The sequence below is a fragment of the Halichoerus grypus genome, chromosome 4, assembly GCF_964656455.1.
Source record: "Halichoerus grypus chromosome 4, mHalGry1.hap1.1, whole genome shotgun sequence".
NCBI lineage: Eukaryota > Metazoa > Chordata > Mammalia > Carnivora > Phocidae > Halichoerus > Halichoerus grypus.
The window spans coordinates 148,343,571-148,415,659 of NC_135715.1; the positions used below are offsets into that span (position 1 = coordinate 148,343,571).

The 72,089-nt window shown below is 34.7% G+C and overlaps 1 long non-coding RNA gene across 1 annotated transcript; it reads left to right on the forward strand.

Annotated features, from left to right (window-relative positions):
* The first annotated feature begins 10,146 nt into the window (after positions 1-10,146).
* LOC144381512 (uncharacterized) lies at positions 10,147-31,275 on the forward strand. Its single transcript, XR_013446776.1, has 3 exons — positions 10,147-10,603; positions 17,380-17,484; positions 30,913-31,275. It is a non-coding gene; the product is annotated as an uncharacterized LOC144381512 (long non-coding RNA).
* Positions 31,276-72,089: the final 40,814 nt, after the last annotated feature.

The window sequence follows — 72,089 nt, forward strand, 5'->3', positions numbered from 1 at the left end:
ATCAATTTGCACATGATTTTAATTCTTCCTCTTATTAATGAGTCTGTTTTGATGAGAGCATTCTTATTTCCAAATTTACAGGAAAAGTTTTCAACATTTCACCATTATCGATGGTATGTGCTCTAGGATATGTGGACATAATATGATACCTTTGTAAAATTATAGAATTTTCATTCAATTTATAGCATGCTAAGCATGAAAGCATATTGGGTTTTTCAAATACTTATTTTGCATGTATTGCATTCATTGTATAATTTTTCTCCTTCATTCTGTTAACATGGTGAATAATATTGATGTTCTTCAAATTCTTAACTACATTTATATTATGAAGGGTATGATCCATTGTCCTCATTTATGTATTATTGGATTCAGGGCTAATATTTTGTTTAGAATTTTTCATTATCTATATTTGTGAAACAGACTGGCCCAATTTTCTTTTAATCTCCTTGTCAGGTTTTGATGTCAAGGTTATGCTCACTTTATATAATGAGTTTGGAAGTTTTCCCTCTTTTTCTATTCTGTGGGAGATTTTGTATATGATTAGTAGCTTCACTTATGAAACCATATGGCCTGGAGTTTGTTGTGAGAGGTTTTTAATTACAGATCCAAATTACTTGAAATTATATGGGACTGTCTTTCCCTGTGTTGGAAAAAAAACCCACAAAAAACAGCAGATCCTGAGACAGAGCCTTAGATGAAGGTAATTTAATTAGTATCCCATAAAACAGGAGTGAGGGAATTAAGAGGAAAAGGAAAGTCAATGCAGATTTGCATAATCAAGCTGTTAAATACTCTGAGTACCTGAAGTATGGTTCCCTGTAACCTGATAAGTAGGTATGAAGAATGCACCTCAGAATTGTCTGCCTTAGTCCTGGAAATGAGAAATGTTCCTTCTTAGCTCTTATGCAACATTGGTTAAGGGTTGTCAAATGGAATGTTAACTTCCTCAAACTTGTACTTCTGAGTTGTATATACTTGGGAGCTTATAAAAAGGTCAACCACGTGGAGGTGAGGCAGGACAGAAATAGTTAAACATTTTTCAAATTTTCTATTTTATCTTGTGTCAGTTTTTACTATAGTATAACCAAAAAACCCCCAAACTTTTGGTATTGTTAATTTTCTCTGTTGGACATTTCTTTGGCATTTCATAAATTTTGGCTTTTGTATTTATTATTGCCTCCCTTCTATTTCATAGTTTTTGTTTTTTTCTCAGTTTTTTACATAATTAGATCTGATTTTCAGTTCTCTTCATTCTTGTGTAGTCCGTAAAGTCTGTACAATTGCCTTTAATGCTATATCAGTGCTGACCTTTCTGTTTTAATGTGTTCCATTTAATGATCATTCTTTTCAAAATACTTTTTATTTTCCGTTATGATTTCCTTGTTGACCATGGCTTTTTATTTTGAAGTAAATAATTTAATTACAACCTTTTGGGTATTTTCTAGTTATATTTTATTTCTGCGTTCAAGCTTAATACCATTTTGGTAAGATAATATGCTATGTATAATTTAACATCTGTTGAGGGGTATAATCTAGCCCAGCATTTGGTCAATTATGGTAAATATTCCAGTGATCCCGAAAGGAGTATGCATTCTGAAATTGTTTGGTATAATGTTCTATATGTCAGTTAGGTTAACATGATTAATTTTGTTTCTCAAATCTTTCATATTCTTAATAATTTTTTTTTGTGTTTGCTCCCTCAATTCCAAAAATACAAAGTGCTAATTTTTCCAGTATGATTGTTGTTTTGTCTCTTTCTCCTTGTGAATTATGTTAATTTGTCTCCATTATACATTTAAGACTGTTATTAGCACATGAAATTTTAAGACCCTTTCACCATTACTGCATATCCCTCTTTATTACTATTTTTTTGTTGTTGTTTAAAGCCTGTATCTGATATTAATGTAACTATGATGTGGGAAACAAAGGCAAAAGAAAAATTAAATTTCCTTACTACCTATAGCCCACTGACAAGTCCTAGAAACAGGCAGAGTGACATTCCTCTACAAACTCAGCTGCCTTGATGTTAATACTTTGCTTAGAGCAAACGTCAATCTTAGCCCAACCCCCAGGATCCTGTAAGTCTACTTTAACATATAAAAACTCCTTTGGAATTTCCTCTATTTCTATGCCCCCAAGATACATGTTGGCAGTCATCCCCCAAGCATATGACCCACCAATATACATCTGAAGGGTCTCATGACTAAGGTTTTATTAGACAGTAATAAATGACCTTTTCTTAACAATAGCTAGCCCCCTCAAGGTCCTGGAAACCTTGCTTCCAAAACTCCTTAGAGACTTATGCTATCCCTAACCCCCTCCCAACCTGAGAGTATAAAATGGGCCACTCCTCATGACCCCAGTGCAGCTTTTTCTGCCCACAGGTCCTGTCCCCGTGCTTTAATAAAATCACCTTTTGCACCAAAGATGTCTCAAGAATTCTTTCTTGGTCATCAGCTTCGAACACAATGTCTTTCCTACATCAACTATATCATCTTCCTTTTGGTTGAATTTGCATGCATTAAAAGCTTACTTTCAATATTCATGTATTTTTGTATTTAAGATGTGTCTACTCTAAGCAGCATATGATTGATTTTTTAAATCTGATATTTCTTTCATTTGAAATACAGTTGACCTTTGAACAAAATGAGGATTAGAGGCACTGACCCCTGCACAGTTGAAAATCTGCATATAACAGTTGACTTCCCCAAAATTTAACTACAAATAGACTATTGACCAGAAGCCTTACCACAGTCAATTAATACATATTAACACATATTTTGTACGTTTTATGTGTTATATATTGTATTCATTCAATAAAGTAAGCTACAGAAAAAAAGTGTTATTGAGAAAATCATAAGGAAGAGAAAATATATTTACAGTACTGTAAAAAAATCCATATATAAATAGATCCATGCAGTTCAAACCTATGTTGTTCAAGGGTCAAGTATATTTTTTTATTAAAAGATTTTATTTATTTGACAGAGAGAGTGAAAGAGCACAAGCAGGGGGAGCAGCAGAGGGAGAGGAAGAAGCAGGCCCCCTTCCGATCAGAGAGCCTGATGTGGGACTCGATCCCAGAACCCTGGGATCATGACCTGAGCTGAAGGCAGATGCTTAACCATCTGAGCCACCCAGGCGCCCAAGGGTCAAGTGTATTTGGTTCAATTGCATTTATTGTAGTTATTGGTATATTTTGTTTAAATCTAATATCCTGCTATATTTTTTGCTGTTTGACCCATCTGATTTATATTCCATTTTACATCCTTTATTACTTTTTTGCTTTAAGTAACCATAGACTTTAGTTTTTTTTCTACTATCCTGATGTTTTAACAACCTTTAACAATTTTTAATGATTATACTAGAGATTCCATGTCATATCCCTGATTCATTGCTATTTAATATAGAAATTGGTACTTTTATCACTTCTCAGCAAAGACACTGGAACATTTTACTTCCACTTATCCTTTACCTTATTAAAAATTATTTTGTGTATTTTAACTTTCTAATATTCACGAAGGAGCAGAAATAAGCTACACCCAGTTTCCTTTACTTGAATTTCTGAATCTCAAAATTGTGATATAATATTTTTGGGTTTTGTTTTGTTTTATTAAATGCAGCAATAGCTGACTGGCAGAGATTTTGATACTAAAAGTAGTATGGTCCCATACAGAAATCTGAAACATAATACATCGAATCTGAGACTCAGCAATAAGGAGAAGTCGGCAGGGCTGCCAGGTGACTTAGTAAATTCTGGAACGTCCTCAATGTATTTCTTGGTGAATTTGAATGCACTGTAGAAATTGTTATCACTAATATGAAATATGGGATTATGACTAAAATCCTCATATGGTTTGTTCTCTTGGTTTCTATAAGGATTGTTTAATAAACTGATCCATATAAAACTGAATTCACTTTCAGTATTAAATGGAATGTATATTAGGCCTTGATCAGCATGAAGAAAACAGAACCCTAAATTGTCCATTAGCCCTATGGCATAGTTTCAAGTTCATCAATAATATGTTTGAACTCATAATTACTAACATTATATCTTAGTCACCTTTCTACCTTTTTAGTTTTCCTTTAAATACCTGAGACCAAATGATGCTATGCAATTAATAAAACAATGAAAGAGGTTATTCAAATAAATGACCCTTTAAAATCACTTGTATATATATTTCATATATTAGGCATGTGAATTCTTAGAATGTAGAAACTGAAGCTCCTCTAAAACTAGATAAACATTTTAAAATTATTCCTTTGTAAGCACAGTGTGAAAACTTTCTGATTTTTTTTAAATTTTATTTTATTACGTTATGTTGGTCACCATACAATACACCATTAGTTTTGATGTGGTGATCCACGATTCATTGTTTTCATATAACACCCAGTGCTCCATGTAGTACGTGCCTTCCTTAATACCCATCACCAGGCTAACCCATCCCCCCACCCACCTCCCCTCTAAAACACTCAGTTTGTTTCTCAGAGTCCATAGTCTCTCATGGTTCATCTCTCCCTCCGATTTCCCCCCCTTCATTTTCCCCTTCCTTCACCTAATGTCCTCCATGCTATTCCTTACGTTCCACAAATAAGTGAAACCATATGATAATTGATTTCTCTGCTTGACTTATTTCACTTAGCATAATCTCCTCCAGTCCCATCCATGTTGATGTAAAAGTTGGGTATGTACAGATAAAGGGCTGGTATCCAAGATCTATAAAGAACTTCTCAAACTCAACACCCAAAAAACAAATAATCAAGTGAAAAAATGGGCAGAAGACACGAACAGACAGTTCTCCAAAGAAGACATACAAATGGCTAACAGACACATGAAAAAATGTTCATCATAATTAGCCATCAGGGAAATTCAAATGAAAACTTTCCAATTTTTTACTGACATTAGTTTCTTTTAAAGAACTGAACAGATTCAGGTATACACATTAATAAGACAAAAACAGACAGTTGTTATACTGACTCCTCATTTATAGTGAAAAGGTAGTGTCTTGATAATCATAAAATAAAACTAAACAAAATTATAAAAGCAATAGCATTATTTTAAAAGAGTGAAGAAGAAAGTATTGCTTCAAAAGATAAAGAATATCACAAAATTTTAAATGGAGTCTATTAAAATTTTAGAGGAAAGATGTATTTTTTAGGAAAGAAATTATGTTTTAAAAAATCAGTTATCTTCCACTATCTGAACAAATTTTATATTGTTCTGTGTTGAATAACTGAGTGTTAAGGCAAATCTTTGACCTCTTTCCACTCTGTAAGTTTCTCTTGTTTAGTGACAGTGATGCAGAAATTCTAATTAAACCAATCAAAAGGCAGTTTAGGATGATGAATTTTGTCTACAGAAAAACTAGTGAAGCTGCACTGGTCAGAAAATGAGTCATTATCTAGTAAAAAAAAAAAAATTAGTCAATAGGACAAGTTTCTATGTCAATAATATGCACAACAGCTTTCAATAATTAAAGTTTCTTCCTTCCATTTCAGCAGATTTTACATTTCTGCCATCTGTTTGAAGTAGACAGTGTTGATGTTTAAACAGCTCATGCACAGCATTTTTCACGTATAGATTTCCCTGAGTCATAAAGTGTCTTCAGCGACGGCTAAATGGTTCACTGATGTTCAAGCCCTAGGCTTTAGGAGCAGTTCTCAGAAGACAATATGGTGACTTGTGGCAGTCAAAATTGCTGTTAGCCAACTATTCCCATTTTCCTCCATCTCACCACCTTTCAGACTCATAAAAGGATTGCACTCCTGTCTCATGTTTGGAAATAGCTAGGTACCTCGCTTTGGCCAATGAGTCACAAGTATTTAATTGCTGAAGCCAGGATTTGGTATTTACTTGCAACAGCAAGAACTCTTAGAGCCTTCCCCTTTTGTCTGACATTGAGGCCAAAATCCCGGTGCAACAGCAGCACCTCCATCATCCTGAGTCCCTGAGTGATTGCAATAAGCAAAGATCCATGATAGACAAGGAGCATAAACAAGAAGTAAATCTTTGTTGTTTTATGCCTCTCAAATATCAGAGTTGTTTGCTACTGCAGCAATCCTCAGCTCTAGCCCATATCACCCATGATTTTCAAACTGGGTTTCTATCCCTCAGAGTATAGTACTTTGTTTTGCACAGACACAGTAGCATATTGTTTTGAAGGAGTGATATTTTGTGTCAAGGGCTCCAATATCAGGTGAAGTTACTGTCCCAAAAGCACCTATACATCTTTTTTTTTCACATTAGTTCAGCTTCTTGTTTCTTTGTACCGAAAAAAAGTTAAATTTTTGAATGGTAGGCTTAGTAGGCTTAGTGCAGTCTTGCTTTAAGTGTGGTCTATCATCAACAGCACAAAGATTAATGAGTTTGCTTATTAAAATGTAAATTCTCCCAAACCTCATGCCAGAACTATTGAATTGGAATCACAAAAGAGTTGAGATTGTACAGAAAATCAGCATTTTAAACATGTTCTCCACCTGTTTCTAGTATATACCAATGTTTGAGAATCACAGCATTATGGAATATTTTTATACAAAAAAATGATCACACTTATTTAGAGACTAAAGTATCAGCCAACTTGTGTAACTTCTGGTATTAAGAGGACTGATGATTGACAAACTTATAAAACTGGGTCAATAGACAGTATTTTATATGCCAAATGGGCTATTTTTCTTTTCATAGTCCTGAAAGCTTGGAACAGTTTTGTCTGGTTTAATTTTTTGCCTACAGGCTAATTGTTAAATTGTTTCTGTGTCTTTCCGTATCCAAAGAATTCAAAATGGTGACCATGTTGAATTTACATAAAAATATAATCAGTGGGTTGTCAAATTCTTAAGACAATCATATCATTTTCATTGTATGAGATGTAATAAGTTGCTTCTCATCCTTTCATTCTCAGAATAGTTTTGGGACTACAGTATGATGTCATCATCCAAATTGATGTTGATCTACCATGGCAAAGTCGGAAAAATTATTTTGTTTATTATACAAATCAGATTATGATTTTATCATAATTATACTACACATTTGCAAGTAGAATCTACATTATTTACACCTTTGATGTCTACTAGTCTCAAAGACATCATTTTCAACTAGCATGAGATTGACTAGTGAAATTTTATTGGTGGGGAAAACAAATGTTCATGCAGATATATTTTTGCAGTTTGGTTAGGATGTTGTGATAAAAACAGATATAGTCTATTTACATATGTTATATATTGCCATTCTAAGATATTTTAAAGGGAAGTAGGGGTGCCTAGGTGGCTCAGTTGTTAAGCGTCTGCATTCGGCTCAGGTCAGGATCCCAGGGTCCTGGGATCGAGCCCCACATTGGGTTCCCTGCTCAGCAGGAAGCCTGCTTCTCCCTCTCCCATTCCCCCTGCTTGTGCTCCCTCTCTCGCTGTGTCTCTCTCTGTCAAATAAATAAAATCTTAAAAAAATAAATAAATAAAGGGAAGTAATCAATAGCTAAGTGAATCTGAGAAAAAAAAATCAAGGTGCCTCTATAAATATCTCTCAAATAAGCAACCAGATGAAGTTGTCATCCTTTCTTGTGTAACAGCATAATAGTTAACACTATTTTTAAAAATGCTTTATGTAAGTTATGTCACATATTTTTCATGATGACTCTATGAAATGTGTACTATTTCTATCTCTATTTTATACATGAGGAAACTGAGGCTCAGAGACATTAAGTAAATGTGTCAGTTGGTTTATTTTTTCACTGTTCAGCTTAGTGAATGACTTTTCCCTAATCAGATTGTAAACTGATAGAAGAATTATTCTATAGATGATCACTGATGATTTGTATTGGCAGTTTTAATGTTACATTAAATACATAGAAGTGCACACTTTTTCTACACAAGAAAATTGTACAAATACATCCCAGATAAAAGTTAGTAAAAAAATGTCTTTCTGGTCATGTTTTACAGGAACACTGATCATACAGTATGAATTTATTTTTTAATGATTTACTGATTGATTTTTCTGAACATGTAACAAATACATATAAAGAATTCCTGTAATGTACCAGACCATGTTTTATGAGTTTAGATATACATCAGTGAACAACAGTCTTTCCCTCAAGGATTTTGTATTCTAAAGAGGCAGTGATCAGTGAAGGCAGACATTAATGATACACGTAATTAATTATACCTGTTGCATATTACAAAATTATAAAAACTATAAAAAGGAAGAAAAGCACAGCAGGGCATACTGAATTAGGAATACTGTGGGTGGGAGGTGACACTGAAATTTTAAATTAGAGTGCTCCAGAAGGTGCCACTGATGGTGAATGCTGAGCAAAGACTTGAAACAGGTTCGGAGAAACAGGTTCTATGAAAATGTTAAATGTCTGGTCCTATCAAAACTAATAAGGCATATTAAATATATTTAAATACTACCGTCTCTCTATTTCATAAATTCTCATATGCATTGCCTCTCACAATTTAACCTCTCAAAAATAAGAATACATGTTACCAAAGTTTGTGGTTTATCTGATTACAATTCCTAATTTGATAAGGGGCTGACATAACATGGTTGTGTGAAAAATTCTGTTGATTGTGGTAAGAATAAGAGCGAGCCAGGGACGCCTGGGTGGCTCAGTAGGTTAAGCATCTGCCTTCCACTCAGGTCATGATCCCAGGGTCCTGGGACGGAGCCACATTGGGCTCCCCATTCCGCGGGAAGCCTAAGCCTGCTTCTCCCTCTCCCTCTGCCTGCCACTCCCCCTGCTGCATGCTCTCCCTCCCGCTCTCTCTCTTTCTCTCTGTCAAATAAATAAAATCTTTAAAAAAAAAAAAAAAGCCAGAATGAGAGTATCTTAGATTCCCTAAAATATGGGTGTATCAATCCAATATATGTGAGTTGATGTCATAGCTCAGTAGTTCAGTAAAGAAGCTTTGGATCTAGATCTAAGGGTTTGCACTCTGGCTTAGCCATTTATTTGTTGTATGGTAACTGCCGAGTTATTTAACCTCTCTGTACTTATCTCCTTATTAGTAAAAAGAGGTAATAATGGTATTTATGTCACAACGTTGTTATGAAGACTACAATACATACAAATTCAAAGCCCTTTAAAGTGTCTGGCACATAGTAATTGCTTTACATGTCCTGCCTGTACTCGCCCTCTCCCACAACCTGAAAAATAAAATCTTGCATCCAGCAAATTAGAATTATGATTTTCCTCAGAATATTTTCACTTCAATGGAAGCATCATTTCATATAATTATCTTTTTCTACTTGGGGAGATTTACAGAGGACTTTTTATTTTCTATAATTGTTTTGTAAATTTTTGTATTATAATATGCCTTTAGTACTTTAAAGTTTTATGTTCATGAACATACTCTTAAATTGATTGTTTTTTGAGGAGAAGATTGGGTCTGTCTCATCTATGGCCTGAAGGATGCAAAATTTTTAATGAAGGTAGTATTTATGGGAGTAAAATATTTTATGATTGGAAAACAAATAGCTAGCTGAAAATAAATGGACATTAAAGTGACTACAAAATAAGGTATCTAAGACAAGATACCAAGATAAGTTAGCTATTGAACTTTTTTTCATGAACTAAATGCTAACATATTTCTTTTAAATAATTCAATCCAAAATATATAAAGCAATTAAAATAAATCAAAGAGACTTCTGCATTTCTTGTTCACTTAGGTACCTTTCCTGTGATTCTAAAAATGCGTGAATCACTTGATCAATGTTGACAGACATTCCATTAAGAAGTCTTGGTATTCATGATAGGTATTTATATATAGATTTAAAAAACCTATGACAAGAAAAATATTATTTCCATTAGAACATGCCTGTTTAATAAATCATTTTTTTATTTTATCATATAATTATTTATTTGGGGGGAGAGGCTCAGAGAAATTGAGAAATGACTTAGTCACACTAAAGGAAATCAAGTATTCCTATCAGGAAATTTATAAACTTCGTATAATAATACCATGTTACAAAATTATGCCATAGTTTAACTAGGATTATAATATTCTATATATTTCAAATGAATGTAACTTCATTTATAATCTCAAGTGAAGAACAGTGTCTAGAACAAAAAATGGTTACTTTTAATCTTAAGTATTAATATGTATCTTTGACTAATGGTGAAAATATTACTTTTATTTCTCTAACATTTAGGGTAGGAATTTCTAGTCAGAAAATAAAAATAAAAGGCAGCTAGTAGCAAGAATCATAACAAAATGAACACTGACCGACATGCAGATCCAGATGACGTCTGACACGTAAACCCGACACACGACGTTGGATTTGCGGCTCGGACGGTGTCAGATGCGCAGGTCTAACAGTCGTAAGTGCGGGTCGGATCGATGACGTGAGACGCGCAGAACTAACAAACAGTGTCGTAAGGGCGGGTCTGACGTACGACGTCAGAAGCGTGGGTCCGGTACACACAGCGTTGTTAAGTGCGGGTGTGACTGACGGAAGACGTGGCCTGCGCGCACCCAGGAGGTGACCTGCGGAAGGTCGGTCCGAGAGACAGCACGTGGAGGGCAGAGCAAAGACAGCACTGGCAGAGCACGCACTATGCAAAGAACGCCATGATCGAAGGTGCTAACCTCATGGACCCCTGTCTGGAATAAGGTGAGGGTACTTGTATGGGGTGCGGGAGTCACGGAAAGTTGTCTGAGCCCACAGAGTGGCAGCGAAGGGGGGCTATGGAAGGAAACACGAAGAGCTGCCTTTTTGGCAACCAGCGGCCTGTAAATGTGGCTTAGAAGAGGGCCCTCTAGAAGCTACTAGCCATTTTAGGTCTTTGAGAGCTGAAGAGGGTTAAAGTACCAGCCACACCCAGAGGGATGGATAGAGGGAGGGAAAAAGGAAGCAGGGATGAGGGGGTGGAGGGAGGGAAGATAAGGGGGGTGGAGAAGGAGAGAGGAAAGGAAGATCTATTGTAAACAAAAGGAGGATGAAGAGTACACGGCAGAATAATGTTGCCGTGGATGAGAGGAAACTCATGCCATGCAGGTGTCTCTGGGCTTAAGGAACTGAATGATGCACAGTCTGTATGCATAATGATCTTATGCAAGAGACACAAGGTTCAAGGGTGAAATAAGAAGACAATAAAAGATGAAAAATGAGTGGTGCTCAAGGAGGAGGAAGAAAAACATTAAAACAGAAAAAGTGAGGTCAGGGGCACCTGGGTGCCTCAGGTCGGTTAAGCGTGTTACTCTTGATTTCAGCCCAGGTCTTGATCTCAGGGTCGTGGGTTCAGCGCTGGGTGTGGAGCCTACTAAAAAAAAAAAAAAAGAAAAAAAGAAAGAAAAAATGAACTCATATTAACTACAGGAAGAGGGGGAAGGATATGTATGAAAACAAAGCAACAGGGAGAATGTGTTTGAAAAGTTGACTGAACAAAAATAATTTTAAGAAGAATAAAATAAAAATAATTGATGTGGAAGCAAAACGAGATACAAGATATTAACAGTTGGTGTCCTTAAAGAAGAGAAAAAAAATGAAGTAAAATACCCAGAGACATAACTTAAAGAGGGCTTTCCTGAAATCAAGGAAGTGTGGATCCACGTATTGAAAGGTTGTAATACTACAATACTACTATTCCAGAGATAGTCAATATGGGTTTAATAATCCCAAGATGAGTCCTAATTTTATGAGCCTTTGAAGAAAAAGAAACACTCTTCTAAACTTCAGGCGATAATAATAGCAGCAAAAATAACAACAGCAAATATTAAGGGGAAAATTCAGATACCTTCAGACTTTGCCAAACAAAATGAAACATTTGAAATGTAGCCATTGTGTCTGAATGGAAGTAAGTGCAGGAAAGAGAGAGTTATGTGGAGTAAATTCAGAGGCAAGCAGGGTCCAGATCATACTGAGATTTTAAGTTGTAATATGGGATTTAGATTTTAATTCTAAGTGCAGTGAAAAGGATTTGGGAGATCCTGTTGCAGTGATCTAGCTGAGAGATAGTAGTGATGGGGACTAGGGTGAAGGCAAGAGCTATGGAGAGAAATGGATGGATTCAGGACATGTTTTGGCAGTAGAAGCAACAGGACTTGCTTACTATGGGTGTGGTAATATGGAGAGCAGGGTAAGAGAAAGCATGGGAGCGAGCAGATTTTTGAATTGAGTGGCTAGGTTGTCATAGTGCCATTTAACTGAGATGCAGAGTCTGGAGAAGGAACAGTGTTAAGGGTAAAGAGTTTGGTTTTGGACATGTTAAACTTGAGAAGTTAGGAGTTAAGATAATTAATAGCTGATATTCTTCTACGAACCTGTTAATGACAAGGGACATTTTTCTGAACAGAACAGATGTGATTCAGTATACATGACTGAGATGGAGTTTCCTACTAGAAATCATGGTTTTATATTGAGTAGGCCCTGTTATATGAGTGGGAAATTCAGGAAAGAGACCAGTCTGAAACAAAACAGATGTATGAGATGTTGGAAGGAAACCATTGCTTTGACAGCATGGTGGTCCCTGGTGACTTTGACAAGAGTAGTTTCGATAGTGAAGTGGGCACTTGGCTGAAGAAGGTAAAGGGGAGCACAGGAGATCAGGATGCAGAGGTGGTCATCGTAGACAGTTTGATCAAGCAGAGATAAGAAGTGGGGTGGTAGCTAGAGAGAGATGAGGGATCAGAGAGAGTCTTATCATTTTTTAAGATGGTGCATATTGAGGCATATTTAAATACTAGTAGGACTGATCCAGTGTAGAAGGAGAAGTTGATAGTGTAATAGAGGAAAGAGTTACTAGAGAGGGGCTTTTGAAAGGCAGGAAGAGGTGAGATGCAGGGTACAAGTGAGAGATTGGATTCCGATAGGGGAAGGGACACATCAAACATTGCAGCAAGAGGCAGAGGACATGGGTGCACAGATAGGTAAGTTGAAGATTTGGTGGTAAGAAGCTGAGGAAACTATTATCTACTGCTTCTGTTTTCTCCATGAAATATGAGTCCAGTTTTGAGCTGAGAATGGGACAAGGGAGGGGATATGAGAAGCTTGAAGAGTAAAGCAAAAGTGTGAAATCTTTGTTTCTGAGAATAGAAATGAAGTTTACTTGGGAAGCTCAGTGGTGCAATTTGAGATCTGAAGACTTGAATTTACACTGAGACCAGTCAGCACAATGTGTGCTTTTCTTGTAGGTACACACAGCTCTGGGGACAGGTGCAGGTTAAGTTGGGTTTAAATTTAGTTGGTTTTGCCTAGTGAATACAATGGAATGAAAGGAAGCAAGGGAGTTAATGATGGTTGAGAAGATGAGCCAGGAGGATTGAGGGCACAAGAGAAATAATGGACAGTGAGAACATGGTAGACCTGATGTTTTCATAGGGACAAGGTCAAAGAAATTGTGAACAAAGGTTACTATATCATATGTGAATGATCAGAAAGTGGAATAATTGCAACTACTCCAGGAGGTGGAGTAGTTATTAAAGATGGCAAGATCTCAGGAGGTAGAGTGAGGGTAAATGTCACTGGAGAGGATGATGTCAAGGAATAAAAACCAGGGAATAGAAAGGGCCATCCATGTTTCACTTGCAGTATGTTCCCAAACAGACAAAACTTAGGTATGGTGTTAGATGTCAAGATAGTGGTTATTTGGGGGAAGAAGGAAGGACAGTGACTGGGAGGGGCATATGGGGAGTTTTCTGGGACTGGTGTTCTGTGTCTTGATCCAGGTGCTGGTTGTATTCACTTTGTGAAAGTTCATTAAGCTGTTACTTTATGAATTGTGCACTTTCTTCTGTATTTATTATAATTCAATACAGAATTAAAAATATGAACAACAAAAAATGAACAAAAATTATAAAATCAAGTTTCATCAAAGATACAGATTGCCTTCAATAGAAACTGTTGTTTTCTTTCCATGCATTTTTGGATAAAGTGCTAATATAAACTTTAAAATACTTACTCAAAAATTAAATTAGCTAAAAATGTTTAAGATGAATAAAATAAATGAAATATTAGAGAGGTACTTAAAAAAACTTCAGGGGAGGAACATTTTTAAAAAGAAGATTAAACTATATATAAATTATATTGAGTCTTTTTGGCTTTTCTGTAGACCAGTAGTATGTTTAAGCAGTAGACTAAAATTCTTGAGAAAAATCTGAAGGAACTGAAAAGGATATGTGAAAACTCACAGAGAATTATCACTTGCCTTGAAATAAGAACCTATGAGGAAAAATTACCTATTTTGATTATGCCAGATAGACTATTTGGGAGGTAAATTCTGAATACATATATGATAAAAAGACATGATAGAAAGATATAACAGTAAGGATAATTCTTCTGTTTTTCTGTTGGGAATTTAATTCTGATGCAATAGGATTCTTATAAAAATAATTTTGGCATCATATGTATAAGGATATAAGAGGTACGATTTATATACTGGAAGAATCAACTAAGAGAAATGAAATGAATTCTCTGGCAGTTTAAGGGTGATTTTGTATCACTGTAATCTTGGGATGCAAGCACATGCCATAATCTGCAGTTGAAAATATTTTCTGTGGTCAGTAATTCTAGATCTTGACCCAGAGTCCACATCTGAACAAGGCTGGAACAGATCTTTATATTATACCTTTCTTTTTCTTGCCAGCTTTGCAAGAGTTAGATATTTAAAACATATGTAACATTTCTGAGATGTGTCACTCCAAGAACATTCCTGGATACCTAATGAAATCATATTATGTGTGTGCACACACAAAAAGTCACAGACAGTATTATTTGGAGATGGTCTTTAGTTAATAAATGAGCATATCACTATACTGAACCTGAATAAAATATTGGAGAAATAGAAATTATGCTTCTGTTACAAAGACTTTAGAGAGTACACACATGCGCGTGCGTGCGCGCACACACACACACACCCCTAAGGAAAAAGAAAAAGCAAAAGATAATAATAGTTATAAATTGTACAAACACTGAGATTTTCAGAATAAGAAAGTCTGTGTACTATAAGAAAGAAGGATTAGTGGAGCATAGGCTTCTTAAAATATAAACAAAATTTGGAAGAGAGGAATTTTTAGACAGAGGAGTGTATTCTATGTTCAATGACTCATGGGAAGGAATAATCAAGATTTCAGTATTAGGTGAAAGGAAATTGGTTGGTAGGGGCAGTTAAAATAAGATAAATAGTAAATGGAGATCAAGTTAAAAATACATATGTATGCTATGATAAATAAAAACCAGGCATTTTACTCCATGGGCAACTCTCCCAAAGGAAAACTAAATATAATTAAGACTAAAGGAATGAAACCTAAAAAAGTAGACAACTTTAAATGTGAATATCCACTGAAGTAAAGACCTTTTCTCTAATTAAATATTGTAAGCATATTTTAAAAAATTAAATTCTGTTAAAAGTAATAAATATGTACATTGCATCCCTTGTACTTATTTTATTTATCTTATAACTGGAAGTTTGTAACTTTTGACCACAACATGATGAATACAGTTAACATTGCTGGATGGTATATATGAAAGTTGTTAAGAGAGTAGATCTTCAGAGTTCTCATCACAAGGATGATGTGTTTTTTTCTTTTTTTGTTGTATATATGAGATCATGGATGTTATCTCAACTTACTGTGGTAATAATTTCACAATAAATATAAGTCAAATCATTATGCTGTGCACTTTAAACTTACACACTTATATTTCAAAAATTAAGTAATAAATATGTGAATATTGATTAAAATTATATACAAAGTGGGTTTGTATTTGGAATGATCACTAATATTTAGTTTATTAAAATATGTTATATAATCCTAACTCTGTTTTTGGCCTAGTTACTTTCTATTGTACTAATAATTGGAAAATACTTTCAATAATTTTTGACAAGGCAATATTTTCTATGTTAACGCTAAGAAAAATACTAACTTATTTTATAGTTTAAAGTAAATGTATTTATTGAAGTTGTAGAGAAATGTTAGAGACATGTCCAGTTTGCATTAAAGCTACAGTATTACTTCACATCATCCTACAGCATGCCCAACAGACATCCAGATAGGTGCAAGGTCTTCCTGCAGTATGAATGCTCCCATTTTTATTATGTCTCCTACTGCCCATGGGTTTTAAGTCTATTTGAATAATGACATCTAAGCTACTTCAATCAAGTAAATGAAATGTCAAATTTCAATTTAAATTGAGATCCATCATCCGTGAGAAAAAAGACTCTTATAAATAATTCCAGGAGTAAAAGTATCAGAATAGTTATCATACAGAATCATTGTAGATGTGGTTTAAAATAAAATGCTAATGAAGTATAGCTTCCTTTTTCTACCATCGTTGTCTGGGAATGAAAATTGATAGCAAACTATTTTTTTAGATTAAAATTTATAGTGATTTCTTTATTGTAACTTACTAGGGAGCAAGTTAAAATCTTGAGATAAATATCAAAATGGAATCAATTTCTTGGCTTTATATCTACTAAATATGTCACATTTGCATTGTTCTCTTCATTCCAAAGTCATTATTAAATTTTTAGACAACTAGTCATATTAATAAAAAGTAAATATACTGTTATGAACAATATTCAAAATCACAAGAAACATAAATATGACTGGAATTACTTAATCTTTCATATTTACTTTAAAACTATAAAAATGTAGTTATATACTGTCAAGTCTGATTCTCTGACATGATCTCTTGTATCTGTAGAGCTCAACATTTTATTGATTTTCATCCAGTGGGTAATGGTACTTCTGATTTTTCTGCCACCAGCCCAGTGTGTGGTCACAGCCAGTAAGGTTTAAGCTTGGTAGTGAACAAGGTGATCCCTCTACTTCGGCAAGTCACCTTTTTTTGGTTCTTTTTATTTATTCAGTGTACATTTAATGGCATCAATTTGGTGCCATACACAGCGGAAATACCTTATATATCAGAATAGAGATAGAAAATGAACAAGTGAACAACTACATGATATAATTTCACATTGTGGTGACTGCTGTTAGGATAGTTACCTCTGTGTTTGATAAGACCCTGGGGTATTGTGCTACAGATTGAATGGTCTATTGAACTATATTAGATGAGATGGTGGTAAATATATGGTTTAAAACCTGAATATTGGAAAGGGAATGGGTTAAGTGAAGTATAAGAGAGTAGGAGCATTTCAGGAGAGACAACAGATAAAAAGGCCCCAAAGCAGGAAAGAACTTGGGGGATATAATATTCAAACAGCTTTGAGGCAGGCTGGTCCTCAGGAAAACCTTTAGAGCTGTTTAAATCTTATACTGTAGGGGGAGTGATTTCCTGCTTGAGCATACCATTCCCTGAAATACAGTGAACTTGCTGGGGCAGTGATGGACAAGCAATCATTAAACCGATTATCTATTGGTATCTTTCTGCTCTTCAGTATTTCACTCCCATGTGTGCCTGTTCTCTTTGTTACTATCCTCTCCCTCTTCCAGATGGAACATTTGAAATGTGCAATAGAACATCAAAGAGACTTGTTGGTCAACCTGCCTGTCATACAGTGTATTCTGTGAGAAACAGTGAGATACTGAATGGAACAGGTGAGTCAAATTATGTCTGTTACAAAATTTACTTGAGAGATGTGCCACTTATTTATATTTTTGCTCATCCCATGAGGGATTAGAGGAGATATAAAGGCCATTTTCCTGATCATCTGATTGCCCAAGGTCATATAACTGATTTTAGGCTTCCACCCAAAGGTTGATAGAGGCAGAAAGATGACGTGCACTTCAAATTTTTACACGCAAGCAAAGTAAAACTTGTTAGAGTCTCTATTAAAAGGTTAGATTGGGAAAGAGAGTTATTTGCATAATGAAACATTAAGAATTTATTTTTAGATTCAAACAGATTATGCTATTTTTGACCCCAATTAACATAATTAAGAGTGGACTGCATTTCTTATACATAACACATTTTACTGATAGTGCTTGTAAATGGTCAGTGGACATTGGTTACTGGCAGTAATACTGCCTTTAACAGATCTATGACTATTTTTTTTTCTGTGTGGTGAGTCCTATGAATTAGAATGGTGCTATTAAACATGGATAAATCTACTGTTGCAATGGTATTGGTGAGGGGAGGCCAAGAGTGATCAGGTTATTGGCATCTTTGTGAAATCTGTTTCTTAAATTTTTGGTCAGTTTATTAGGAGATGATTAAAGGCTTCACATAAGTTACATATTAAAGAGATTGGACTTATTAGCTAAAATCCAATGCATTCAATCATGATGAGAAAATACAATTTGAGGTATGAAAGTATTTTTCTCCTCTATTTAAGACTGTTTTTATGGTGTCAGGTCCCATGTTTGAATAAGGAACAAGGACTCAGAACCAGAAAGTTTTGAAATTCTTTAATTACTTCATCTGAATGTGACAGGACTCAGAGAAATATTCATTTTCTCTTACAATGTCTATCTTTGTAGTAACAAGGACACATGTATTAATCAGTTTCCATCATACTTAGGCTATCCTGGACTAAACCTAAAAAAAGTATAAACAGATGTGCAAAAAGAGTCGAATTACATCTTCTATCATCTACAGTTCTTTTCCTTAATCCAATTAAATTGTATATTTAATGTATGGCAGGTCACTGTGTAATTTTATCTTTACTCATTACTACATAGTAAAAATATTAAATATCTGTTATCAAGGATTAAATTATACAAACTACTTAATTCTTTATAATTTTATCATGCAATTAAACATATACATATATTACTAGTAATAAATCTTATATGTTGAAAATATAAATATATTTATAATATCAGCCCCTAATGATAGAATAATTAATGGAGAAATATCAGAGAATATCAATGTCATAATTTAAAAGCTTCTGTAATGTATTTATGAGGGTATATTTATACACAAATACATGTGTAACATATGGAATTATGAATTCAGGGAACAGAATATATAATGTACGTATTATTTTCAAGTATATTTGAAATATTTATAGTATTTAACATATAGAAGTCAGCAAAAATGAATCTTAATACATTAAAAATATGTTATATTTTCTGGAAAAAGGCAATAAAAAGAGATGAACTAGATACACATAGTTTATTTTCCATTACAAGTAAAAAAATGTATTCTACATATATTTTCAGTTAAAGAGGAAATAATAGAAATAATAAGCTATTTAAATTGAATTGTAGTAAATAACAAAATGTATATAAGGGGCCAATACAGTTCTCAGAGAATAATGTATATTCTTAAATTTAAGAAGCTCAAAAATAATAACCATAATTAAAAAACAAACTCAAAAGACTAGAAGAAAGCAAATAAAAAACATAAAGGTAACTGATAAAAATTAGGAAGCTTTGGTTCATAAAACCAAATGATTGGCAACATTGTATAAACTGTCATAGACCTTTACAAAATTTTGTATGACACATTAACCTTTTAGAAGGTTAGTATTCCCTGATATCAAAAATAGACAAGCACGCAGGAGAAATGTAGACTGATTTTATTTTTGAAAATAGAAACAAAAATCATATGTGATTTAATAACACTTCCTGTATTTCCCATCCTCATTCTCCTTGGGCTGTCAGCTTAGGGAGGGCATGTTCCTCTCATAGCAGAAGCAGAGCACATGAGGGCAAGTGAAAACAATAAATCTTATGGTTTAGGGTCCAAAAGGGTACAGACTAATTTCCACCTATTGGCTATTGGTTAAAACTGTCAAAACAAAAACAGGCACAAGCAAACAAACAAAAACAAACAAAACCCTAGTGGCATGCCTAGCCCAGAGTCAGGGGGTAGGGAATAAATTTCTCTATAATGAGGCCATGGAAAGAGTGTGGATGTATGGCGAATTGAAAGATCAGGCCAATTAATGCCTTTAGCTACAAAGCCTCATCATTAGAAAATAACCTACATTAATAGATAAGAACAGAAAAGCATATAGCCAACTAAATAAATGTTCAAAAAGCATTTGCTAACATTTAACATACATTTATAACAAATTACTAACGTATTAGGACTGTGTTAATTTCAAAATGGTGCCTACCAGAAATCTACCACGGATAGACGACTTAATGTTGACACATTAGAAGCATTCCTATTAAAATTAAGAGAAAAGGCAAGGATATTGGCTCTCACAGCTTTAACATTTTACCAGAGTTCAGCCAATACCATAAAAATAGAAAAAAAAAACAAGAGTTTGAGGACAATGTAATAATGGTGTAGAGCAGTGCCTTATCCCAGGTCAGCTCCTTCCTGGGCTGGCAGTGATCCAGTGGTTGATGCTGACACCAACTTTGACAGGCCATTTTAGCATCAGATCTCCCCGGTGGGTTAGAGGAGACTTGTGGACCTGATTGCAACTCTGCTTCCTTCTCTGAACACTGTGCTTCCTTCCTTTACACTACATGTGTTAGTTCCTGATAAACAGTCTGTACACAAACCTTTGCCTCAGAGTATGTTTTCCAGAAAACACGACCTGCCACATACCATAAAACTTTAAGTATGGAATAGCTATACTTGAGATACTATTTTTGTTTCCTTTTTAGGGAGAAAGGGCTCCAACTTTTTGGTCTGGTCTAGAATTAAAATATGCTTCCAATGATCTGATTTATAATTTTCTTCTATACATTCCTCCTCCATTTTAATAATAATGGATAAAAATAAAAATCATTCAATAGAATGCTTTTTCATTAGCCTGAAGAATGTGTGACTGGGTGTACTAATTACTCTAGGTTCAGAGCTTTTAACAGGCTTCTTCCAAGTCTCATTAATCTGAGAAGTAGAACATCAGTATAACCTACCGTCTCCTAGAGTAGTTTTCAACAGTCACTAAACTATTTAATAATCTAGTACACATTCCTTTTATCAGTAATATGTCCAGAATGACAGCCCAGCACTAAGCTAATTCAATCTTAAAGAATTTTATTACTGTTAATTTCAAGACACTACTGCTTTATATCAAGCTTTTCCATGAAATAGGTCTGGATTTGGGATTAGGCCACCTGAGTCTACGACCCGGTTCTTTCCTTTACTAGACAATGTGATCTTTGATAACTCATGGAATCTATGCTTTACTTATTTAAATCTGCTTGGTTATAAAGAGTATTTTCTCATGAAATATAAAATGTATATAATATAGTATAAAGTATATAAATATAGTTATTATTAAAAACATATAAGATAACAAGCTAAACAATAGATTTTTAATGGTTATGATAATTATGTGAATTACCTTGGAAAAATTACCAAATCTATAAAATGTTAATTATATCAGTACTTATATCATTGAGCTGTGGCAGGGATTAAATGGAAAACACAAATAACATTACATTACATTACATCAGTGCTCAGTAAAAGTTACCTGTCATTAGTATAAAGTTGTAAGGGGTAGGGGAGTGTCTATCTTAAAGAATGAGTAAATGACTCCATTTCAGTTGTCAATAACCATCAGCTTCCACCCACCCCCCACCAAAATAAGGTGAAGACAAAATAAATGTAGAAGAATAAATGAGATGAAAGGAAATTTAATACACAAGATGTAATTTTATTCAGTACTATTTTGTAAATGAATATGTACAGTTTTGTCATTTAATCTTTCTGTGACTTTGTCTTAGTTCATTCAGGCAACTCTAACAAAATACCACAGGCTGGGTGGCTTATAAGCAGAAATTCATTGGGCGCCTGGGTGACTCAGTCGGTTAAGAGGCTGCCTTCAGCTCAGGTCATGATCCTGGGGTCTTGGGATCGAGCCCCACATCCGGCTCCCTGCTCAGCAGAAAGCCTGCTTCTTCCTCTCCCTATGCCTGCCGCTCTGTCTACTTGTGCTCTCTCTCTATCTCTCTGTCAAATAAATAAATAAAAAATCTTAAAAAAAAAAAAATTCATTGCTCACAGTTCTGGAGGCTGACAGTCCAAAATCAGAGTGCCAGTATGGTTGCGTGAGGGCCAGCTTCCAGGTCACAGACTTACTGTTGTATCCTCATGTGGTGGAATGGATTGGGGAGCTCTGTGGGATCTCTTTTAAAAGAGCACTAATCATATTCATGAGAATTCTACTCTTAAGAACTAATCACCTCCCAAAGGCCCCACCTACTAGTACCATTACCTTTGAGAGTTAGGATTTCAGCATATGAATTTTGGGGGGACACAAAAATTCAGGCCATGGCAGACTACTTCTGTAAATTCAGAACACTGGAAAGGATGATTTCTATGATTTCTTCTAACATTCCTTGATATGTACACACACACGCTCTTGTTTTCTCTAGGAGGATACGAAAGAAAGTGTTAGATAAAGAAACTGATGCATGATTCTTAAAATTAAATATAAAGAAGCCAGAACAGGGAAGTTACTGATTTATTTCACCAAAATAGATACATTTTTTACTTGTATTATATTTTCTTTTTTTTAAAGATTTATTTATTTATTTATTAGAGAGAGTGTGTGTGTGTGCACACGTGTGCACAAGCAGGTGGAGGGGCAGAGGGAGAGAGAGAGGGGATCTCCAACAGACTCCATGCTGGCTGCAGAGCCCGACACAGGGACTTGATACCACGACCCTGAGATCATGACCGGATTGGAAATCAAGAGTCAGATCCCTAACTGACTGAGCCACCCAGGCGCCCATATTTATATATTTTCAGTAATAATAAATAAGCTATTGGAATAAAAGTAAATGATGCTTTTTGTTTGCATCCTAGAAAAAACTGAGCTCTCTTTAGCTTAATAAAAGTGAACTATATTACCCTCTTAACTAGGAAAGTCATAAATGACAGTAGAAATTTAGATAGGCTTTTATTCACTATTAAGACTTACCTGGTCTCTCATCTTTGCTCTCCTGTACCTGTGGGCTTCTTCATTGGAGATGTGGCCACAGATAACTTTAAATTGACATCCTGAATCCCTTGTCAGAGAAGAAAGGGACTTTTATCATCAGCTCTAATATTAAAAAATTTGTGAGTTGGAGTCTAATGTTTCAGCAAGGGTCTGTGTGACCAAGGATCTTTTACCAGAGAATGGAAGTAATGGCAGTAATGGCTATTTAGGGAGTTATTGAACAATCTCTTCTGTTATAGGTTTACTATGGTAGCTGAATAGAATATTTTTAGGTACCAGGAGGGTAAATGAGTAACATGTCCATGCACATTTTGTTAAACTGGGACACTACTAAGAATGAAAATATTGATATTGAGAATGAAATGTGACAAGAAGTTTAAAAGGACTATACTAGGAAAAAAAGTTGATGGTATTTTGATGGGGATTGCATTGAATGTGTAGATTGCTCTAGGTAGCATTGACATCTTCACAATATTTGTTCTTCCAATCCATGAGCATGGAACGTTTTTCCATTTTTTTGTGTCTTCCTCAATTTCTTTCATGAGCATTTTATAGTTTTCTGAGTACAGATCATTTGCCTCTTTGGTTAGATTTATTCCTAGGTATCTTATGGTTTTGGGTGCAATTGTAAATGGGATCGACTCCTTAATTTCTCTTTCTTCTGTCTTGTTGGTGTATAGGAATGCCACTGACTTCTGTGCATTGATTTTCTATCCTGCCACTTTACTGAATTCCTGTATGAGTTCTAGCAGTTTTGGGGTGGAGTCTTTTGGGTTTTCCACGTAAAGTATCATATCATCTGCAAAGAGTGAGAGTTTGACTTCTTCTTTGCCGATTCGGATGTCTTTTACTTCTTTTTGTTGTCTGATTGCTGTGGCTAGGACTTCTAATACTATGTTGAATAGCAGTGGTGATAGTGGACATCCCTGCCGTGTTCCTGACCTTAGGGGGAAAGCTCTCAGTTTTTCCCCATTGAGAATGATATTCGCTGTGGGTTTTTCATAGATGGCTTTTATGATCTTGAGGTATGTACCCTCTATCCCTATACTCTGAAGAGCTTTGATCAAGAAAGGATGCTGTACTTTGTCAAATGCTTTTTCTGCATCTATTGAGAGGATCATATGATTCCTGTTCTTTCTTTTGTTAATGTATTGTATCACGTTGATTGATTTGCGGATGTTGAACCAACCTTGCAGCCCAGGGATAAATCCCACTTGGTCATGGTGAGTAATCCTTTTAATATACTGTTGGATCCTATTGGCTAGTAGTTTGGCGAGAATTTTTGCATCCATGTTCATCAAGGATATTGCTCTGTACTTCTCCTTTTTGATGGGGTCTTTGTCTGGTTTTGGGATCAAAGTAATGGTGGCCTCATAAAACGAGTTTTGAAGTTTTCCTTCCATTTCTATTTTTTGGAACAGTTTCAGAAGAATAGGTATTAATTCTTCCTTAAATGTTCGGTAGAATTCCCCTGGGAAGCCATCTGACCCTGGGCTCTTGTTTGTTGGGAGATTTTTGATGACTGCTTCAGTTTCCTTAGTGGGTATAGGTCTGTTCAGGTTTTCTATTTCTTCCTGGTTCAGTTTTGGTAGTTGATACATCTCTAGGAATGTATCCATTTCTTCCAGGTTATCTAATTTGCTGGCATAGAGTTGCTCATAATATGTTCTTATAATTGTATTTCTTTGGTGTTGGTTGTGATCTCTCCTCTTTCATTCATGATTTTGTTGATTTGGATCATTTCTCTTTTCTTTTTGATAAGTCTGGCCAGGGGTTTATCAATCTTATTAATTCTTTCAAAGAACCAGCTCCTAGTTTCGTTGATCTGTTCTACTGTTCTTTTGGTTTCTATTTCGTTGATTTCTGCTCTAATCTTTATGATTTCTCTTCTCCTGCTGGGTTTAGCCTTTATTTGCTGTTTTTTTCTCTAGCTCCTTTAGGTGTAGGGTTAGGTTGTATATTTGAGACCTTTCTTGTTTCTTGAGAAAGGCTTGTATTGCCTCTTAGGACTGCCTTTGCTGCATCCCAAAGATTTTGAACAGTTGTGTTTTCATTTTCATTGATTTCCGTGAATTTTTTAAATTCTTCTTTAATTTCCTGGTTGACCCATTCATTCTTTAGTAGGATGCTCTTTAGCCTCCATGTATTTGAGTTCTTTCCAACTTTCCTCTTGTGATTGAGTTCTAGTTTCAAAGCATTGTGGTCTGAAAATATGCAGGGAATAATCCCAATCTTTTGGTACCGGTGGAGACCTGGTTTGTGACCTAGGATGTGATCTATTCTGGAGAATGTTCCAAGGGCACTAGAGAAGAATGTGTATTCTGTTGCTTTGGGATGGAATGTTCTGAATATGTCTCTGAAGTCCATTTGGTCCAGTGTGTCATTTAAAGTCTTTATTTCCTTGTTGATCTTTTGCTTAGATGATCTGTCCATTTCAGTGAGGGGGGGTGTTAAAGTCCCCCACTATTATTGTATTGTTGTCAATGTGTTTCTTTGCTTTTGTTATTAATTGCCTTATATAATTTGAGGTCATATGATACATGTCTTTCTCTGATTGACTTATTTTGCTCAGCATAACACCCTCCAGTTCTATCCACGTTGTTGCAAATGGAAAGATCTCATTCCTTTTGATGGCTGCATAATATTCCATTGTATATATATACCACATCTTCTTTATCCATTCATCTGTCGATGGACATCTTGGCTCTTTCCACAGTTTGGCTATTGTGGACATTGCTGCTATAAACATCGGGGTGCACATACCCCTTCGCATCCCTACATTTGTATCTTTGGGGTAAATACCCAGTAGTGCAATTGCTGGGTCGTAGGGTAGCTCTATTTTCAACTTTTTGAGGAACCTCCATACTATTTTCCAGAGTGGCTGCACCAGTTTGCATTCCCAACAACAGTGTAGGAGGGTTCCCTTGTCTCCGCATCCCTGCCAACATCTGTCATTTCCTGACTTGTTAATTTTAGCCATTCTGACTGGTGTGAGGTTCTATCTCATTGAGGTTTTGATTTGGATTTCCCTGATGCCGAGTGATGTTGAGCACTTTTTCATGTGTCTGTTGGCCATTTGGATGTCTTCTTTGGAAAAATGTCTGTTCATGTCTTCTGCCCATTTCTTGATTGGATCATTTGTTCTTTGGGTGTTGAGTTTGATAAGTTCTTTATAGATTTTGGATACTAGCCCTTTATCTGATATGTCATTTGCAAATATCTTCTCCCTTTCTGTCGGTTGTCTTTTGGTTTTGTTGACTGTTTCTTTTGCTGTGCAAAAGCTTTTTATCTTGATGAAGTCCCAATAGTTCATTTTTGCCCTTGCTTCCCTTGCCTTTGCCGCTATTTCTAGGAAGAAGTTGCTGCGGCTGTGTTCTCCTTTAGGATTTTGATGGACTCTTGTCTCACATTGAGGTCTTTCAACCATTTTGAGTCTATTTTTGTGTGTGGTGTAAGGAAATGGTCCAGTTTCATTCTTCTGTATGTGGCTGTCCAATATTCCCAACACCATTTGTTGAAGAGACTGTCTTTTTTCCATTGGACATTCTTTCCTGCTTTGTCAAAGATTAGTTGACCTTAGAGTTGAGGGTCCATTTCTGGGCTCTCTATTCTGTTCCATTGATCTATGTGTCTGTTTTTGTGCCAGTACCATGCTGTCTTGATGATGACAGCTTTGTAATAGAGCTTGAAGTCCGGAATTGCGATGCCGCCAGCTTTGCTTTTCTTTTTCAACATTCCTCTGACTATTTGGGGTCTTTTCTGGTTCCATACAAATGATATGAGGAATTCTTAATCTCAGGAAACAAACTGAGGGTTGCTAGAGTGGGGGGGTGGGAGGGATGGGTGGCTGGGTGATACACATTGGGCAGGGTATGTGCTATGGTGAGTGCTGTGAATTGTGTAAGATTGTTGAATCACACATCTGTACCTCTGAATCAAATAATGCAATATATGTTAAGAAAAAAAAAAGAAGAAGATAGTAGGAGGGGAAGATTGAAGGGGGGTAAATTGGAGGGAGAGACGAACCATGAGAGACTATGGACTCTGAAAAACAAACTGAGGGTTCTAGAGGGGAGGGGGGGTGGGAGGATGGGTTAGCCTGGTGATGGGTATTAAAGAGGGCACGGTATGCATGGAGCACTGGGAGTTATGCACAAACAATGAATCATGGAACACTACATCAAAAACTAATGATATAATGTATGGTGATTAACATAACAAGAAAAAATTAAAAAAATATTAAAAAAAAATAAAAGGACTATACTAGGCCCATAGGGAAATATAGTCATCTTTTGTGTGACTAAAAGAGGCTGATAATTGTGGAGAACTAGAAAAAACATTTTCCATTCACTACAAAGCAGCAATGTGGTCTCCTATTGTTGGGTCTAATTTATTAAGAAAAGCTGGAAATGTACATTTTATGTAAATTTCAGACTTTTCAATCATTGTCAGTTTATTCCATTTTTTTTTCATAAACACTGCTGTGTTGACAAATCTGCATTTAGTTTGTGAGAAAGAAGTTTGCTGCTCTTGGTCTAATAAAGCAAACAAAATTATTTGCACTCTTTTCCTGCCTTACCTGCAAAAATATTTAATATTTCAAGTATTCTTGTACATCTCTATCATACATACATTTTGACCTGAATCATAATGTGCACATAAACTTAATTCACAGAGATTTATCTTTTATACTGTATTATGGTCTAAAATGTAGGTTGTTGACATTTCTTTCATGAAGCAAATTATCTCCTCAGGAAACGGGGCTAGATACATATATTCAAATACATGGAGCTAAGTATATGTGTACATGATGTGGGATGAGGAATGGGTAAGGTCCAAAGGGAAATGAGGTGGCCTTTGATAACAAAGTGAGTCCAAGGTTTCTGATCTTGTGCTCTGATCTCATCCAGCTCTGCTGATATCATAACTGGAAAAGTATGGGTGGACTATTTAATAAAACAGAAGGAACCTCAAAATATTTACAGTTTTCTAAAAATTATTTTGACTTTGGCACCTTTTAAATAACAGAGCCTTGGGACAGAGCTCTTTTTGTTCTAGCCACCATGACTCCTAGAGTACAGCATTTTACACTTCAGTTAACTCTCATAATTTATTATTCCCAAGTAATATGTCTAACTGACATATCGTCAAATATTTTTGAAGGGGAAAGCTAAAGGTGTATGGATGGATGATGAAGGGAATTGAAAGCCAGGTAAACCACATACATGGATCATTTCATGAATATTAGAGATAATAGCCAGGGCTCTGAGGCCAGGGCTCCATGGTAGAGGGATGAGAGTGGGAGTGAAGTGCTATGGCTGAAGATGTGACTGTCAAATGACAATTTGTTTAGCATACAGGGTGAAATATCACCTATGTATTAGTTTTTGAATTGCATCCTTTCTGTATTTTTTGATGTCCTCTATATATTTTTCTTCAAGGAAATAATTGTTGTCAATTACAAAGACTGCTGGTAGTCATTTGTATTTTTTTTTTTTTTTTTGAGGGAGAGTGCACGTGCAGGCAGGGGGGAGGGACAGAGGGAGAGAGAGACTCTTAAGCAGGTTACACATTGGTCAGGGCTGGATCTCATGACCCTGAGATTATGACCTGAGCCAAAATCAAGAGTTGGATACTTAACGGACTGAGCCACTCAGGCACCCAGTGTTTTTGTATTTTTTGGGTAAATACCCAGTGGTACAATTATTGGATAACGACACCACAATAAAAGAGAACTATAGGTCAGTATCTCTCATGAATATACATGCAAAAATCCTCAACAAAATATTAGCAAACTGAATCCAAAAATACATTTAAAAAGTCATAACCACAGTCAAGTGAGATTTATTCCTGAGTTGTAGGGGTGGTTCAGTATTTGCAAAACAGTCAACATGATACTTCACATCAATAAGAGAAAGGATAGAAACCATATGATCATTTCAGTGGAGGCAGAAAAAGCGTTTGACAAAGTACAACATCCATTCATTATAAACACCCTCTACAAAGTAGATCTAGAGGGAACGTACCTCAACATAATAAAGGCCTTACATGAAAAACCTACAGCCAACATCATACTTAATGGTGAAAAATTGAGTTTTTCCCCTAAGGTCAGAACATGACAAGGATGTTCACTCTCACCACTTTTATTCAACATAGTACTGGAAGTACTAACCACAGCAGTTAAACAACATAAAGAAATAAAAGGCATTCAGATTGGTAAGGAAGAAGTAAAACTCTATTTGCAGTTGACATGATACTATATATAGAAAACCATAAAGACTCCACCAAAAAACTACTAGAACTGACAAATGAATTCAGTAAAGTCACAGGATATAAAATCAATGTATCGAAATCTGTTGCATTTCTATACACTAATAATGAAGCAGCAGACAGTGACATTAAGAAAACAATCATATTTACAGTTGTACCAAAAACAATAAAATATCTAGGATTAAACTTAACCAGAGGTGAAAGACCTGCACTCTGAAAACAATAAAACACTGATGAAAGAAATTTAAGACTATGCAAAGAAATGGAAAGATATTCCATGCTCATGGTTTGGAAGAACAAATATTGTTAAAGTGTCTATACTACCCAAAGCAATCTACACATTTAATGCAATCCCTATCAAAATGCCAACAGCATTTTTCACAGAACTAGAACAAACAATCCTAAAATTTGTGTGGAACTACAAGAGACCTTGAATAGCCAAAGCAGTCTTGCAAAAGAAAAACAAAACTGGAGGTAATCACAATTCCAGATTTCAAGTTATATACAGAACAGTAGTAATTAAAACAGTATGGTACTGGCATAAAAATAGACACATAGATCAATGGAATAGAATAGAAAACCCAGAAATAAATGCACAATTATATGGTCAATTAATCTTCAACAAAGGAAGAGTGAATATATAATGGGAGTAAGATAATCTCTTCAACAAATGGTACTGGGAAGACTGGATGGGTACATGCAAAAGAATGAAACCGGACCACTTTCTTTCTCTATACACAAAAATAAACTCAGATTGGATTAAAGACCTAAAATGTGAGACCTAAAACCATAAAAATCCTCAATGAGAGCATAGGCAGTAATTTCTCTGACATCTGACATTTGTCCTCTGAGGCAAAGGAATCAGACGCAAAAATAAACTGTTGGGACTACATCAAAACAAAAAGCTTCTGTACAGTGAAGGAAACAACAAAACTAAAAGGTAACCTATTGAATGGGAGAAGGTATTTGCAAATGACATATACAGTAAAGAGTTAATATCCAAAATATATAAAGAACTGATACAACTCAACACTCAACAGACAAACAATGCAGTTAAAACATGGGCAGAAGACATGAACAGACATTTTTCCAAAAAAGACATACAGATAGCCAACAGACACATAAAAAACTGCTCAACATCACTCATCATCAGGGAAATGCAAATCAAAAACTACAATGAGATACCACCTCACACCTGTCAGAATGGCTAAAATAAAAGACAGAAGAAACAAGTGTTGACAAGGATGTGGAATAAAAGGAACCTTGTGCACTGTTGGTGGGAATGCAAGGGGTGCAACCACTCTGGATGACAGTGTGGAGTTTCCTCAAAAAAAATTTTAAAAATACTCATTTTTATGGGTGTATATTTTTAGTAACAGGTAGTTTTTATAATTTATTACATTTTATCTTCATATTTTTCATTTTGTGCTATATTCACATTAAATATAAGTATTTACAACTTAGTTTCTATTAATTTTTCAGATATGTGCTCTCTTTTGTCAGCTTCTTTAATTTAATATTTATTTATTTATTTATTTATTTTTTTTTAAGATTTTATTTATTTATTTGAGACAGAGAGAATGAGAGAGACAGAGCACATGAGAGGGGGGAGGGTCAGAGGGAGAAGCAGGCTCCCTGCCGAGCAGGGAGCCTGATGCGGGACTCGATCCGGGGACTCCAGGATCATGACCTGAGCCGAAGGCAGTCGCTTAACCAACTGAGCCACCCAGGCGCCCTAATTTAATATTTAAATATATAATTTTGCTTCCATTAAAAAGTATTCAGTTACACGTAGAGCTTTATAAATTGCATCTTGCTCATGAAAGAATCTGGATAAAAGTAAATTGTGTACATAATTGGGACTTGGTAAGCATCACAGTTTTGCTCTAATATTAATTAGAGAAAGGAAGATGATGACTGATGTACTCAGAGATGCTCATCAACTGTCCCCAGAGTTCTCAGCTTCAGCAAAGATCCCTGTGCCCAAATTGGATGCAGAAACAACTGGACACCTGGGCCTCAGAGATGAATTGATGAAGACTGGGCTGATGGGCAATTCAGAGGCAAGAGGTAAATGAAGAGATGAAACAATACTGGATGGATGTCTTTGGCTTTTGATATGAGGCAAACTCCAAGAACTTCTTCATAGTCATGGCCATAAGTGGTTCAGGAGTCCAAATAGAGACAGAGGTGGAATGGAATGTTAGGGTTAGAATTAATTTGCTTAAAGGATGTAATGTAATGTGACATTTTTGCCTAAGTTAATGGCGTAAACATAATGTCTATTAGAATTTCATGTACATCTTTTCCTTAAAGTAGCTTTTTTTTTTCATTATTTCTTACTTGACTTACAAAAGTATAGGGAATTTTTCTTTCATATTCCCAAGCAGTAACCCAAGTCTTTGAAATGCTCTGAGTTAAAAAAAAAAAATACGCAACAAAATTCATGGATCAAGCAAGGTGCCCAAAAGAAAATTTTTTCAACAATTATTTTCATGGATACTTCATAATTTTACTTATTGTTTTTTGTTGGGAGCCAAAGTCATCTCTGCAAAGTCTCTGCAAAGAATAACTAGAACAGGTCTCTGAAGCAGGTCTCTGCAAAGAATTAACTAGAACAGGGATGATAACCTTGGAGTCATCATTAGCATTCTCAGATTTTATTACTAACCATCCAGTGTATTGTGTGTTCCTTACTCAAGGTCAGTTGTATGCATTATTGTAGTACCATCGTTACACAATTTTTGAATTGCATTTAAAAATGTCAATAAGCTGAAGTAAGCTTTATGTCTAGATAGATGGATAAATAGATGAATTCATTACCATTAATTTGAAGAGTCAGCCTGGATATGTATGAGATACTGAGATGCACTGTAGTTTTAAACAATTTAAAAGAAATTAGAGAAAGCCTGGCTGTGGACCTTAGGAGCTAGCTGGGAGAGAAAAAACAGAAAACAAGGAATAAACAATATGCAAAGGGAGAAAGGCTATTGCAAATACTTACTCTCTTTCTAGGATCATTATCTGAAGCAGTTAAAGGATGTACACTCCTACAATATCCATTTACACTTTACATATGTTTTAGTACATAAAGAAAGAAAACTAAATAAAAGGCATAAAGGATAGAAGGGAGAAAGTAGAGTTTTATTATTCCTCTTTTCAGATAACATGATTATTGAAAATCTATAGAATCTATAAATACAAAAGTAAAAGTAATAAGTGAAATAATCAAAAGTAAGTTATTATAAAAAATTATCAAAAATAATCAAGTCAGACGTAAATTGTTATTACAAAACTCAAAAATATTAATTATAAAAATTATCAAAAAATAAAAATCTCGGGCTCCTGGGTGGCTCCTTGGTTAAGCATCTGCCTTCGGCCCAGGGTCCTGGGATCGAGTCCCACATCAGTCTCCTTGCTCAGTGGGGAGTCTGCTTCTCCCTCTGCCTACTGCTCCCCCTGCTTCTGCTCTCTCTCTCTGTCAAATAAATAAATAAAATCTTTAAAAAATAAATAATAAATAAAAATAAAAAGTCTCTATATAAAGTCAATGATATCAGTTGTATTTCCATATATACGCAATAAGTATTTGAAAATTTAAAATAATATTTATAATAGGATAAAAGGACAAATGTAACATATGATATGTAAAAATTCCCACACTGAAAGTAGAAAACAATGCTGAAATTGTAAAAGACCTAAATAAGTGGGGAGATATATTATGTTCCTAAAGTGTAATACTCAATATTGTTAAACTTGTCCATTCTAAGTTCATCAGTAGATTCAATACAACCTCAATCAAAAGTACATCAAGATCTACTTTAGAGATGGACCAGGGTGATTCCAAATTTATGTGAAAATGCAAAGGTCCTAGAATAGCTGAAGCCATCTTGAAAAAGAACAAAGCTAGAGGACTGATGCCATTTGATTTTAAGATTTACTGTGAAAGTACAGTAATTCAAGCAGTGTATTATAGATGTGAAGATAGACACACATAATGATGGAGCAAAATGGAGAGTCCAGAAATAGAATGATCCACGTATGGCCAACTCATATGTAAAAAAGGCACCAGAAAAATTTGATGGGAAAAATTCAATGAGAAATAGTGAATAAATAAATATCATATGAGGCAAAAAATAAACCTCCAAAGCTACTTCACATGATACACAAAAAAATATTTTGAGATGCATCGTAGACCTAAATGTTAAATCTGAACCTGTAAAAAATTTGGAAAAAAATATAGGAGACTATCTTCATGGCCTGGAGTGGGCAAAATTATCTTAGAAAGGAAAGGAAAATCTCAAGCATATTAAAAATTGATAAGTTGGACTTCATCAAATTAAAACTACTCTTCAGAAGAGAGCCTTAAGAAAATGAAGACAGATTAGAACAAAATGTTGTATATATCAAACAATTTGTATCTAAAATATATAATGAATTGTTACCCCTCAAAAAAAATAACACCCAATAAAAATAAACAAGAAATTCAACACACATGTCACAGAGATATACAAATATCCAATAAATACATGAAATAATGCTCAATATTATTAGTCATCAGTGAAATGAAAATATAAACCACTTTGAGATACCCATAAATGTCTACCATAATGACTACATTTAAAAGGCAGTCATTTAAAAATATTATCAAAAATATGGAGCAAGGGGAAGTCTCCAACGTTGCTGGTGGGAGTGTAAATGTTGCAACCACTTTTTTAGAAGTTTGTCGGTTTCTGATGAAGTTTGACATATATTTACCCTGTTATCCAGCAATTCCCCTCCTAACCAAGAAAAATGAAAATATATATACACAAAAGGACTTACGAATAATTTTTATAGTAGTTTAAATTATAATAAGCAAAAACTGGAAACATCCCAAATGGCCATCAAGAGTAGACTAGATAAACAAATTGTGGTATATTCATATAATTGAATATGACTCAGCAATAAAAATTTTAAAATTTCTGATATACATAACAACATGGATGATTGGCTAAAACATTATTTTGAGTGAAATAAAAAACAGACCTAAAAGAATACATGCTGTATGATTGTACGTATAAGAATTTCTGAAAGACTGGGCGCCTGGGTGGCTCAGTTGGTTAAGCGACTGCCTTCGGCTCAGGTCATGATCCTGGAGTCCTGGGATCGAGTCCCACATCGGGCTCCCTGCTCGGCGGGGAGTCTGCTTCTCCCTCTGACCCTCCCCCCCTCATGCTCTCTCTTTCATTCTCTCTCTCTCTCTCTCTCAAATAAATAAATAAAAATCTTTAAAAAAAAAAAAAAAAGAATTTCTGAAAGAGGTCAAATTGTTTATGGTGATTATAATTAGACCAGTGTTTGCCTCTGGTGAGGGATGGCATGGGGTCAGAGATTGGAAAGTAGCATGAGGGGAGTTTCTGCAGATGGGAAATAGCCAGTTTTGAAAGAGGTGTGGGTTAGAGGACTGTATGCATTTGCCTGAAATCATCTTACTGAACACAAAAGATAGGTATATTTTATTATATGTACACTGTAATTCAAAAGAAATATTAAATATAATGGGAGCGAGATTCAGTATTTATAGGTAATAGCCAATCAGAAGTGCATGTCACTAACCAAAAAAAAACCAAAACAAACCACACACAATTTTGTTAGAATTTCCTATCATATTTCAAAATAATTTCTATGTAAATATGTTAATTTACATTTTATCTCATTAAAAGCAAAGGCAACATATATGAGAAATCTCTGTATACAATATATCTTCACTGTATTTCCTATCCACTACATCTGTAACATCTACTCACTTTGATAATGTGTTCTTTTTTTTTAAAGATTTATTTTTTGAGAGCCTTCTAAAAAATATACTACTAAATTGTATTTAATCTTTGTTGCCTTGATCCTTTTGCATAATGTATTTAGTATCCTTACCCCAATTATAGTATTGTTTTAATTGGAAAAACTATCTTGAAATCATATATGTGATATAACAGCTTTGAAAGTAGAAAAGGTTAAGAAAATATTCAAGTATGAGTGATTTTTTTTATGAATTAGCTATGCAGTTGGCTTGTATTTATCTCTAAGAATACTTATATTAAAATTAATGATTAATAATTATTAAAATTAAGTATAGTGATTGTACCAGAATAGTACATTCATTTTGAAGCAAGAAATTTCTTGGATAAATGGATTTATTGAGACAGACAAGTGCGCCAATATATTTCTTTTGTATCAATAATTAAGAAATTTTTATTTTTTCAAATGTCATAGTGATAATTAGTAAGCATGAATTAATATAAATTTGTTATATACTCTTCCTACAGAACTTGCATGTTTTTATTCTACTGGGTGTTAGTACATATATTCACAGCTAAGGAATATTCATTTTTTAAAATACATATTTCTGTTTTTAACTATAAGCTCATAATAGTAATATAACAAGATGATATTCTTTTATTACAGCGATAAATGTATATATGCCTATATGTGTATATCTTATAAATATCTTATATCTCATATATATAAAATCTTATAAATGTTAATACTGCTTTTTAAAAAAATACAGGGTATGACATCAACTGAACTATATTACAAAGGAAAGAAGTTATAATATTGGAAGATGCTCATTCTAGTTCATGCTCTGCCTCATGTATATCTAAATCTATCATATAAACTTTCTGAGCCCTGATAATTTGATGTTAATAACATTTATTTCACATGGATGTTGGAGGATTGCATATTTTAGGGATCATATGTTAGCAAGATTACATTGGAAAGAACCTTGTAAACTTTAGAGTTCTGTAAAGATATTGGGAATTATTACATTATATTTACTATATATCATATTAATACATATATATAATGTTTGTAGTGTTCATAGAGCAAGGCATGCTGTTTTATCATTATGCTTTATACTAGAATGAAGAAATGACAATTACAAATTATTGACTATAAATTAAAAAAAGTATTATCAAATACATGTTATTTTCCAGGCACTACTCTAAACAGCTATTTTTATTAACTAATTCTGACTTAGAGAGGATACTTATTTATCCAGTCACGCATCTGTAGCTGTGTTCGAACCACTACAGTATGTACTGTGTTATATACATAAATCTTTTATATATATACATATATATTTTATTAACACATAATGTATTATTTGTTTCAGGGGTACAGGTCTGTGACTCATCTCTCTTACACAATTCACAGCGCTCACCATAGCACATACCCTCCCCAGTGTCCATCACCAAGCCACCCCATCCCTCCCACCCCCCTCCACTCCAGCAACCCTCAGTTTGTTTCCTGAGATTAATAAGAGTCTCTTAGGGTTATATTAATTGCATTGATTCATATCGGTGCAAAAAAAGATCATTGAACAGAGTGCATTAACTATTCATTTTTAATATTTAGAATAAAATACCCCATTGCTTTTTCTTTTCATTTATTGAAGGAAATTATTCTTGTATTTCCTTTCTCCTGTGTTTAGGGAAAGTTTACATAAGTTATTAGTTTTTCTGTTTCCTTTGACACATCAAAATATGTTCAATTTTGAGGAGATAAACCAAATAGTTACTTACATGGATTTATAGGAGAATATTTTTTGTCTCTTTCAAAACAAACTTGATTTTTAGAGTTTAATTTCCCACAAGCAAAAAAACATCAGAAAATCTAAAACCAACAGCAGTGAAGAAATAAAATTGGGAAACTTCCACATTGAAGATATGATGTAATAACATACACTAGGTTTAGCTTCCCACCTTAAACAACCAGAAAACTAGGCAAATGTGTGGCATGGAGGGTGATGATGGTGGTAGTGAAGCTTTTCAGACATTGGACAGTAGGTAGCACAGGGCAGTGATTCCAGACATACTAAAGCTGAGAGAATTCATTACCAGTGAGCCAATACTACCATATACATTTTTAATAAGATTAGTTATTTATTGGAGAGAGAGAGAGCGCACATATGCTCACTCAAACGGGGGAGTGGGGGAGCAGAGGGAAAGGGACAAGCTGACTCTGTGCTGAGCATGGAGCCAGATGTGGGGCTCGATCCCAGGACCCTAAGACCATGACCTGAGCTGAAATCGAGTCGGACACTTAACTGACTGAGCCACCCAGGCCCCCCAGTACTACCATATATGTTAAGGAAGTCTTTCAGGAAGTTGGTATACAAATGAGGTGAGCCCTATGACTGCCCAGCTGACTGGCTATAGGGAATTTCCAGTCCTCAAGAGAAAGATTGGGAGCTGAGATAGAGAGAGGCAGTCTTCCTGAATTGAGATAGAAATTGGAGTTTGGGGAGGCTAAAGAAGCTAGAATTTGTGGGGAAGAGTACTAGAGAAGAGAGATGAAGATGCTTCAGGGAAAAAGAGGGGGGAGAGAGAGAGATACTGAGAGAGTGAGAAAGGGAGGGGAGAGAAGAGGATATACACTAGGGGATAGTGAAGAATCAGGCAAGCGGTAACTATCGTACACTGTTGTTGGGAGTATAAATTAACCACTTTAGAAAGCAATTTGGCATATAATTTCACTTGTGCACACAGCCCAACTCAGCATTTAAATTGTTAGTTAAAATTCCAAAGTGGCAAAGTTGCATAAGGAAAGTGTATAAGGATGTTTTTTGCAAGAGAGAAAGTGGGTCACTTGAGATCAGCAGACTATTCCATACCTTGTCTTCGGCTGGGCATTGATTGACACATGGTTGAGAGAAAGCTTTCATTTTCATTCAAATGAAAGCTATCACTTTCATTTGTGATATTAGTAATTTGTATTCTATTTCTTTTTCATCTTCATTAGCCTGGTTAAAAGCTTATCTTTTCACAGAACCGGTTTTTGGTTTCATTTATTTTCTCTATTGATTTCCTGTTTTCAATTTCATTGTTATCTACTCTGATGAGAGCTGATTGGAGTTGAGTATTTCCATTCCCTTGGTTAGATTGGGCTCCAATAATACTTCAGCCTGTTAGGCTCTGCTTAACTAGTTTCTTCTGAGGGCAGGCCTTGTTAAGAATGGTTCTTTCAAAAAAATTTTTTTGCCACATTGTGCCTTTCCTTCTGGAATTGCAAGTTAAACACAATGCTAGTACCTGTTTACACTGTGAAGTGGATATTGTTATGGAGAACATGCTGGAGCCTTTCTCACAATTAAGCAAATAATGCCCTTGTGAATGTATGCTTTTTGGAGAAACCCCTGTAGTTTTACCTGCTGATTCTGTCTTGTTGGAAAATAAATTTTGGATGTTTAAAAAAAAAGAAGAAGAAGAAGAATGAGGTGTTCTAGAGTATTTCAAAATGATTCCTTTCCCCTGTTTCTGCAGGAAGCACAAGGGGATTTTTCTCTGATATTTACTGTGAGAACCTGGACAATCTGGAGATGAATCTTACAAAATTGTGAAGGCTCTCCTTTGACTGGGTACCCTTGAATTTTTAACTCTGAGTTCTTCACATTGAGCTTTCAGCAATTACTCAATTACAGTTGAGGTTTTTCTCGTCTGGCATGGATTCCTGTTGCAGTTTCCACTTGTGAATCTCTGCTCTGGGAAGCCATGATTTGCTATTTTCATTTGTCTGTTTCTCCAGTCTTGGGGAATTGTACCTCTTAATCCCCTTTATCTATTTTTGTCCATCCTCTCACCCTCCTCCCCTCTGGCAGCCATCAGTTTGTTTTATGTATCTATCAGTCTGTTTCTGTTTTATTTGTTTGTTTGCTTTGCATTTTAGATTCCACATGTAAGTGAAATCATATGGTATTTGTCTTTCTCTGACTTAATATTTCACTTAGTATAGTACCCTCTAGGTCCATCCATATTATCGCATATGGCAAGATCTCATTTTCTTTTATGGCTGAGTAATATTCCATTGTGTATATGTATACCACATCTTCTTTATCCATTCACCTATTAATGAACATTTAGTATTCCTCCTTATAATTGAGAATTTCTAGAAAGAAAACAAATGCTATTCTGCAGCATATCTCCTTTATTCATAATAGGGATTACTGTGTTATATTGATTTCATGAAACATTTCTTCAAGCATTTATAGTTACAAATTAAACTTCAGAATGCCCTTAGGCATCATGGTGCAACAAAGGAGATGAATTAGTGACATCTCAGATTGACTGATGAGGGGCACCTGGGTGGCTCAGTTGTTAAGCCTCTGCCTTCCGCTCAGGTCATGATCCCAGCGTCTGGGATCAAGCCCCGCATCGGGCTCCCTGCTCAGTGGGAAGCCTTCCTCTCCCTCTCCCACTCCCCCTCCTTGTGTTCCTCTCTCGCTGTGTTTCTCTCTGTCAAATAAGTAAATAAAATCTTAAAAAAAAAAAAAAGATTGATGAGACTAATAGAAAATTAAGCAACCAATAGGTTTTGCTCAGTGTTATCTCCAGGAGGAAACATTTAGAGAGCTGAATTGCAGAAATAGAATTTTGATTTTTAACAGATGTATTCATTCATAGTATGCCTAGTCATATTATTTGGAATAATATATATGTGTATATATGTTTACATATATTTATATATACATGTTATACCTAGTAAGTTTTATTTAGAATGATATACTGTGTGTATATATGTACATGTACATATTTGTATTTATATACACACACAAACATACACACACCTATGTTTATAGACATACTAAGTGTTTCTGCAGCATAGTTCATAGTTACTCAAATGCTGGTGAAATGTTTACTAGTATTTTTTCTAGAGATGGAAGAGAAGGAAGAAGTTCCCTAGAGATTCTTAGTTCCTTTTTCAGAGAGTTTATATCCTCATGGACACTTCCTTTGTTAGTTTGCATGTCTCTCATAGTAATGGTTTATAGTTAATGTTCCAGTGGGCACCCTGATACCTTATCACCCAGTACTCTTTGTAGTCAGCTTTAGAAAAATTATAAATAGGTCAGTCTTCCAAGAATTACTCTGTGTGAAAAAATATTCTTGGATTAATGGTTCTGTTGATATTTTTCTTCAATTGGTCTTGATACCTATCAACATCCCAAGTTTATACGTACTCCCACATACTCCTATCTAATTCTTTATCTACATATGTTTAATTGATTAATATATTTCATTCCAATCCTTACTGTAGTAACTGTTTACCATGGATCCATAGCTCTGTTAGACAAGCAAGAAGTTACCACTTATATCCAGATGTCTGGAAACACAGAAACAGGGAGACAGGGCATGATCTTCCCTGATGTTCACATTTCACAAAGATGGCCCCAAGGACCCCAAGAAAGATGCCTGAGATGCAAAACCAGCAAGAGTCCTATTTAGCTTTTAAAAGATTTATATACCTTTCAAAGAGACAGAGGAAGGATTTATAATTACAAGTTTAAATTACAAGGAAGTGCTATAAGAAAAGGGAGAGGGAAAATGTTCTTTTTCACATTTGGTGCTAGGGAAAATTTAAATTTTTTAAAGATTCGTTATTACTCTTAACTCTTGTCACAGTTTGTAATATTAGCTTAATTTTCTGGCAATTCCTTATACCTCCCTGAAGCACATTGTGTTTGTACTAGCACATTGTGTTTATACCATACCTTGATACTTCCATGACTTTACCAATGTAATTTTTTCCTTCATCCTAAAATGTCCTTCCTTTCTTTATCTTTCTGGAAAACATCTAGGCATTTTTCCAGGATCAGGCCAAATGCCACTTTCCTCATACATTTGCAAGGATCAAAACTGCTGTATCTTGTGGGAAATATATACTAAAAAAGTAAAAACATACTGTTTATCAAGCAAAGATTTATTATGACATACCAATAGCATATTTCTTATGAAAGAGATGAGTTTGATAGATTTATATAGAATAATACTAGACATATGATGATCAAATAGAGCAAATGTGAATAGGTACATGAGAAATATATAAATTTTAATGCCTTTTTTATTTGGACCTAACCAAGCAGGAAGTGAATATGCAGAATGGGAAAATAATGCACACATAGGTTACGTGTCAGTTACTACAAAATCTCCATAATTTGGAGGAGGAGAGAGTCATGATTCTGTATATCAGCTATGAACACAAGACCACAAGCAGCTGCTTCTAATCCCTATGTTGCCCTTCAACTTACCTACTGCAGGGGCTTCATAAACAGTAAGATGAATGGGGTAGGGATTTGAGGTTTCCCAATTTTTAGTGAGTCATTATAAAACTCGCCTCTACAACATATTTATAAATTATGATAAATGTGCTGGCAGTTCACTTTGCAGTATAATCAGCCACATTTCAGCTGAGAGGTATATGTGAGCCTACATATCTTTGATTTTCTGAGCTTTTATTGGAAAGTGATTAGTCATTCTATTCTTCAGCTTTAACTAGCATCATGTCTGAAGCAGAAAATTAAGAAACTTTACATTTGTTTTCCTAAGAAAAAGATTTCATTGTTTTGATTATATATTTAAGTTTGCAACAATCTACAAGAGCCCTAAATGGTTTGTTTTTAATCTCTATGGATATTTTTAGTTATTGGTTGTCAAATATCAGATAACATATGTACTACTAAGTACTTTTTTTCTGACAAATACTTCGTCTTAAAATGCTTTTTTAGAACATTGAAACAACTGAAAATATGAGTGAAAATTGATAATATTTCAGTGATAGGGAACAGAATAGCCACATTGGAATGAATTACAGAAAATCATAAACCATTTATTAGTGGTTTGAAATTGTGACCTGACAGCACATGGAAGAGAGAAATAGATAATGTGAAATCTAGACACAAAGACCTGGGTATCTGAAGAGATGTTATGGGAGCATAGGAAGGGTATTCACTCCTGATTCCAAATCATGCTCCAGCACTGATGAGCTGCTTGTCTTTGAGTGTGTTGAATTTCATTCTTGGTGCATATACACTTTTCCATCTGAGAAAAATCTGTCTCCAAGAGTTGGAGAGAACTGAAATGAGACCATATGTACTAAATGGCATCTCAATGCCTGGAATGTCTTAAGATCTGAACCAAATGTACTTATGTTTCCCCCCTTTTCTGAACCTTCTGCTAGCAATATATGTAATGTTTTGTGCCCTAGCAACTGTGTAAAGTGGATTTATTCATGAAAAGAACAAGAAACTTGGGGCACCTGGCTGGCTCAGTTGGTGGAGCATCTGACTCTTGATCTCAGGGTCGTGAGTTCAAGCCCCTCATTGGGTGTAGAGATTACTTAAAGATAAAAGAAAAGAACAGATAACTAATATGGGTGATCCATATATTGTTCATTAGCAAAGCTTCACTTACTTTATATATGATGTATTTTTTTCAAAATTTAGCTCTGACATTGGTGAAGTCATATTACATTTATACAATTAGAGTAAGATATAAAGAATATAATAGTACCTACCTTATAGAGTTACTGTGAAGATCAAATGAGCTAATATATTTAAAAAAAAAGAGAGAGCACAAAAGCCTAAAACATAGTTGGCACTCTTAGTGATATTTTTGATTGGGCTGCTCATATGTTGATTATGACAAAATTAATGTTGATGATGATGAAGTTATCTCTATATTTTAACACTGAATAGAGTATATTTCAAGCTTGTTTTTTAATGTATTTCTTCTTGTAGGGGAGAAAAAGCAGTTGATGATGTAAATATTTTCATAGTTTGTCACTGGATTCTATCTTCCTTTTTTTTAAATGTGAATATAAACAATCACCCTTTCACCAAGTAGATCAGAGCTTGGTAGAGTTAGTGTGAATACTGAAACTTAGGAACAAACATCTCAATTATAACATTAAATGATGAAAAAACCAAGTGTATATATTCAGTGCCAGTTTTATGCTGTTGACAAAATTGCTCATGTTTAACTGACTGTCGAGGGAATGCTGTTTATGCAGTTACACTAATGATGATTCCACTGGAACCAAATGAGTCTTTGTGTCATATTAACCCCTCTGAAGGAAGCCTTGTATTGCTTCACTTCTCTCCTTCTCTTTCATGTACCTTTCATCATATCATTAAATGTGTCTCCATAGAAACAAAAGCATTTTTCTTAAAAGACAAGAGGTGAATGATTCCTGCCTAATCTATCATCATTCTTCAGAGACTCCTTTATTTTATTGCAAGTGAAAAAGCTTTCAAAAGCAGTCTGTACTCTGCAATTAAGAACAGGGGAGTTTAATCCTTACAATAAAGCTGAACCAAGAACAGTTAAGAACTATTTTATTAACTTCCTAGAGGATTTGTGGCTATAGAACATTAAAGGGTGCCTCATAGTAAACTAAGTTCCAGGGGAAAAAGTAGTATATTTCAAACTTTCATATGAAAGGTCAGAGAAAACCCTGAGGACTATATGAAATATTTGGTCTTCTTAAGTATCTGTCAACAAAATGACACCATGTAATATCTGTGTTTACCACAGGCTGACACTCTATACCAATTCTTATTTGTTTAAGATTGATTTTTAAGAGTAATAAAAATGCTGATAATGATTTATAGTTTCTGGTTACTTAGTGCAGAAACTCTATGGATCAGGAGCCATCTCTCCTCAAATCCATGAAGCTTTTGCACATTTCTGTTTTCATTATTGTTTTCATGTATTTCTTTAATGAACTTACATGGTTTATAATCATAATGTAAACTATTACATTGCTTCATCTGTATCCTTTCAAAAGCATCATACAGAAATCACTAATGACCTCTCATATCCCATACCCCAATATTTAGGGCTTTCTATTTTTTATAAGCAGTTGCCTGTTTTCTGCTTTCCTTTATTGCCCCTTAAAAATGTATGGATAGGTGTATGGCATCTATTTTGCAGCTGTGAGAAGTTTAAGACACTCTATTAGAAACAAATCTACAAAAATAATAACACAACAGTAAATGCAGACGGTTATCAAAAACTTCACAAATTGGTACATTAGATTTATTGGAGTTTTGAGAAGACTGTAAATGCCTTTAGGAATAGAGAAGTCACAGCAGTGTGATGTGTATAGTATACATGTATGTATATATGGTGTGTGTGTATGTGTTTGATGTAGTTGATTAATTTAAGATATTTCTCTGGGTTAGTGCAACATGATTGATTTCAGTCAAAATTAGAAGGAAAATACAAAAGGAAAGTTTTTGGTTTCTTCCAGTGTAGTTATTATCTTTTTACATTTTCTTTGGTAAAGTGGGTTGTGTTGAAATGGGGTATTCAAGTGTATACTTCCTTTTATTTTTTTAAGAGTCTGAAAAGTGTGGTTAATTCATTTTTTTAAATGAAAGGCTGAAAATTAAAAATGATGCAAAAGAATAAATGGTTGTAAGCAGGTGAAAAGACAAGTTGTTATAATCTCCCTTTTTTGGTTTAGCAATGGAGCCTCAAATTTTAACTGGATGCTGGACCACGTATAATGTGGACTAGAATACCAGACTTTATCACAGCAGGTTGAAGAGATGTGATTAATTCTGACTAACATAGTGCTAATTGAAGTAATGGATGCATGACCTTGAAATGAAAGAATGTACCCTCAGTGTCTTTTTCCCCTTCTCACTGGCTCAAACAGCTTTGGTTGTGATCCCTTGTGGGCCAGGTGGATTTGAGTAACACCATAAAGTGGTTAAGCAATAAGTTAGAAGGAAATTGAATCCCTGACATATTGGTATTCATTATATCTCAGGTCACTGTTATATCTGATTGTTTGTTGCAGCAGCTGAACTTGTGTTCTCATTAATGTAGAACACTTTATATTTAAGTGCAAATATTCATTCACTCAATTAACCAATACTTACTGAGCATTAACTATATGCCAGCAACTGATTCTTTCATGGTAATTGCATTCTTCTGTGATAGGCAGATAATAAAAACAATTTAAATAAGTGTGGAAGTAGAAGCAGGTGTAATAAAGAGGGGCTTTTCATTTAGACAGTTTTGCAATTTGAAACACTGGAAAATTGGAGTTTGGAGAAGGTGCCAATGTTTTTAAGAGTATTAAATGATAATACACAACTTATAAACTAGATAATGTAATATTTGAAGGGAACAAAGTATTAAAGATATGATATTGTCAGAAAAGAATAGCAACAAGTTCAAAATGACTGAAGGACACTTAAAAGCCATAAATTGGCGATAATAACTTTTTTTTTTTTTTAAAGATTTTATTTATCTATTTGACAGGGAGAGAGACAGCGAGAGAGGGAACACAAGCAGGGGGAATGGGAGAGGGAGAAGCAGGCTTCCCGCCGAGCAGGGAGCCTGACGTGGGGCTCGATCCCAGGACCCTGGGATCATGACCTGAGCCGAAGGCAGACGCCCAATGACTGAGCCACCCAGGTGCCCCCGATAATAACTTTCTTGTGGTATGGGAAATATTTAGAAATTGGTATACATATTTATAAATGTACATGAATAAATATAAAAGTTATAATAGGAAGCAAATAATACAGAGTATCAAGGCAATTTAAATGTTATCTTAAAACATAATATAATATTTAAAAATTATAAAGCCATCAAAAAATGTGAAATAAACTCTTTAATGAAGGAATGGAAATTCAAGCTAATTGGATAAGGGTAGACAGATATAACTTATGTTTTTAGATGTGAAATTTAAAATCTAAAGAAGAAATAGAGCTACACAAAAAATTTAATATGCTACTCTTGGAAAACATTTGCATACATCTCTTTTAAAGTAATATGTATTTATTTAATATTCAATTTTAACTCTGGTTAATATTTATATTTTTATGAAAATAATCTTTTGATGATGTAGCTTAAAATTAATCTATTTTCTATGTATATCTGCTTTAATCCTTTAAAAAATAACAGTTTTTACTGTTATGCCATGAAGAGATGCCTGCATATTTAATTGACCAATTCATAGCATGCATAAAATGAAGATAAACTATTGAGTTCTTTTCAAAAAGCAAAAATACCTTGAAGAATAATTCTGACTCATTGAGAAATCAGATATTGAAAATCATATCATGATTGTCTCCAGAGTGAGTGCCTTAAAAAGACCAGTAATTTTTAGTCCATGCTTTTAAGTTTTTTAATTTAAAAACAACTTTTTGCAAATTCTTCTCACTCTTGTTACAAATTGAATCTTTTATTTCATTGACATAGTCTAGTCAAAAGCTTAAAGCAATTATACACAGATGTTGAAATCCAATGACCTCTAATTAGCCTTATTTCAAGCCATGCCCTTGACAAAGAGCAGCATCTACTCAGGAAAAGAATTAAAGGATAAGCAGATGCTCAGTAAGTATTTGTTGAATGAATCATTTTTAATCCCTGTATCTTGTCTCAACACTGAACACAGTTTAATTATACTCAACTGAATGTTACATTTTTGAGATGGATCTTGTTGCTATCTTTATAGGGAATATGAACAAAATATTTTATACACAGTTATTAATTTATATTTAATTAGAAATGTTTGAATACACAGAGACCAAATTTAAGACTTCTGGTGCATATTTAAATATACAATTATAAAATACATCCTATTAAATTGATCTTATCTAAAGCCAGACCCTCTGCTTGGTCACTACATCTTATCCTTTCTTCTACTCAAGAATTTTAATCCTATAATTATCTTCTCTCATGTCATAAATTTCCCCTTCTCTACTGGATTATCCCCAGTAACATATAAAAAAGATATTAATTCATTCCATCTTTAAAAAAATAAACAAACAAACTTCTGTTGCATTTTGTTGCTTCTCTTTGCAGCAAGGCTCCTCAGAAGAAATCTTGGGGCACTTGACTGACTCATTCAGTAGAACACGTGACTCTTGACCTTGGAGTCATGAGTTTGAGCCCCATGTTGGGGGTAGAGATTACTTAAAATTAAAAAAAGAATTCTCTACATTGTCAGTGTCTAATAACTCTCCTCTCACTTCTCTCTCCAACCACCCAAAAAAGTGTTTCCCTACCCCACCCCCAGTGAAACTACTCTTGAACCCTGTATTACAAATGGTTGATTCTTTCAGCTCATTAATTTACTGTGTGCTTTATCTTGTTATAGTTTCTTCACTTGGCTCCTGAAAACCACATTTCATTGCTTTTACTCCTACTTCACTGGCACTTTTTTTTTTTTCACTTGTGTTTTACTGATTCTTTCTCTTTCCCTAGAACTAAGGTTGGAGTGATCCACTCCTCAGTCTTCGGCCCTTTTCTGTGCTACCTACACTCTCCCCTTTGCTGGTTTCATTTTGTCTCCTGATATTGTATAAACATTTGTATGTCAACTATTTCTACTTTTATATCTTTCGTCTAGACCATTTTCTCTAGCTCCAGTCTCATGTATCAGTTGCCTTCTTGATAAAGCTGATGGGTATAGGAAATACAATATGCCTGAAACCAAACACTTCTGATATCTTTTTTCCTAAGCTTTTCCCTACCACAGACTGCCTCCGTTTCAGTGATGACATCTTTATCCTATATGTGTCTTTTTTTTTTTTTTTTTTTTAGATTTTATTCATTTGAGAGAGAGAGAGTGAGGGCACAAGCTGGGAGACAGAGGGAGAGAGAGAGCAGGCTCCCCGCTGAGCAGAGAGCCCAATGCAGGGCTTGATCCCAGGACCCCGGGATCATGACCTGAGCTGAAGGCAGCTGCTTAACCCACTAAACCACTCAGGTGCCCGTATCCTATATATGTCTTAAGACAAAAACCTAAGTGTCATTCTTGAGTCCATTTTTTCTTTGTCCTACCATATTCAGTCTGTCATGAAATCATATTTGCTTTCCCTTCAAAATATACCTATCATCAGACCCCTTTTCACCATCTCCCCTTTGTTCAAGCTACCCATCATCTCTTCTTTGAATTAGTTTATTAGCTTCTCCACTGGTCTTGCTGCTTCCCAATTTGCCCCCTTACTTTGTATTATCAACACAGCACTCTAAAGTGTGATTTTGATAAAATATGTATCACATGGGGCGCCTGGGTGGCTCAGTTGTTAAGCATCTGCCTTCGGCTCAGGTCATGATCCTAGGGTCCTGGGATCGAGCCCCGCATCGGGCTCCCTGCTCCGTGGGAGGCCTGCTTCTCCCTCTCCCACTCCCCCTGCTTGTGTTCCCTCTCTGGCTGTGTCTCTCTGTCAAATAAATAAATAAAATCTTTAAAAAAAAATATGTATCACATGATGTTACTTGCTCTGCTTGAAAGTCTTCTGAGGACTCCCCATTTCATTCGCTGCAGATGTTGATGCCCTGCAAAGCCTTTATGAGTTGATCTCTTGTTTCCTCTCTCACTCCATCTCCTTTTGCTCCCTCTCTTGCCCACCCCTCCAGACTTGGTGGCCTTTTTCTTCAGATGTACCAAGACAAAAGGCACACTACTAGGTGCCCTTCCTGCAGTAATTTCCCCTGAGTGGAACTCCCTTCTTTGGGAATCTGTATGATTTACTATCTTGTATTGAAGTCATTGGTCAAATATCACCTCTCATTGATGCCTACCCTGGCCATGCTATATAAAATTGTTACCCAGCACCCCTCTGGCACTGCCAGCTTGCTTTCTTTTTTCAATAGAACTTATTACCACCCAATGTACTTTATTTATTATGTTTGCAAAGTTAAAGTCAGTCATTCCTGGGGTGCCTGGGTGACAGTCAGTTAAGCGTGACCGACTCTTGGTTTTGGCTCAGGTTATAATCTCAGGGTTGTGGGATTGAGCCCTGTGTTAGGTTTCTCACTCAGCATGGAGTCTGCTGGAGATTCTCTCTCCCTCTCCCTGTATCCCTCCCCCTGTATGTGCACTCTCTCTTTCTCTCTCCCCCACACCAAAATAAAGAAAGAAATCTTTTAAAAAAAAGTCAGTCATTCCTAGCTAACAAGTTAATTCCAAAAAAGCAGGAATGTGTGTCTGTTTTGTTCATTCTTGAATCCCAAGTACCTAGAACAGTGCCTGGAACATACTATACACTCAGTAGTTGTTGACTAGATGAGTACTGTTATGTTAAATCACTTCACTTTATATTGTATGGAAGTAAAAAAAAAAAAATTACATGCATTCAGTGATTAGTTAATATTATTCAAATATTGTCAAATGGCTATCCAGTGGTGCATCATAATAAATGTACTTTTATTTAGCCTGCAGTACTCTATCTTGTTTACATTGTTGTCATGGAAATAGAAAAGCTTATACTTAAAATACTTGAAATTTCTGCTTGATACCACTTATAAAGAGATTATAGCAAGTTTAATGACTATAATCAGCTGCTTTAGCCCTTGAGGAAACCTCTAGCTTTCAGTTATAGAGACTTAGGTGATCAAGATTCTAGCCCTGGGTCATATACAGGATAACTGTATGACCTTGGGCAAAGTAATTTAGAGTGCACATCTTTCACTTTTGAAGTAGAGGAAATATTTGCTCTATAATATTTATAAGATGGTTAGAAATATCAAGAGATTATGTAAAGAAAAGAACTATAAACAAATGTAAATGCTCTATGGTATAATAAATTATTCTTATTACAAAAACTATACATTTCAGTTTTTGACATTTCATACTGATATATTGACAGGCTTCTCTAAACTAGTATGAGGCAATAATGAACTATGAAGACTTTACTGATTTAGAAATGTTCAGGAACATTTTCAAGTATACTGTATATATTTTTAAATCCCATTGTAACTTTCTTAATAATTGTTTAATTTGAAAATTCCATTCTCAATAGAGAATTACCCAAAATTAGAAGAGAAATGAAACAAATATATCTTCATGTTTATTCCAAATGTGTTTATAACACAAAATGAGTTTCTTTTACTGATACTATAGTAATGGAAAGAACAAACATCAATGCAAATTAGTTTCTAGTAGATTATCAGATGTTTAGATTATCAGATTAAAATGCCAAGGTTTACAATATATTGTTAAATAAATAATATCTACATAGTAATAATTTATAGCCATATATTTTATAGTATATATTTATATTTAAATAGTTATGTTTAGAATCATAAATAACTTATAATTTATTCAAAATTCAAGATTTAATTTTAGTATACTTTCCTCTAACCATTATTAAGGTCCTTACAATTTATAAAACCTTTTCATACATTTTATCTTCTTACATTCTCACAACTGCTGATAATAAAAGGTATATTAATCCTATTTTATGGAAGAATATTTTGGTGACATCTCACAATAGCCACATTTACTATATATACTGTATCAATATCATATCATATTCTTTGCATCCTTTCTTATTTTATAAGATTTATATGTGTTTTTGTCTGTGTATTTCTTGAATCTGTATTTCAGAAAACTTAAGTATGCATAGCAAATACACAAAAAATAATTGATAATTACCATAGTAGGCGTTTAAGAGGGTATACCTTTTCTCACTTACTGATCCTTTCTTTCAGTTTTATTGAGAAATAATTGACATACATCACTGTATAAGTTTAAAGTGTATAGCGTGATGGCTTGATTTACATATAATGTGAAATGATTACCACAATAGGTTTAGTTAGTATCTTTCGTCTCATATAGATACAATAAAAAGAAAAAATTTTTCCTTGTGATGAGAATTATTTGAATGAACAATGACTAATTCTTTTTATATAAAAAATACCCCAGAAATTACCAAAAGAAAGACTGATTCATCCCTGTGGATCAGCTACCTCATCTTCAACAATGTTTCTAAATATCATGGGCAATATTATATTTCTCATATGCATTATTTATACCACTTCTACCTCTAGAAAGGAACTGAGGTTGATTACCAGTATACATCTATTATATGTTAGAAGGAGGCAAGAGGCAAAACCTTAGTGATTTGATTTTATAAAATTTAAGAAAGTCAGACATAATAATAGGATCTTGTTCTTTAATATATGATGCCTAAAATTATTTCTAAAACAAAAAAATATATATGTGAAATTATTTTTATATGACTTCATTAATTCAGAAATTTTGTTTGCCTAGAAAATTTGTTACATATAATATGTTGTTAAAACCATAATAAAAACTACTTTTCACATCATGAACTATCTTGCTGGTGTTTTCATTGATATGAAAGCTATACATTTTAATCTTTCTGTAAAACCAATGGAAGAATTAATATATAAAACCCAGATGATTTTTATGAATAAGGAAATGTTTAAAATGCAGACTATGGACTCTGAGAAACAAACTGAGGGTTCTAGAGGGGAGGGGGCTGGGGGGATGGGTTATTGGGTTGTTGGGTATTAAGGAGGGCACATACTGAATGGAGCACTGGGTGTTATACGCAAACAATGAATCATGGAACACTACATCAAAAACTAATGATGTAATGTATGGTGATTAACAACAATAAAAAAACAAAAAAAATAAAATGCAGACTATGGAGTCTTTATTCCTTTTTCTCCATTTACTATTTGCCAATTCCTTATTCCTTTTAATCCAGTTTTCTCTCATGTGAAATCATAGTAATAATAGTACTTGCCTTATATGAGAGAGCTTAGCCTGATACTTGGCACAGAACAACATTTTAATCTACCCTCCCTTCCCTCCTTCTTTTCCTTTCTCCCTCCTGCCCTCATTTGTAAAGTGGAGATTTTGATACCTATACCCAAGATTATTGTTCAGGATAAAATTTTATAATACATGTAATAGCATTTGTCAACTATGAATTAGTACATTTTAGGAATTAGAATTTTAAAACTTCAAATGTTTAATTAATAAAAACTAACATTCATTGATTATTCATGATGTGCCAGGGACTTTTGAATATTTTGCATGCATTATCTTATAAAAATCTCAGAGAAATCTACTGGGAAAAGTACTATTATTAGCTAACTTTTACAGTAAGTACTGTGGTGCAAACTGCTATTTAACTTGCCCAAGGTTATCTACCTAGTAAAGTAGTAAACTCCATAAAGGCATATCTTGGAGATAGTACAGGTTCAGTTTCAGACCACTGCAGTAAAGGGAATATTGCAATAAAGTGAGTCAAATGAGTTTGTTTGTTTCCCAGATCATATAAAAGTTATGTTTAGGGGCGCCTGGATGGCTCAGTTGGTTAGGCATCTGACTTGATTTTGGCTCAGGTGATGATCTCAGGGCTGTGAGATCGAGCCCTGTGTCGGGCTCCATGCTTAGTGCAGAGTCTGCCTGAGATTCCCTCTGCTCCTCCCTGCCCCCCACTCATGCTTGCTCTTTCTCTAAATAAATAAATAAATAAGATCTTTTTTAAAAAAAGTTATGTTTATACTATACTGTAGTGTATTAATTGTACAATAGCATTATGTCTAAAAAACAATGTAAATACCTTAATTTAAAAATATTTTATTGCTAAAAAATATTAAACATCATCTGTGCTTTTTGCTGGTGGAGGGTCTTGCTTCAATGTTGAAGGCTGCTGACTGATCAGGGTGGTGGTTGCTGGAGTTTGGGGGTGGCTGTGGCTATTAAAATAAGAAAACAGTGAAGTTTGCTATATGCACTGACTCTTCCTTTCATATATAGTTTTTCTGTAGGATATGATGCTGTTTGATAGCATCATGGCCACAGTAGAACTTCTTTCAAAGTTGGAGTCAGTCCTCTTGAACCCTGCCACTGCTTTAATAACTATGTTTATATAATATTCTAAACCCTTTCAACAGTCATTTCAACAGATCATTTCAACAGTCTTCACCCGCAGTAGATTCCATCTCAAAAAACCACTTTCTTTGCTCATCCATAAGAAACAACTCATCTGCTAAAAATTTTATCATCAGATTGCAGCAATTCAGTCCCATCTTTAGGCTCCACTTCTAATTCTAGTTCTCTACCTATTTCCACCACATCTGCAGTTACTTCCTCCACTGAAGTGTGAAGCCCTCAAAGTCATCCATGAGGGCTGGAATCAACTCTTCTAAACCCATATTAATGTTGATATTTTGACTTCTTCCTATGAATCACACATATTCTTAATGACATCTAGAATGACAAATTCTTTCCAGAAGGTTTTCTTTTTCTTTTTTTTAAGTTTTTTTTTTTTATTTTTAAAGATTTTATTTATTTATTTGAGAGAGGGAGAGAGACAGTGAGAGAGGGAACACAAGTAGGGGGAGTGGGGAAGGGAGAAGCAGACTCCCCGCTGAGCAGGGAGCCTGCTGTAGGGCTTGATCCCAGGACTCTGGGATCGTGACTTGAGCCGAAGGCAGACACTTAAAAGGCTGAGCCACCCAGGCCCCCCAGAAGGTTTTCAATTTACTTTGCCCAGATCCATCAAAGAAATCATTATGGCAGCTATAGTCTTATAAAATATATTTCTTAAATAATAAGATTTTAAAGTTGAAATTACTCCTTCATCCATGGGCTGAAGAATGAATGTTGGCATGAAAACAACATTAATCTTGTTGTACATCTCCATCAGAGCTCCTGGGCGACCAGGTACATTGTCAATGAGCAGTAATATTTTGAAAGGAATCATTTTTATTGAGCAGTAGGTTCAACAGTGGGCTTAAAATATTCAGTAAATTATGTTGTAAACAGATGTGTCCTCATCCAGGCTTTGTTGTTCTTATTATAGAGCATAGACAGAGTAGATTTAGTATAATTCTTAAGGGTTCTAGGATATTTGGAATGGTAAATGAGCATTGGCTTCAACTTAAAGTCACCAGCTGCATTAGCCCCTAACGAGAGTCACCCTGTCCTTTGAAATGTTGAAGTCAGGCATCAACTTTTCCTATTTATGAAAGTCCTAGATGGTATCTTCTGCCGATATAAAGCTATTTAATTTCATTTACATAGAAAATCTGTTGCTTAATGTAACCGCCTTCGTTAATTATCTTAGCTAGGTCTAGATAACTTGCTGCAGCATCTACAATCAGCGCTTGCTGCTTCACCTTGCACTTTTATCTTATGGAGATAGCTTCTTTCCTTAAACCTCATGAACCAACCTCTACTAGCTTCAAACTTCTTATTCAGCTTCTTCATCTCTCTCAGCCTTTAAGAGAACTGAATAGAGTTAAGGCCTTGCTTTGGATTAGGCTTTGGCTCAAAGGAATCTTATGGCTAGTTTGATCTTCTCTTCAGACCACTACAACTTTCGTCCCTATAAGCAATTTTCACTTTCTTATCATTTGTGTGTTCACTGGAGTAGCACTTTTAATTTCCTTTGAGAACTTTTCCTTTGCATTCACAATTTGGCTAACTCATGCAAGAGGCCTAACTTTTGACCTATCTTGGCTTTCGACATGCCTTCTTCACTAGGCTTAATCATTTCTAGATTTTAACTTAAAGGGAGAGATGTACAACTATTCCTTTCACTTGAACCCTTAAAGGCCATTGTAGGATTATCAATTGGCCTGATTTCAATATTGTTGTGTCTTGGGGGATAGAGAGGGCGAGAGATGGGGGAATGGCTGGTCAGTGGAGCAGTCAGAATACAACATTTATCGATGAAGTTCACAGTCTAATATGGGTGCAGTTCCTGATACCCTAAAACAATTATTATAGTAACATCAAAAATCACTGATCACAGATCATTACAACAAATGTAATAATAATGAAAAAGTTTGAAATATTGTGAGAATACCAAACTGTGAAACATAAAGTGAGCAAATGCTTTTCAAAAATGATTCCAATAGACTTGCTCAATGTAGGGCAAACCTTCAATTAGTGATTAGTAAAATACGGTGCAATAAAATGAGTTATGCTTTTATTAAAATTCAGGTACTATGACTGCAGAGCTTATCCTAACAAGTGTGTCATGCTACCTAAATAATCACTGCATCGGGGCGCCTGGGTGGCTCAGTCGGTTAAGCGTCTGCCTTCGGCTCAGGTCATGATCCCGGGGTCCTGGGATCGAGCCCCGCATCGGGCTCCCTGCTCAGCGGGAAGCCTGCTTCTCCCTCTCCCTCTGCCTGCCTCTCTGCCTACTTGTGCTCTCTATCTCTCTGTCAAATAAACAAATAAAATCTTTAAAAAAAATAATAAAAATAAATAAATAAATAAATAAATGATCACTGCATCTACCATCATGTCATTTTTACTGTGATAATGGTCACTTCCTGTTACTCCAAATGCTTAGGCAACAGGTATATGTACATAGCATATAGGTAAGGCAGTGTTTAATTACACATTTCAGTGAAATTCTTATGTAAGAAGTTAGAATGAAAATATATTTTATTATGTATATTGAAAATGCTATGTAATTGAAATTGGTGGGCAATAATAGTTCTAAAAACTATTCTCATTTCATATCATTAAATAATTTGAAATATAACAGCATTAGTAAAATACATATAGCTAGTTGTGGCTAAAAAAAGGAAACAAATGAACTTAATTTTACTCTGAATAACTTTGGTTAAGATACATTTTTATAAATTTTATTTTGCTACTTTCACATTTTATTGAATTAGAAAAATTTATTACACTTAGTACAGAAAACAAATATTTAGTGATTATTAAATCATTAAACAAATAGACATGTTCTGCACGTAAGTGAAAAGTGAGCCTTTGTACTTTGAAATGCAGTTCTCTCACATTTCTTAACTAGCATGAACTACAAAGGGGAAAAAGTATATACCAGTGAAGCAATTTTCACAACTATCAAAAATTTAAAAGAACAGTTTCAAAGGCTATTTAATTTTATTTTAATGTGTTTACAAAGGTTTTTCTTTCTTCATTGTGCATAACTTTCCTGCTTTAATAAATCTCTTTTTTTTCTTTGAACAGACAAATTCTGTTATACTTCCATACTGCATTCCTATTCATTTTATGTTTAAAAATTTTTTTTAAATAAACCTCACATTTTTCCAAAAACCTTAATTATGTTGTGTTAGTAAAGGTCCTTGACAAAAATTTGTATCCAATCAGCATAAGATATATAGGAAGAAAGCACGTTTGATATAGTAGACTACAGACCAGTTGAAGATTGGCTCTAATCATAAGTTATAGATGCATAACTTGTATTTGTGTGTGTGTATATATATATATATATATATACACACACATATATATGTATGTATACATAACTTATGTATGTATATAAGTTATGAATCTATGACATATACATTTAGTGTATAGACCTATTTGGGAATGTCAGCAAACATTTTTTTCTAGTGGTTTTCCAGATGATTATGTTACATAGCATTTAGTAACCAGGCCACTGATTGCTCCAAACTGGGGTAAGTGACTAAATAAACTAATGATTCTTTTCCCTGGAATTTTTGGACTTATGACTAAGTGATACAGCCATCTCTAAAAGTCTGAAGGTTTTATGCTCAAAGGCTTTTTAAAACCATGTTTACGAACTACCATTTCATGTAGAAAGTCAGAAAAAAAGCTGGTTTTCTGAATACAAAAGAAGAGGGAATCAAATGTTCACAGCTAGAGACTGGTGAAACAAGGTTTTTCAAGACCAGTTTCTGCTTGTTCCTGAGGCCTACCAATGTTCTGTTTTGATTCCATGAAGATTCCAGTGTCCTTATAATGATTCCTGTTCATGCCTAACTGGTTTACATTATGATTTTGGTAAGCACATGCAAAAAAGAATACAGATATATTGTGGGCCATCACGTTTGTGTGGGTTAGGCAGTTTAAATTTGTAAGAAACACGTATCAGGTTACTTCAGCTAATGAGGAGTTATTTTAAGGAGAGACCAGATAATAAGGAAAATAAGAAACACTCCCAGCAGTCCAGAGTCAGGCACGGAGAAGTGGTGCCCTGTTCATCCACTTTAGTTTATGATTCAGAGAACAGCTTTGGCAATCTGTTGATAATATAAGTATTGAATTCAGACATATTGCTCTGCTTCTCTAGAAATTTCTTCTTCCTGTTTCTCAAGCAACTCACAGTAACATGGAAATAAAAACTAGCAGTATATGGAACTTCAGTGGCTTGTGGGTATAATGCAAAAACTAGATGGAATATAGCAGTGTGTTTTATCAGAAAGAAACCACTGATAAAGAGCTGTGGATATGCCAGACATTTTGAGTCCTACTAGAAATGGATGTGGAAGGTGAGGAAAAGGTAGTATAACCAGTAGATTCTTAGAAGAGCTGTCCAGTAGTCTTCTATTTGGCTCTTCCTCAATTGCCCCTTAAATGCTAATGCACGCTTGGATTCTTACTCAATTTATTCATTTTATCTGGATGATCATAAGCAATTAAATAGCTTATATTACCATTTCTGACAATTCTGAAATCTGTACCTTCAGATAGATTTTGACAGAGGTGTTGAGCTATATACAAAACATCTTACTGAATTTCTGTGCCTGGATATTTCAGCTTCTCAAATTTAGCATGTTTAATCTTGAACAAATTGTTTTTCAAACCAAACTCTTAGTCCTCTTCTATACTCACTATCCATGTACTCACCACAGCTTGAAAACTGAGAAACAGCTTGAAAACTGAGAAACATCACAGAAACCTCTTATATTTGGGATTAATCAATAAATCCTTATCAATTGAATGTTTCTGATTTCCAGTCTCTTCATACCATTGCTACAATCATAAGTGAGCACTAGATCATCTTTCATTTACATTTTTGAGAGTAAATGAATAGAGTTCTTAAGAGCATGAATTCTGGTGCTACACACCTGGGTTCTATTTCCAACTATACTACTTATTTACTCTATAATCTTCATGTCTCTGTGCCTTAGTTTCCTAGACTAAAATAGAAAAAAAAAAATGTAGTACCTATTTCAGGTTTCCTCGGAGGAGTAGATGTGAATACATGTAGTGTTTAGAATTTTGCCTGAGAGTTGAGTAAGGGCTTCATTAATTTTAAGAGCTTCATGATTTTTATTTTGCCATTCCTCTTCCTGTGATTCCATCTCCAGTCTTTTCAATTCTTCTTCCATAGTGCTGTTCTAATTATCAATCCAAAAGTAAAACTTGACCTTCTCAAAACCTTTAATTGATCTTCATTGCATACATCATAGTATCCTGAGCCTGTTGTATGGCACACAGTGTCCTTCATCGTTTGGCCCAGCCTGCTAATCCAGCATTGTCCGTCAAGAACCGACACTTTAGTATAATGATCTAACAGGGCTTTCCTGGGCATATACTGTTTCCTGCCTGGTGCTTTTCCTTACATGTATTCTACTTCCTTCCTTCACCTCTCTGTTGAATTTCCTCAGTTTTTCTAGGAAATCATATTGATTTATTCACTATGCCTTCAACAATGCTTTTTTCATTTCTTCCTTTGATCTTCATTTCTTCTGTGATATCTTTCCTGATTCCTGTCTAAAAAGACCCATATTTCAAGACTTCCAGATTACTTGATTTTTTAACTAGTCCTTGAATTATGGTTCTATGTTAAGACAGAGATCTGTGAATTGGACAGTTTTTTTGTTGTTTTTTGCTTTTTTCATTTTGCTGTAATCAGTGGGAAGTTATTGAGGGATGTAGAGCAGCAGAGAATCATATTGAAATGATATTTTAAGAAAATGTATCCTTGAGGAAAAAGTAGGCTAGAATAGAGCAGAGAGCCCCAAATTGTCTCAGTTCCAGGTCCATACACATCTCAGTAATTTTTAAAGGCCCTCCCAGACCAAAAAATACCTAATGGTTCTGTTTATTAAGGAGTTACGTCCAAGCCACAGAATAGTAATAGTTCACATGGCCTCTAACAAATGTTATATTTCCCTTGAAAATTTAAAATATCCTGGGGCATCCCAGTGAGTTCAGTGTGGTACCCCAATGTACCTCAGGTCGTATGTTTTAACCACAAGATCAGAAGTATGTAAGCAGGAAGACTGGAAACTGGAAGACCAGTTGAAATAGGGTTGATAAACTAGGACCCATGGGTCAAATCTGACTCACTGCCTGTTTTTATAATTAAGTTTTCCTGAAATACAGCCATGCTCATTTGTTTATGTATGATTTTCGTGCTAGAACAACAGAGTTGAATATTTGAGAAGAGACCGTATGGCCCACAAAGCTGAAAATATGTATTATCTGGCCCTTTACATACAAGATTTGCCAGTCCCTAACTTAGAAGTTTAGTCCAATATCAAATTATGATGTCCTAAAAGTCTGAACAAAAGAGCAGACTTAGAAATTCATTTTTATTTTATTTAATTCACACACATTTGAATATGATATGTCAGACACTCTGGGGAAGTTATGAGAGATGTGTCATTAAGTTTATATTCTATTGATTAAAATTTGAAATCATGGCAATTTTAGGTGTTTAACATTTTTTTTCTTAAGCTCTCTTATTAAGTGTCTCAGGAAATTATATTTCTACCAAGGGTCAATTTGTTAATCATAACCATCCCTTTTAAAGATAATTTTGAAATTAGTTTCTTTCACAGCAAAGCTAATGTGCTGACATCTTCAGGAAACTCAGATTGTACCCTCTGTTTGCTAATGTTATCAATATAATTTTAAGTAACAGATAAGAAAGCCAGCTCAAAACATATTCTCATAGACTTGTTCCCTGAACGGCCTGTGATGATATATTAACTTAGGAGAAATTTTCTCTTTTTCTTTAGAAAGCATGCTTATTTAATACTTCCAGGCATAATTGAAAACATCCCTTTTCTATTCTAAAAATAATTTTAGAGACTGCAGATAATATAATCATCCCATAAAACTGTCATTGGTCCTTACCCAAACAGCTTGTGTCATTTATTACTCCTGGCCCATTCATACTCATTTCTGGGTTTCAAAAGTACTCTGCAAATAATGCATCCAGATTTATGGATATAATCTTAGGGGTTTGCAGTATTTTTGTAGAATTGGCATGATACCTAAGCCAGGTATAAATATAAAGTATTTGACATTATAGATAAAATTCAGCTTTGAACCTTACTCTATCTCCTATAGGAAAAGTCTACATTTGGTTGTGTGTGTGTCTTTCTGTGAATGAGAGAGCGATTAGATGCAGACAGTATATAGCATTTTGCTATGAAAGTAAATAGAGTAACAAAATTTGTATTTGTTGCTGCAAATAAAATTAAGATGATATCTCAAAAGTTAGATAATATACATTAAGAAGTCAATGACAGTTGTCTAACAGCATGTTTAGCAAGATATGCATTAGTAGTTTTTATGGAGTTGCTTATTGCTTGAAGGATTTTCTTTGCTTGTTTAATGTGGGAATGTTTTTAGGGAAAAAAGCTTAAAGTCTTTCATATTTCATAGATAAAACTGTATTTTTATTTCTAACATTTATTAATGAGCACTGTAATATCCCTAGTATGATTGTAGACAAATGATGGATGGGTGATAGATTTTTTTGGAAATTCCAGTACCATTGGAAAAATGATGACTGGAAGAATTCTAGGTTCTGGTTCTTTGGAGTGTCCATTACCTCATACTGCATAAGTCAGTTCCTGTTCTGTAACTTTCACTTCTCTAGTCTCCCATCCTCCCAGTACACTTTCATTTCTTCTTGCTAAGCAATCCCGCATCCTTTCTTCCAGTTACCAACACCGAGTCCAAAGTTATCTTTCTTGCCATTTTTTATCTCCTGTATCTCTCCAGACACTGAGATAGTCTAGGCAAATTGTGCCTTATAACACTGTTTATCTGTTAGATGCGATTGCTTTTTCAACCCTGCCAGCAATCAGCTTTGTCATTTGCAGTATATTTTCAGCATCTTGCGGACCTTTCAGCTCTCAACCATAGTTGCTAGGACTTCAACTACCACATCCTTTCCATCTTCCACCAGTGCCCCCACATCTGATTAATACAGCCAGAAAGACCGGTTGATCCTCTCTTTGCCCAAATCTCATAGGTTTCAGATGTTATGCACCTGATCTTTTTTTCAACCAAGAGGATATTTTTAGAAAGATATTATAGTCCCTGCAATTCAAGAAATCAGTATTTTTTAAAAAAACTTTTTATATGATATGCCATTTTTAAAGCACAACCTGAGGACCCACTGTATTTGGTGCCAAATGGTGAATTATATACTCAAAATTGTAAAGTGCCTTTACAATTAATTTTCCATTACCACAGACTATATTATTTAATTTTTATAAAACAGAATAGCAAATACTGAAAACTCATTTAATCAAAGAAGAGTATCTTTTCAATATCATCATAAACATTAATTTTAAGACTCAAACTAGTGAGTAATCCTGGGTATACATTTTACATTTGAAAATATACCCAAATATATTTTCAGATAGATTTCATGACTATAAATCAGAGAATTCTAGTCATATAATCAGGGTTCCTATAATATATGCCAAAGTAAAAGCATAATTTAACTAAAAATTATTTAATTTACAAAATTTTTTTCATCGTTGATCACACTAAATCTGTGTTTCTTTAAGCATGGTTTATAATCAATGTCTCTTTATGTGTCTCTAATGTGGATCTAAATAAGACATTAATAAATTAAACATATTAAGAGAATGCTTCTTAAAGAGAAACAACTGTCACTTGATATCATTTGAAAACATTACAATTCCAGTTTTCAATTAAATTCTAAAACAAATATACGAGAATGACTGACTTTTTACCAGTAACTTTACTTGTGGCAGTAGATGCATTTGCAAAACTTTCCAGCCTCAACTTAGAAACCAGTGTATCATAGCCTCTCTTTTGGGAGAAGTCTTCTGATTCTGTATTTGAATAGAAGAATACATGTAGTTTTATTCAATTTATTTTGACAAAAATCACACTTGATGCTTGTTTTCAGGATAAATCCTTTGATTTTTTTTCTGTTCCCTTTATTCTCTCTGTTGTTGTCCTACTTTTAGTTCTAACCCATTTCCTGCTGCAGTCATATGTTTAGCAGGTTTTCAGCCATTGCATGCACGCGAACACACACACACACACACACACACACACACACACACAACTTGCTCTTTTCAAACTTTTCCAGCCTTTGGCTTTCCTGGTTCTTGGGCCTTTGGACTTAGACTGGAACTATACCATCAACTCTTTTTGGTCTCCAACTTGCTGACTGCATAAGTTGGAACCTTTCAGCCTCCATAATTATGTAAACCAATTCTTGGTTCTGTTTCTCTGGAGAACCCTGAATAATAGAGGATAAATTAATAGAGGGTAAATAGGAAATTAGGAATCAGAATGCTAAAAAGTAGACTGGGTCAGCTCATGGAAGGTCATATTAATGGACTTCTGTTAGGTAATACGAACACATCAGAAGTTTCTAAGAAGGGGTGTTACATTAAAACACACACACACACACACACACACACAATGTTTTAGGAAAATCCCTTAGGCAAGAGTGGACTGAGATATGGTGATGATGAGAATGCTACCGCAACAGACTCAGTAAAAACTGAAGTGAGATCAACAGACCTGGACAAACCATGGGCTAGAGAAGATCAGAAAAATAATTCCAGTCATTGATTTTAATCTTAGGTGGGAGTGGAGATGGTAATACTATTCACTGAGCTCAAAGGACTAAGGAGACTCTCAGAGCATAGGGAATGGAATGAGCAAATACTTGCATATAGGTTGCAAAGAAGCCTATAAACCAAACCTAGCCCATTATTTTTTTTTTTCTAATTTGCCTGACAGGTTTTTAAATTTTTAATTTTTTTGTTGACTCAAAAATTGTGACCATTAGTGCCAATTTTTTTCTATTTTGGACATTTTAACATAAAAAAAGGATGAATTGCCTTCTTGCAGTTTAGCAAATCAGTGGAGCTGAGTAGCAGCCACCTCTGTCAAGCAAGGCATGGTCGTGACTCTTTCACAGATCCCTTGCCTAGACTCTGAGACCCAGGCAGAATCAGGAGACATCTTGTAATTTTCGTACATTGCATGACTGTCTCAACCACAGCTGTGGATTGAGCATCTGCCTTAGATTCTAAGTAATCTGATGTAAGGGACCGCTCTGTATACACCCTGAGTGTTTAAGGCAGAGCCAGGATCTTGCAGGCACCATAACTGAATTTGTTATTTGGTTGAACTAAATCTTTAATGACCATAAAATGGGAAGACTGATTACAGCCTGGCCTTGTTGATTTCTAATCCCAGGTTGTTTAGCAAGGGTCTTATCTTTTTTGAGTCTCAGTTTCTACATGGGTGAAATAAGGATAATTAATAGTACCACCTCAGAGGGTGGTTTTGAGGATTTTATGAGCTATCCATGTAAGAGGTGCTCAACACCTTGTTTCAAACAATGACTAAGAGAGTTTAGCCATAATACAAGATAAAGTCAAATCTAACATGTAACCACCTTGTGAAAAAAATGAAAAGAGGAAAATTACAGTCTTCTAAATTGCAAGTCTTTCAACTTCTTGGGCAAGTTTTCTGTTGTCCATAAACACAAGCAAAAATAATTTTACTTGCCTAAGGATGTAATCAAATAGTTTTCCTGTGCTTAACCCATCAAAACTTTCACCATATAATGAAGTGTGACAATTTTGAAAAGTATACCATGCAATAGTTTGGAAAATTTTGTCACAAGAGCAGTTGGCTGGCCTTATATCCACTTATATATATTTATGGTGAGTGCCAGGGGCTTGTTGCTTATTATTTTATTTTGTTTGTATACTATGAATGCAATTTAAAAATTCATATTATATTTTCAGCAAATGACAGATGTTGAAATTCAAATGAATGCATTATAGGCAATAAATAGTTCTCATTTATATATTAATATATTATATTGTTATATGTATAAATAGAACATTTGAAAAAAAGTATCCACATCACCAAGAAGAATAAGTTACTATAATCTAATATATATTGAAATATTATTTTAATATTTGGATAAAATAATTGTTTAATGAGAATATTGTGATGGGTATTAAAAGGATTTAGAACATCTCAGAAACTTGAAAAAAATAAATTTTTTCTAATGTACTTTATTTTTTTTTTTAAGTTTTATTTATTTACCTGAGAGAGAGCAAGAGAGAAAGCGAGAGAGAGAAAGAGAGAGAGAGGGAGGGAGAATCAGACAGCCCACTGAGTAAGGAGCCCGACGTGGTGCTTAATCCCAGGACCCTGAGATCATGACCTGAGCCAAAGGCAGACGGTTAACCAACTGAGCCACCCAGGTGCCCCTCTAATGTACTTTAATTTCACGAGCACCCCTTTAACATCCTGGGCCTTCTTGCTCTTTTTTTTTTTTTTTTTTAAGATTTTATTTATTTATTTGACAGAGAGAGACACAGCAAGAGAGGGGACACAAGCAGGGGGCGTGGGAGAGGGAGAAGCAGGCTTCCCGAGGAGCAGGGAGCCCGTTGCGGGGCTCGATCCCAGGACCCTGGGACCATGACCTGAGCCGAAGGCAGATGCTTAACGACTGAGCCACCGAGGCACCCCCTCTTGCTCTTTTTTATTAAATATTTATTTATTTTAGAGGGAGACAGAGAGTGCTCTCCCAAGCGGGTGAGAGAATGGGGGGGAGGGGCAGAGGGAGAGAATCTTCAGACTCCCTGCTGAGCTAGGAGCCTGATATGACCCATGAGATCACGACCTGAGCCGAAACCAAGAGTCCATGGCTTGACCGACTGAGCCACCCAGGTGTCCCCTTCTTGCTCATTTTTAAATGAAGTAAAATGAAGTGAGAATATATTTGATTTTGCTCTTTTCTCTAATTTGTTTCCTTCTCTTGATTACCAGATAAAATTTAGATTTTCTATAACTGGAAATGAAAATCCATTGTTTGCAAACTCTCTTAATTTCAGACTTGACTACAGCAGAGCACTTAAAAGAGCTTCTTTTTAAAAGGCACTGACACTGAATCAGAAGGTGATCTCATCTCAGTAGAGACAGCAGAATTAGACCCATTAACTTCAATTGGAATTGAACAGCCACCCTGGGAAAGCTTGTCTAAGTGAAAATGAGTATAGTCAAATTTAAGGCAAGGTGTATGAGAACATCTGAAAGTGTAATGTGATGCAAAGTGTTTCAATGTGGCCTATTAGTCACACCTAGAAGCCTATTTTAAAAGTCTAGACAAACAATAAAAATAGCTATCAGAGAAAATAAAGAAACATTCTAGACGCCCATGGGATTTTCCTTTAGTGGGGAAATGATTTAAACTAACCATAAACCACCCCTCCACTATCAAATAACTTTAAGATGGTTAATTTTAGTAGAGAAGTCACATTTAAGTATTTTCTTAAAATGTGGCCATATTATTCCTCAGAGCCTTATGGCTTTACCCTGCTGTAGCCAAGAAACATTAAAGACAAACAAAAAATCCCTTAAGCACCTAATTTAAAAGCTTTGGGAGAACGTGTTATTTAAAGAGATTTCTTTTCCCAGTTTTGGAAACAAATAATTGATCTCTCATTGTACTTCTGCAAACTCAGAGCTTTATGTGTATATATTGCTATTTTTTCTATTTGTTGGAAGAGGTGTTACTTACATGTAGATTGTATAACCATCCACCTCTATAGGCACATATTTCTACTGATGCATGTTTCTACTGATATGTCCATCTATATATATTTGGGAGGAAATTCCTAGAAAAGGTTATGTTAAAAGGTAAACTAAGGCACCACATTTTCAGGAGTTTATTTGAGCATATGTCCCTTAGAATCAGGCAGTGCCAAACCAAAGGTCGTTAGGAGAATTCCACTGATAGTAGCAGGAGCTGGTTTTGGGGGGGGGGGGTTGGCGGTGTAGGAGGATTTATATAGAAGATGAAGCAGCAAAGCAAGAAATTGATTAACCATAGGTAAAACAGTTGCTTATTTGGGAAAGTTGGCTGTTTGTGATTGGTTGTTCTTTTTGATTTTCTCAGATTTGAATGCATTGACTCTGGCTTAGGTTTTGGTTTGCTTACATAGGTTACGAAGGCATTAGAACTATCTCAGTCTAATGGCCTCCCTGTTTAAATACTTCAGCAGTTAGCAGACCAGAAGCAATGTTTCTGTGCCTGTAACCTCTTTCTATTTCCTGCCGTGTGGGGATTAGGGCACATCTGGTTCCCCTGCAGAGTACAAGAGACTCCCGTGGCACTGATTTATTTAACTTCCTAATTTCAACTAAACACAATCATCCCCAGGATCAGTGGAAGAAGGAATTTGAATCTTACAGAAGCATGAGATTGAACTGCATGCACTATAATGGTAGAGAATGGGGCAAACCATTAAACTGTTGAGAGAATTTAGCCAACTCTTGATTTGGCATCTTTACCTAACTTGTTATGTTCCATACTTGTGTTTGCAAAAAATTGTTTTTCCATGAAGATGAAACGCCAGAGAAAATTGAAAGAGATTAATTTGTGAGATCAGACTAGGAACATAAAACCTCCAAATCTGGGAAAGTGATTCAAGGTAAATGCAAAAAGTTGTTTAGAAAGTGTCTAGACAATGCAAGTGCAAAAGTCAAGGTTATACTTTAGAGTCAGATGCTCAGTCTGAAGAATTAAAGACATCAAAGACATATTTGGTTATGATAATAATTACAGTAGCATCAGTGTTTTGACCAGAGATATTGCCTATGATTTGAAGGACATTTCATGAGAAAAGCATCAGTCACTTTTATAGTATGGCAGCACCTGATAACGAAAATATATATTGTAGCATTTCTCATATTTGTCAGAAAAAATAAAAATAGACTAATGAGGTTTATGTAGTTCTCTGTATAGCCAGTCATCAGCCACTTTTATTTATTTATTAATTTTTGGAATTTACCAATATCTCTTAACATTGTGTGTTAAAAATACAAATACAGGGAAGAGAAAAATTGATGAATTTATCTCAAAGATATTCTTATTTATATTTAAAGGAGGGAATAAAAGCAAAAGAACTACTTTAGGAAATTATATCTATTTATGACACATCCATTTTTACTTTGCCATGTCTAGCTATAGAGAACTCCATTAGAAATACAAATTAAAAAAAAAAAAAGCTGGTTACACTGATCAGAAAAATGAATTTGTGTCAAAATCAAATGCCTATTTTTAGAATACTTTTAAAAATGTCAATATTATCACATTAGTTAATATACATGTTTTAAAAAAAGTTGATCTGTGTGACTAGTAATAAAAATAGTGCCCCTTTTATTATCCCTTATAACCCCTTATTTCTGCTCCCCAGAGACAACTGCACTGATCATTGAACTCTTCTACCTCCAGATTGCTAAATAATACCTTTACACTGACATTTTGGTGGTTTTTCGATATTAGGCCTTTTCCATGGCCTCTTACTATAGAAGATGGGGGTTCTCTCCCTTGTTATACTCCCTAAATATTCTCATTTCCATCTTCTTCAGATATATCACATGTGTTTTGGAAAGCTAATATTTATTGCTTAAATGGTTTCTAATGGAGATGTCACATTGAATACTCTGATTGCATTTCTTTTGTGTAATGTGTTTTTCCTTGAGTTAGCATTTATCCCCCTCATTGGCTTAATTGCTACTAACAAATTCCAAAAATGTCCCATAAAATTCCCCTCAAATGTAATCAAACATGTATGGTAAACTACCATTTTTATTTTTTCATGTTTTTTATTATTTTGCATACAATAATTTCCCATAACATTTTCCAGTGTTTTATTACTATTTTGGCCCAACTTGGACCGTTTGTTTTAAGGCCTGTTGAATACCCAGACTTTATTTCTTCCAAATTTTCTTTGCCTCATTTAGTAATAATGGCCACCCTTTCTGGGTTCCTCTAGGATATATGAGGTTTCAGGCAAAGTACTATGTTGTGGGCTTCCTCTTTATATAAACAATGCCATTTAAAAATATATAACAGAATTCATAGACTCCTTTGAATTATAGTGACTTATTGATGAAAATTTAAGATAATTAGTAGATAGAATTATTACTCATTACCCATGAAGCTTTATCACCCATTGTGTGCTTTTGAATACTGGTTTTCAAAGACTCTCTCATAGGTTGGTATTGTGCTTAGTTGATGACTACAAAAACACATCTTACTTAGGGAATGCAGGAAAATAGGAATGTTAATTAGTTTTCTTGTCATGTTGAATTTATCATTCAACATGTGTAGTGTAGTGTAAATGCAAAACAACACATCTTCCAACCTTATCTCCTCTTGAAGTCTAGCCAGAACTACTTCATCCCTAAAATGTGATCTCTTACAATGTTGACCACATCCCTGTCTTTCATCATATTGGGTGGATGCTTATGGGAGACAAGACAAAGAAAATACATTCTCCTTTCAGCATGGTTTAAAATCTACCTGGGAGAATACATCATCAATACAGTGATTGAGGCAAGAGAGGACATCAATTAGAAAGGCCTGTTAAAGGGGCACCTCGGTGGCTCAGTCGGTTAAGCATCTGCCTTCAGCTCAGGTCATGATCCCACATTGGGCTCCCTGCTCCACTAGGAGCCTACTTCTCCTTCTCCCTCTCCCCCCACCCCTGCTTGTGCTCTCATGCTCAGGAGACTGCTTCTCCCTTTCCCTCTGCCCCTCTACCCTGTCTCTCTCTCTCTCTCTCAAATAAATAAGTAAAAGCTTTAAAACAAAAAAGAAAAAGAAAGAAGAAAGGCCCATCGATATTGTAGAGCAGTGTGGCCTTGTACTCTCAGAGGAAATAGAGTGCAGACACTCATGGAGAAATACTTGATATGTGTCACAGAGTGTGGACAAAGGGTTGTGTTAATGTCCTACATGCTAGCACCTGAAGACATACAAGGTAAAGGATTCCTGATCCCACCTCTGCTGCCTGTAGGTGCTTTGACAAGAGGTGGCATCACACTTAGCACATTGACCAAATGAGAGCCAGAGTAGGGCCCACTAACGAACACAGTTTTAGTCCAAAGGCCAGCCATGGACAGTTGGTAGTACAAAGTACTGAACTTACCTTGTCCCCAGTGTAAGAGTCCTGCAAAGTCCATCTGCAACAAGCTGGAATCCCAGATTAAGGAAAAATATCAAGGTGTTAGGTTTACTCATGTGTTGATTGCTTTTTCTTCTTTCTTAAAGCACATATGTATGCTAATAAGAATGAGCTATTAAGAACAGAAAAATGAAAATGCAGAAAAAACATGGTGGATAATGGCTGCATGAAAGCATGTGGTAGGTTAGTGGATGGGATCAAGGTCAAAAGTGATGGGTTGGCCTTGATATAAGCAGAATGTCTTCCACTGTAACAAAAAGGGAAGCAAAGAATATAGGAATGAATTCTGGAATATGTTAGGACAATGAGGTAGCACTTATTTGATTGCACCTGTTTTTCCAGTGAAATATAAGAGACATCATCAGATGAAAGAATGTTGTAGGCTTTGATGTTAGGGGTCTGAGGAGAGAGAAGGAAGTATACATATCCCTTTTAAAGACTATTAAGTAAAGAAAGGTGTGTTCAGGTCCTTATTATTAAATTAAATACATAGTGCTTTTAAGAATATCTTTAATTATAGTAAAAAGATAGGAGGGATGGGTGATGAACCATTGAAAATGGCATTGGTCTGGTCATTGTCATCTATCTCCTCATGTTAGTCACTTGGGAGATAATCCAAACCCTAATGAATCCCAATTTACTCATTCGTAGAAGTAGGCATCAGGCAAAATCAGTCTGTTTCTTTTAAATTCTCTTATTTTCTCAATAAGGTTTCTGATTCTGGGTAACATTAAGCTTTGTTTCAGATGATGGGGAAGATAAATTATTCAATACAAGTGTAAATGGGTGCTCGCTTCGGCAGCACATATACTAAAATTGGAACAATACAAGTGTAAATGGTATGTAAGTCAAGTCATAGAGAAAGGAATACATATGAAATTTTCAGAGGAAAGTGAATAGACCAATAGTAACAAAGGCTTCACTATCTGGAAGCTCATAGTTCCAAAGCATGGGTAAATTTATAACAAACTCTTTATTAGCCTGATGATTATTTGGCATAATGGCATGGCATTAAAGGTAAAAATCTAGAAATAATTCCTTCTTTGCAATCATTTTTGGTAGGCACTGTGAACATATCTTGCACTCAAAAGGGAATGAATTATTCCCTTAGTCTCCATATAAGTGCTCAATCTTTAAAAGCTTAAATCAAGAATATGCAGATATAGCACAGATTGAAATAACTCTAAGATTTATTGGCTATATCTCTGTTGCAGAATTTCAAAGCATGGCAGTGCTTATTAGAGATCACATTTATTTATACAACTCAAATATCACCTTTGCAAACTATAAACATTAGTGCCCACTTCCATAGGGCACTAGCAAACTATAAACATTAGTGCCCATTTCTTTCCAAAAAACATGCAGCCGTAAGATATCTAGGTCTCTACCCAAGAAGTGGTATCCAGTGTCTCATTATGGATTAATATATCTTCTTCAAAGAGAGGGATGGAATTGTTTCTTGTCAAGAAAATCATTCATGTCTTCCAGGCTTTCTGTAGTAATAGCGAAAAATATCAAAAACATAAATATAAACTAAGCCTCATAGAAGGAGTAATACATATAGAGTAATAAATAAAAAATCATTTCAGTATTAGCAACTGAAATACTAACATACTTCCTAAATAATATTTAGGAGATAAAAATTATTTCCTAAAGAAATAAACTTTTATTTCTTTTTTATATATAATAAAATATTTGCTACAGATTGACCTGAATTATTACTTTAAAATCATTGGTTGAGTTATATTATTTCACATTATATGCTCACTACAAAATTATTTTTAAGTCATTGAATAACATACAATTATGTATACAGCCTCTTCTATGCAAATGTAATTTGAAATATAATCAAAATATTACATATTTTATAAGTAAAGAAAAGGGTAGGAGCATTGTTTGTTTATAGAATTCTTATGCTTGGAACTTGCAAGCAATATTATTTGGGAAAGACATGGGTGATGATACTGTAGTCATTAATTTTGATTGCATCATACCATGCACTGATTTGTATCTGTGTAGAAACTCGTGAGGGAATTTAAATGGGAATTTAAAATGACTTACTGTGGAAGAAAGGTGATGCACTCCAGGAGAAAATGTCCTTAATAGAACATACTATATTTTTATTTGGAAAACCGTATCTGGAAATACTCAAAGCAGCCAGCTGTGAAAGCTTTCTTCAAAAGAGCAAATATGAAATTTTCTTTTCAAATGATTTGAAAGAAGGTACATTCTGAATACTTATATATCAAAGAGACCAGAAGCTTTAGAAATGTCTAAAATATACATGTTCTATAAAGTTATCCTCAGATATTTGTGTCTGAGAAAAATCAAAAGTACATATAGGGTTTTTTCAAAAGTTTGTCTTCTGTACATATCTTTTTGATATGTAAGTTGATTTGAAAATATTTTTTGGAGATGTTCTTTAACATAGAAACTGTAATTTGACTTGGAATATATATGAAATTTTTAATATGAATAATTTTTTAAAAGCAATGACTCTTATTAAATATATTTAGGAATTACCCAGCTTTCAAATTTGTTTCTCTCTCATCAAGAATAAGACACAAATGTAAAGGTTGTATTTTTAGTAGCAGCTGCATAATTTCATTACAGATAGGTCTTTGCTTTTCCCTTTTATTTAAAATAGAACAGTTATTTTATAATGTTATTTTTCTCCATATTATGAAAATATAATGATGTGGGGAATAAAGGCAAAAGAAATGTAGATAAAATTAAATTTTCTCCATCCAGAAAGTTCTCTTGTACTTGTCAATCCCTCTACCAATATAGTTATTTGAATAATGTCAAGATTAAAAGAGGACATTGCTCAGTTTTATATCATATTGCCATAGTATAACATTACTAATAGTGATTTACAAGACAAAACTGAATAACTGCTCTTCTAAAACAAGTATAATGCAAAGAATAACATGAGACAAAGCACTAAATTGTGATTTGGTGTGTGAGCCAAATGAAATATGTGGATCAAACTCCCAATTCACTATTGTATGGAAATAAATTATCCTTGTTAACTGTAGCATCATTTAGATGAGATGAGTGTATTGGGTGAAAACTTTGTTTTATGTGTTTTTTTTTGTCTTGGGATGTCTTCTTTCTGTTGACTGCATAATGGTGTGTTACATGGGCAACAGAGAGATTGAGCTCATAGTTTTAGAATCTGATCGATACAAACCAGCTTTGTGGATTAACTGCTAGAGGTCCATTAAACTGTTGATCAATTTGTGTTTATCAACTTTGCATTGGGTCCCCTACAAAACCACCTGAGGGCACTCTTTGTCTTGTTAATTTGTGAAACATGGTTACTTTATTACAGTGCCAATGAATGATGGCCTCTCTTTCTTGTTTAACACAAGTTTGTCCATGTCAGATCTTCAACCTCATCCTGGAAGTACTCCCACTTTCTTTAAATCTATACATTATGTAAATGTCTCTTTGTAAACAAAAATCTTTACTTTGTATAACA